Source organism: Martes martes (assembly GCF_963455335.1).
Source record: "Martes martes genome assembly, chromosome: 17".
NCBI lineage: Eukaryota > Metazoa > Chordata > Mammalia > Carnivora > Mustelidae > Martes > Martes martes.
In genome coordinates this window covers 25951087-26021869 of record NC_137905.1, presented here as the reverse complement: position 1 = coordinate 26021869, position 70783 = coordinate 25951087, and the positions used below count along the sequence as shown (strand labels likewise).

General features: G+C 45.8%; 2 protein-coding genes across 3 annotated transcripts in view; both read right to left on the bottom strand.

Annotated features, from left to right (window-relative positions):
- Positions 1-11942, bottom strand: part of SLC38A7 (solute carrier family 38 member 7) — an 11997-nt gene extending 55 nt beyond the window's left edge. The window contains exons 1-12 of the mRNA XM_080828088.1: positions 11917-11942; positions 11170-11308; positions 9408-9829; positions 8544-8742; positions 8163-8307; positions 7074-7172; positions 6398-6455; positions 6063-6177; positions 4571-4718; positions 3996-4195; positions 3198-3252; positions 1-1912 (exon numbers count right to left, since the gene is read on the bottom strand). The exon at positions 1-1912 is cut by the window's left edge and continues 55 nt beyond it. Coding sequence (XP_080684214.1) covers positions 1810-1912; positions 3198-3252; positions 3996-4195; positions 4571-4718; positions 6063-6177; positions 6398-6455; positions 7074-7172; positions 8163-8307; positions 8544-8742; positions 9408-9677 — 1392 coding nt within the window. The 5' untranslated portion in view covers positions 9678-9829; positions 11170-11308; positions 11917-11942 and the 3' untranslated portion in view covers positions 1-1809. The remainder of the gene's footprint in view (positions 1913-3197; positions 3253-3995; positions 4196-4570; positions 4719-6062; positions 6178-6397; positions 6456-7073; positions 7173-8162; positions 8308-8543; positions 8743-9407; positions 9830-11169; positions 11309-11916) is intronic.
- Positions 11943-16884: 4942 nt separating this feature from the next.
- GOT2 (glutamic-oxaloacetic transaminase 2) lies at positions 16885-45171 on the bottom strand. Of its 2 annotated transcripts, XM_080827958.1 has the most exons (11): positions 44979-45168; positions 31527-31683; positions 29710-29838; positions 26740-26799; positions 25813-25974; positions 25478-25582; positions 23990-24140; positions 23351-23516; positions 18658-18808; positions 17982-18112; positions 16885-17840 (listed from the first exon to the last, which is right to left on the bottom strand). In XM_080827958.1, exons 1-10 carry the CDS (start codon positions 45065-45067, stop codon positions 17990-17992), a joined length of 1293 nt encoding a protein of 430 aa, XP_080684084.1. In that variant the 5' UTR covers positions 45068-45168; the 3' UTR covers positions 16885-17840; positions 17982-17989. The 2 variants fall into 2 exon arrangements, with proteins under 2 accessions (XP_080684084.1, XP_080684083.1); XM_080827957.1 differs by having other exon boundaries at positions 16885-18112; positions 44979-45171.
- Between the last annotated feature and the right edge of the window lie 25612 nt (positions 45172-70783).

Genomic DNA, 70783 nt, shown 5'->3' with positions numbered 1-70783 from the left:
AGAAAAGAAACTGTAAAATACCCTGGCAGGGAGGGCAGGGCAGGGGGCTCCTGAGGTTAGGCCAAATGGCCAGATCCCAGCTCCTTCTCCTGACAGGTCTATTTCTGTGCGAGGACTCCCCTTACATCCCCCATCCCTTAGCTGAAATCCACCCTCAGGGGGCTGTGCAGCCCTGCTGACTGGACCTCCTAGCCTTGGGAGGGATGGGCGCTGGAAGGGCCTGGCACTATGCAGGGGCTGAGAGAAAGTAGCAGCATGGGTCTTGCCTGAGGGGCTGAGGGTGGGTGGAGGGGGGCACGGGGATGTGAGGAAAGGCGGTCATCCAGGCTGGGAACTGAGCAGAAGCCTGCCTGGCCACCAACCTGCCTCTGCTTCTATGAGCTCACTGCCCTGAGTGGTGGGCTGCTGGGTGGGGGTCCCGCTCACCTGTGCTATGGAGGTTCTGGGCAGGAGGGGCTGAGGAAATGCTGTGAGTTCCAGGTGGAGGAAGCCCGATTCAATGCCTGGGTTTGGTCGAAGTGAACAGCCGGAGAAGGAAAAATGGGAATGCAGACCAGGAGAACAGTGTCCCTCCTCACCCCATCTGGGGCACAATCCATGTGTGACCTCAGTGTGATCGACAGGCAGCTGAGGCTGGCCCAGTGGACCCCTGGAGCTGTAGAAGCGGGCAAGAGAAGGGAGGTCTACTACCCCCAGGCTTATGTGAGGAGAGACTGAGTTAGAAAATTGGGGTACGGGGTGAAGAAACAATGAAGGGAGGGAGCAGACCAGATCTGGACTGGAAGGGAAACTTCCATACTGCAAGACTATACTCAAATGTTGCCCCGTCAGTGACAACTCAGCTGCTCTTCTCTGAGGGCTACCCTGCTAGGGCTGACAGGGGAGAGGTGACTAGAGAGCAGGCAGAAGAGAAGCAGTCACTGAAAGAGAAGCTATCAGAGAGGCTCCCCCGGACCCTGACTAGCCCAGCCTGCATGGGTTTGGAAGGTTCCAGCCTTTCTATCACCCAACCTGTGCCTCTGAAATGAGGGGCCCACCTGGAATCGGAGAGAGAAAAGCAGACGTCCTGCCAAGGGAAAAACTAACCAAGGAGTCCTCACAGCACCGTGGCGGCATGGCACGGCCCCGGGCCTCTGGTTCGGAACCGGGCTGGCACCGTTTGTAAACATTAGACTTGATGATGTCTGCGAATGGAGGAAGACAGGGATGCCTGGACCCTCAGGTTTGGGGAAAGAGGCCCCAGGATGGGGTGGACAAGGCATGACTCTATCTACCTCTGTGCATCTGTATGACTTTTGTGCTACCTTTGGAAGTTGCCTGATCCCAGAGAAGCCACTGTGGGCCAAGCGGCTGATAAACGGGCAGGCACGGAGTCCCAGGGTGACGAGCGCAGCTCCTGCTCAGGACAGGCTGCTCTGTGGAGGACGGCAGTGGCCCTCTGCCCACACTCTTTCTCCAAAGTTAAGTCAGACTGGGTTCTTTTTTTCTGAGATGTTCTGACACTCTTCCCCTGTGTTTTTCAGGCATGGAGAATTGAGAGTTGGAGGACAAGGAAGGTTCTTCTGTGACCCAAGACCTTCCCCTACCCATCCTCGCACTGCTGGGACTGGAAAGCAGGAGGGGAACCGGGTTTGAGCTGTCCAGAGGTGTGAGGGCTGATCTCACTCCAGAACTGTCCCCGGAAAAGGATGTCCCGATGTCATCCCACCAGTAAAGGGGAATGATGTTGGAGTCAGGGTGGCCCCACAGGTTGAAGAGATGGGTTCCTGGGTCCAGCGGCAAAGGCCATGTGTTGCCTGGAGGCAGTGGTTATGCCAAGAGATCCACAAAGATGGCGTTGGCTGTGGTCTGGCCGAAGATGAAGGCTCCCAGGGTGACCAAGAGGACACCATAACTGACCAGCACCCACCAGCTGTAGGGCAGAGGAAGAGAGGGGCCTAGTCAGTCAACCCATCCTTGACTTTGCAGACTTTGTATCTATCAGTTAATTATTGTAATAACTTATACCACCTTCTCCTGTGGGTAAGCACTTCCTACTTCTAAGTGACTTTTCATACAAAGGTATGTGGGACCAGATTATATGATCCCTAGACCATGGGTCAGTAGACCTAGACCTGATAGGATTCATGGACTGGTCACAGCAAGCCAAGGGCAGAACCAGGATTAGAATGCAGAATGCATGTGTTCTGATGGAAATATGTTCGGGGAAAAGCAGTTCATGTGGAATGTGACCCATTCCATTTACAGAAAAAAAAAGCAGACATCTGCAAATCAATGTATCAAAGAAAGCAACAGGGCATTAAGTGGGTATGACAAGGTACTGAGATTCAGAGTGATTTTAATTTTCTTCCTTAGACTTATATTTTTAAAGTTTTTTATAAGGAATATTACTTGCACATTAATTTTTTTTTAAAAAGCTTGTAACCAGTTTTCAACCTCTGTGCTATTCAAGAAAACGTGGATATTAAAACAATGTCATGTTTTTCATCTATCAGACTAACAGAAATTTAAAAGACTGTTCCCTATAATACTGGCAGGGCTGTGCAGAAGAGGCACTCTCACTCGCTGCTGCTAGGACTCTGACTGGTACTGCCTTTCTAGAGGGAGATTTGAACCCATGTGCCAAAGTCAAAAGGAGCACATCCCATGATCCAGCAATTTCCTTCTAAGAATTGATCCTACTAAGATCTTCAAAACAGGTGTGCCAAGTCGCCCATGTATAAGAGTATTCATGCATTCACAAAACACAACACTCTGCAGTCCTCAAAAGAGGGAAGAAGTGGACGGATCTTCCTGTGCTGACAGTGATCTCTAAGACACATGGTTAAGTGAACCGCAAACGGTAGGAGAGTCTGGCATGAAGCCATTTTTGGAAAACCCCAACTAGACACAGAGCGTCACATGCTTGTGCATACACACGCATGCTTCATGCACACAGAGCTCTCTCAGGAGGAGGGATGCGGCGGGGAGGGCGCTGCAGGGGGAAGAGGGACTTCCACGCTCTTCTCTGAAGTCCTCCAGTAGCACTGAAGCTGTTACAACCAGCATGTGCCACCCATTTAAAAAGGGATTTAGAAAACTCTTACGGCTTTCAAGTTCGCAAGTCTCTTGATCCCTGTTTCCGGGCCCCCTAGCCCCGCTGGACCATCCCTCATCCAACACCTCCCTGACAGGACCACAGGGGTGCTCTGCTTTACCTGGCCGGCTTGACTTCTTCCATCTCGGACAGTTTGGCTTGAATGAGGCACAGTCCTGGAAGAGAAGAGGCGGCCCCCAGAGCTCGGGTGGGTTCCTTCACTTGGGCCCACCCTCCCCCTTACCAAGAGGTGGTGACGGTGAGTCGAGAAGGGCCTGTGTGTGTTCCTCCCTGACACCCCATCTCCGCCTCCACTCCCCGCACAGCTGAGGCACCTGACAGGCACCCTGTGGGCTGCATGCAAGCCACAGAGCTCAGGGGCAGCAGCCCCCACCACACCCGGGGCCCTTCCCCGTGCCCTTTTGAGCAGGTGTGGCCGCCCCTGCTCCAAGCAACGTGGCAAGGCCTTTCCAGTTGGTCTCCCAGGGAGGAGTAAAGTGGGTACAGGCAGAACTCGTGGCTGGGCCCAAGGGACCATTTCCCGGGAACCTGGTGGCAGACATCATTTGTCTGACGTCTCCTGACCTCTGCATCAGTGTGCGGCCACCAGACCCCATCAGCCTCTGGGCTATCCCGGGCCAAACCAGCCTGACCCCTCATCGTCACGCAGCGACTGATGTGTGAATTAAAGGTTAAGAGTGCAGGTTGGGTCAAATAAGCTGCTACTCAAGCCTTGTGTCTGTTGACTTCCCCTCATCGCCTCATCAGCAAAGTGGAGAAAGCATCTGGACCTTCTTTTCAGGAGGGGCGGGGCTCAGCCACGGAGCCTGAGGCCGGTGGTTAATAAGCACTAGCAGGAGAGCAAGGGAGGAGCTGAGGCCAGGAGACCCGGGGTTGGGTGGGGGGAGGGGGTCCCCACCTGGGAAGACAAAGATGAAGCAGGCGGCCAGGCCTCCGATGACCGAGATGACCTTGCCAATGTCAGGGATGAAGAGCGCCAGCAGCAGGGTGAGCAGGAACCAGACGAGGGTCTGCAGCACGCGCCGCCGCCGCTCACGCCCCACGTCCTCCTCCACGGGCATCCCCTGATAGCGCAGCCACAGGCCTTCGACCACCGCCCTGTCCGCAAGGACGTGGCTCAGAGGCCCCCCTCCAGTTCCTGGAGCTAGACCTCCAAGCCGGTAGACTGGGGGTATGGCCCTAAGCTCTGTGCCTGTTTCCTGTTGTGTGAAGTGGGCCTAGTGGTACTCCATGGGGACGGGATGGTGCATGTGATACGCTCAGTGCCTGGCCCAGCCCAGGATGTCTTCGCCCCCTGGGAACTCATGCTATTATTCTCCTCGGGTACTTACAAGGCTAGGTGTTCAACAAAGGACCTGGACTACAGGTTCTTAGAGGACTCAGAGAAGATCAAAGGACCATGTTCAAAGGGCTTTCAAAAAGGGAGAGGGGGACTGGGAGGGAGCACCCCCATGGGGTGGGGAGGGTGCTCACCGCCCACAGAAGTGCAGGATGGGGTAGGAGGTGAGCACGCTCAGGATGATGAAGGCGCGGGCAACGGCCACAGCCATGTCTTCCGAAGGGTAGGACAGCAGCACGTCAGGGTCCACGGCAGCTCCAAAGGTCAGGAAGCCACAGATGCCTGAGGACAGGGACAAGAGGGCTGGGCAGAGGTGATCCTGGGAGGGTAAGGGGATGGACCTTTTACTCCTGGGTGCAGCGTCAGATGGGGAGGGTGCTGGAGCAGCTCTGGAGGCTAAGACAGTGTCGGGCTGGGACCCGAGGCCTCCTCCCTGACTTCTCCCATGCCATCCCCACTGCCACCTTTGTCATCTTGAGCTCGCCCAGCACATTCCCGCGTCAGAGCCTCTGCACGAACATTCTGTCTGCCCAGCCCTTCACACCCCCCTCCCCTCCCCTTCAGGTCGCCGCTCAGATGTCCGTTCCTCAGAGAGCACGCCCACCCAGCCCGTCCACAATGACCCCCGGCCCTGGGCACTCACGTCACCCTGCTCTATTTTCCTCAGACTGCTACTTTCTCTCTGCATTTTCTTTTTTTTAACACTTGTTCATCATGTGTCTCCCCAGCCAGAACACGAGCCCCAGGAGGGCAGGGGCTCTGCCTATTTGCCTTTCCTGTTCCTGGCTTTGTCTTCAGAGGTAGAACAGTGCGGGCCCCATAACACCTGTGGAAGGAATCACAGGGCCTCGGCTTCCCTGTCTTCTGGTCCTGCACTGTCATCCAAACCATTCCCTGCGTGGCACCCATAGCCATTTTTTGCCAAGATGTGTCCCTGCTTGAAATGCTTCCTCTCTGGCTCCCAACAGTCCTCAGGCCCAATAGGCCCAACAGGCCCTGTCTGGCCTCCCTGCCTGCCCCAACTCTGTCCACTCCAGACCTTTCTGTCCCTGCTTCAGGGGCTTGGCATTTTTGGCTTCTCTGTCTGGAATGCTCTTCTCCCAGCCCTTCAGATGCTGACTCCTCATCACTGGGGCCTTCCCAGTTGCCACCCGCTCAGGGAGGAGGCTTCTGTGAGCCATCCCCTTTCTGTGATCCATGGTGGCCACCCCCACCTCTCCCAGTCCCACTCACAACTTCCCTGTTTGACTGTCACGGTGGCACTCACCACTATCCAGAATGCCTTACTGATTCCTGATTTACTGCGTAAGGCTCTCTCTGGCTAGACCATCAATTCCATGAGAGCAGGACCATGGTTGTCAATCTTCACAGCATCCCCCATGCTGGGAACAGTTCCTGGCACTTACTAGGGACTTATTGAGACCTGCTGATTGAATGCGTGAATACATCTCTCTCATTCGGGTGGGAGGAGGCCTAAGGCAGCCTGAGTTCAAGCCAACACCTACAGAAGTGTTTGATATGCTGGAAGTGCAGGGCGGTCCCCCAGGAGAGCTGGGCCAGAGGACATAGAGACAAAGAGGGAAATTGGGAGCACTCCAAGTCCAGCCATTGGAGGGGAGCACTCACCTGTGCCCATGTAGACAGCGAGGGCGATGACCATGGCGGCTGTCACCACCCCACCCCAAGTCTTCACTTTGGGCTGCCGCATGCTGTTGAAGACGGGCACGCTGCTCACATGGCACTGTCAGGATGAAGGTCACAGTTATGCGGCAAAGTGATCCCTTCCCTGGTTTCCAGAGGGAGGTACGTTGGGGGACAAAAGCCACGGGGACAAAGGACAACCCCCCAGGGCCCTGACTTTTGTCTTTCTTCCCAGGATGTTCCCATCTTCCCTGTAATGTGGGTTCCAGCCCGGGGTGGGGAGCGAGCTGAGAGGGTGAAAGGATCCTTGCAACCGGCACCTGAAATCCGAAGCAGATGGTGGGCATAGCATTGAACACGGCCACCCAGGAAGCCGGCCTGTGGACAAAGACAAAAGAATCTGCTGCATGTGCACCCCATGCAGAGCCACCGATCACCCCCACGTCCTTCTGCTTCACTCAGGCCACCATGACCCTCCCCACCACTATTCTACACATTCAACCCCCCTAAGTCTGGAAACGGGGAGAGGGCACGTCTCCATTTCACAGGTCAGCAAACTGGGGCTGTGGAAGACCCTGCAGAGACCCAAATCTTGAATTTCTGGCTCCTGTACTGGGGCTTTTGCTTTCTTTTCTTCCTTTTTCAAAAACAGGAAACTTTTTTTTGTCTTAAATGACAAAACCAATTTCTCCACATACAGAAGATAAAGAAATTAGACGAGTACAAGTTGCAAAAACGTGCAAGTCCACTGTGGTAGTCTCTGTAACCAGAGGTCTTGTCTCATGATGGCTCATCTGTTGGATATTGGTGGCAAAGTCTCCCCGTCCCTGGTCCTCCCACTTCCCTCCAATAAAAAGAGATAAGGACCTCCGCCTCCTTCCTACAATGACTGATAAGTCAAGCTCTGGTGAGCCAATGAGCCTTGAGAAGAGCACCTATGTGGCCCAGCACCTCCTGGGGCCCAAGTGGTGGCTTCCCCCAGGGGTTCTTACCCACCTGGTCAGGATGTCCCCTGGGGTCATCTCTTTATCTGGCCAGATATATTTGATGATAATGATGGCAGTGACGTACCAGGTGCCCACGACGCTCAAGAAGCTGCCAGAAAGAATGGACTGAGTTTCCTCTTCCCCAACCTCAGCTTCCCGCTCTCTGATTTCACCCGAGGGAGTATCCACCCTCGGCTCTAGTGACCACAGTGTCTACTGAGTGAACTGGGGGACGATTCCAAACAAAGATTAAAATAATGCACAAGAAATAAGTTTTAGAGGGGTGCCTGGCTGGCTCAGTCAGAAGAGCTTAAGACTCTTGATCCTGGGGTCGTGAGTCTGAGCCGCATGTTGGATTTAGAAATAAACAAACTTAAAAAAAAAAAAAAAGAAATAAGTTTTAGAGAAACTGGTCACAGCTCGGAGGGAGCTGGTCACCAAGAGGGAGCCAGACTGATATTTCTAACCATGAGGAAATGCACTGGTTCAGCTCCATGGCTCAGAGGTCTGGGCCTCAAAGCCCATCTGTTACTTCTATCAGTGCAGCCCCCGCTTGGTGACAGCTGTGAGTAGGGCCCTTGAGAACTAGGAGGTACTGGGGGGAAAAGGGCTGGGATGTCAACATGAAAGGGGACCCTGGAGATGGCTGAGCGTGACCCTGTCAAATACGGATTGCAGGAAACAGCTCAGAATCACACAGCTTTTCAGACCTTGAGCCAGGAAGCCAGTCCTCTCCCTTCATACCAAGCTGCATGGAACACCGGGCCAGGCTTGACAATATCAAATGATCAAAAATCCACTCTCCCTGGGAAAACCACAGTCCTGCCAGGAAGCTGCCTTCACACTCCTGATTATCACCTGTCCCTTCTTTGACAAGGACATTCGGAACAGAGTCTCTCACTGATGCAAAGGGCCACTGTCTTCCTTGTGGCTGACACAAAAGGAAACCTTAGGCCAGAAGCCTTGCAAGCCCTGCTCCACCCTGCCTTGCCCACTCTTGCTGCCCCAGAAGGAGAGGGCTTCTCCAGCAGCGCCTGGGTCTCTAACTGCCTGTGACAGGAGCTTCCGTCTGGCCTGGGCTGGGGTGGGGCCTCCGAACCTGGCATATTTCTGGAAGCCGATCTCTCTGGGGATGGAAAGGGGCAGGATGAAGAGAAAGGCCGTGAGGCTGATGGTGAATTTTCGGTCTGTGTACCAGGGGCTGCCACTGGCCCCCTCAGGCTCCTTTGCCATCACAGCTATAACTGCACAGGAAAGAAGGAGGGAATATCACTCCGGGCTCCTGCAGGCTGTGGCCCTCCCCTCCGGTGAGCCTCAGGACCTCCATCAGTGTAATGGGCTCAGCAGCCAGGAGGGAGGATTCGCAGAAGAATGCCGGACCCAGGTCAGGCCCTGGGCAGGTGTTAGTGCCTGTCCCCTCCCCCCGGGAGCACCAGCGCTGAGGGGGAGGGATGAAGTAGGTCCCAAGGGGGAGCCTCACTCTTGTCTTGTTGGTCCCCAATGATGATGAGGAAGGCGATGCAGGTGCCAAAGGTGTAGATGGCAATGGTCACCTCGCAAAGCACTCCCGTCAGCTTGCCACACACGGCCCACACCACCTCCTGGTAGGTCCTCTCGTTGCTTGCCTGGGAGCAGTAGGCCAGGATGACGAGGCCACTGATGATGAAGACCAGCATGCCCTGCAGGCAGGACAGAGCCAGAGGCTGTGCGGAAGGCCTGGCAGCAAACAGCAGCCCAGGCTTGCACAGTGTTGACTAGGCCAATGCCCGAAGCCGGCTCGCTAAATGAGTCTAATCTTGCCGGCAACTTTACCAGATGGCTGCAGGCTGCTGAATTGAGGTTTTCTCTCAGAACAGAAATAAAGTTTTGTGGAAAATTTCAAACATACATAAGAGTAGACAGGATGGTATCATGAACCCCCATTCACCCACCACTCGGCTTCAAAAATAACCAGTTCACGGCCCATCTTGTTTCTGCTATGCCCCCTCCCACTCTGGATTATTTGGAAGGTAATACAGGGCTACTAAATTATTTCACCAGTAAATATTTCAGCATGTAGTTCTAAAAGACAAGGGCCCACTTTTAAGACATAAACTACACAATTATTCAATACGCGGCTGATGTCCAAACTTCCCTGACTGCTGGGAAGCGCTCTGAAGCCTCCTCTGGGCTCAGAGGAAAGAATGCTGGAACGGATTAGTACTGTATGCCAAGGGTATGTGGGGACAGAGGTGGCAGGTGTCACCTGCCACTACTCAGATGCAAAACCCCCCTTCTGAATGAAGTCAAGAGCCTTGCCCCAGCCCCTGAATTGCATTTCCACTGGAGCAGCGAGCGCACTCACCATCTGCAGCGCGACACCAGCCGCCACCCCGCCTGCTGTGCTGAAGGCGGCCGGGAAGTTGAGCAGCCCTGCACCTAGGCAGGCGTTGACGACGATGAAGATGGCCCCAAGAGTGGAAGTGTTGCCTCTGCCCGGACCCTCAGGAGAGGCCTCCCCTTCACTCTTGGGGGCCGTGTCCACACAGGGACTCTGCAGCAGACGGGCCCGCTCCCCAGAGTCCATGCTCGAGCCCCACTCGCCAAGGTCACTGTTGATGCTGACTTGGGCCATGGCCCCGGGAGCCTGCTTCCCACGGGGTCTGCAGATTTGGCCTCACAATCACATCCCTGGGGCAGCTCAGGGAACACCTTCAGCTGGAGGGCGGCACCAGCCTGTTTGGGACTATTATCCCAGGTGGCCTGTGAGCCCCAGCTCTTCTCAACCTAGATGGGAGAGACAGGTACTACTGTTACCCTGAGAGGGGCACAGAAAGCTGAGCCGACATTCTGAAGGTCAGATGGCTGAGATTCAAACCCAGGTGTGCCTCTGCGCAGAACACCTCGCTGGGAGCCAGAGTGTAGGGTGGCGGAGACAGAAATATATTCCATGCAAATCCTGATTGCTTCAGGCTTACAGACCCTTAGGGTCAGTAAGAGATAAACATAAAACAGAGGCATACTAACATATCAGCACTACAGAGAGGCTACACGCTGGGTAGGAGTATCACAGACATGTCTTATCTCTCTTTTTTTAAAAAAAATTTTTAAAGATTTTTATTTATTTATTTGACAGAGATCACAAGTAGGCAGAGAAGCAGGCAGAGAGTGAGGAGGAAGCAGGCTCCCCGCTGAGCAGAGAGCCCAATGCGGGGCTCAATCCCAGGACCCGGGATCATGATCTGAGCCGAAGGCAGAGGCTTTAACCCACTGAGCCACCCAGGTGCCCCAGACATATCTTATCTCATTCAATTCTTACTACAGTGGTCATAAGGTTCAGAGAGATCATATCACTGACCCAGGGTCACATATTAGCAAGAGGGAGAACAGGATTTGGATCTCTATCTATCAGCCTGTTTCTGCCCCACAGGGTTGCAAGAACAGCCCTCACCTGGAACTGTCAGTATTTCTGTGTATTATAGTCCCATACACCTCCCTCTGGCCCAGAGTCTAAATTCTGCGTAGCTTCCAAAGCCCTTCAGAATTCAAGGCTAATTCTCGTTCTTCTCCCAAGTGACTGACCTAACCACTGCCTATCAGAGGCATCCCTCTGATGCCCTCAGTACACTGGCGGGGGAGGGGGGGCGGTTAGAATGGCTAATGAGAGCCCCTAGATCGTCAGATGTTTCTCATTTCTCCTCCTGGTGATAGCTGAATAAAAATGGGAATTGTACACCCCTGAGAGATTAAAGGAAGAATGTGGGTGCTCTCAGACAACCATCACCAAGCATGCAACCAAGGAACCCAGCTCCAGAGGAAATCTCTCTCTGCCAGCTCCAAGTCCAGAAAGATCAGTCAGATGCCACAGGGCTTCCTCTTATTGCGACCTGTTACCCAACCAGTAACTCAGCAAAAAATCAAAGCTGTGGGTAGTGGAGGTAGAGTTTGGGGCTCCCAGCTTTCCAGCACAACTCGAGAGAGAGCCGTGTGAAGTCAGCACTCCCCAGAGCCGTGAGACCTCCTCATCCACTCTGCTTGCATCTCAGACACAGAGGTCTCTGCACTGGTCCAAGATTTCTCAGCTCTCCTTCCCCAAAAAGTCCTCAGCTCCACAACCCCCAGCTTACCTGCTATTTCCACCTGATGGTCTATGGTGGAGGGTGTGTTGCTCCTTACAGCTCTTTCTCTCCAAAGATCTGGGATCTGATTTTCCTCACTTCCCTCTGGCCCCAATTTCTTCTTTCTCAAAACTTCACCTAAAATCTGCTGTCAGCAGAGAGAAGAGTTTGAGCTGTTTCTGTGCTGGTCAGCAGAGGGAAGGGAACTGAGCAGCTGTGACGCTAACTCACAGTTCGGAGCACCAGATCAGTGAGGGGATCAGGCCCAGAGAAGGAAAAAGGCTAGAGTAATGTCACAGCCGGTAGTTGGCAGAGTCAGAACTACAAGCCTGATGTCCACAGACTCAAGCCAGAGTTGTAACCACTGCCTTGGGCCCCCTCGCATTCCAACGGGAGCGGGCGCCCAGTCCAGCCTGTGGCTGGATCCCAGAAACACGCAGGGTGGGCTGCACTGGGAAGTGGGCCAGGGCGCACCCGGGGCGCGCCCGGGGCTCGCCTCAGGCACCAAGCAAGGCGAAGGGGCTGCTGTGAGGGAGAACAGGGAGGCGCTCCCGTACTGGATCCTGGCCTAGCACCAGGTGGAGACCGTCCGGGTTACCGCGTGGCAAACCCGGCCCAACCGAGGGCGGGCGGGGGACCCAGGACTTCGGGCTTCAGAGCCCTGCAGGGAGTAGGCAGGACGCTGCCGCAGCGGGGACCCCAGGCCCGGGACTTAACGCTTCCACCCTCCACACCCCTCTGCCTCCAGCCACCTACCTACAGTGCTTCACGCCCGAGCCGGCAGCAGGGACACGTGAGCCATGGTCACATGACCGCCCGAGAGCCAGCGGCGAGGGAGGCGCTGGGAGTTGTAGTTTTCCTCCGGCTTTAGTCTCGGATAGCGCCAGCTCCGTGAATCCTCAACCCCACAGTAATGACCTGAGGTCCTCTCCGGGCCCAGCTCACCATGCTGATCCTGTTAGTTTTAATCCTGGGTGGCTCAGCTGTTTAAGCGTCTGCTTTTGGCTCAGGTCATGATTCCAGGGGCTCCGCGTCAGGTTCCTTGCTCAGTGGGGAGTCTGCTTCTCCCTCTTCTTCTGCCCCTCCCTTCTTGAGCTTTCTCTCTCTCTCTCCCAAATAAATAAAAAAAAAAATCTAAAAAAAAAAAAAAAGTTATATAAATGGAATGAAACAGTTTGTACTCAGGATTGGCTTTCCGTATTCAGCATAATCCCCCAGAGATCCATCCAAGTTGTTGTGTATCAACCTGTGTGTTTTATTACTGAGGAACATTCTATGGTGTGTATATACCAGTTTGTGTAACTAATCACTTGCAGGATATCTGAGCTATTTGCAAATTTTTGAATCATAAGTAACTATTGGACTTTAGGCATTTTACCATAAATTTCACCCTTTTTATTTTTTAAAAAAAGATTTATTGGTGTGCCTGGTGGCTCAGTGGCTTGTCAGCCTTCTGCTGATCCCAGGGTCCTGGGATGGAGTTCTGCATCAGGCTCCCTGCTCCATGGGGAGACTGCTTCTCCCTCTGCCCTCCCTTCTATTTGCTCTCTCTAATAATACATAAATAATAAGTAAGTAAAATCTTAAACAAAAATTAAAAAAAAAAGATTTATTTGTTTTAGAGAGACACACACACATCCAGAGTGAGCAGCGGGAGAGGTGTGGAGGGAGCTCCATGTGGGGCTTGATCCTAAGACCCTGGGATCATGACTTGAGTCAAAATCAAAAGAGTTGGATGCTAAATGGACTCAGCCACCCAGGAGCCCCCAAATTCAACCTTTTAAAGTGTCTAGTACAGTGGTTTTTAGTATATTCAGAATTTTGCAACCTACCTAATTTCAGAACACTGATATCACTCTTCCTAAAACTCTGTAATTATGGGTAGTCACTCTCCACTCCTCCTTTCTCTAAGCCCCTGGAAACTACTAATCTACTCTCTGCTTCTGTGGAGTTGCCCATTCTTGACATTTCATAAAAACAGTCATATGTGACTTTGTGTCACAAGAACATGCACCTCAGACTGATATATGTGACCTTTTCATTACCTAGAACATTTGCCTCCTGCTGTTTTCAAGGTTCCTCCATGCTGGAGCATGTATTAGTACTTCATCCTTTTTTATTGCTGGTTAATAGCCCATTGTTGAGCTTTTCCCCATTTTGTTTATTCTTTCACCAGTTGACTGGACATTTGTGTTGTTTTCAGTTTCTGGCTCTTGTGAATAACAGTGCGACAAACACTCATATGCAGGTTTTGTATGGATGCATGTTTTCACTTATCTTCAGTATTTACATAGGAGTAGAATTGCTGGGTCAAATGGTAACTGTTTAAACTTTTGAGGAATTGCCAGACTGCTTTCCAAAACCGCTGCACCCTTTTACACTCCTAGGTATGTATGTGTATGAGTTCCCAATTTCTCCATAGCCTTGATACCCCCATTATCTTCTCTTTTTGCTTATACCCATCCTAGCGGGTATGAACAGATTCTCATTGAGGTTTTAATTTGTATTTCCCTGCTGTTAGTAGCTTATTGGCTGTCAGTATGTCTTTTCTGGAGAATTGTCTATTCAGACCCCTTTTCCAGTTATTAATCGGGTTGTCTTTTGATTATTGATTTGTACTGGTTCTTTATATATTCTGTATACAAGTCCCTTATCAGATATGTAAGTTGCAGTGCTAATCTCAACTTTAAAAAAAAAATAAGATTGTTGTTTTGAAAAAGTTGGTCTTTTAGTTACTGGTTATAAGAGTAAACTAGTGGGGGGCGCCTGGGTGGCTCAGTGGGTTAAGCCGCTGCCTTCAGCTCAGGTCATGATCTCAGGGTCCTGGGATCGAGTCCCGCATCGGGCTCTCTGCTCAGCGGGGAGCCTGCTTCCCTCTCTCTCTGCCTGCCTCTCTGCCTACTTGTGATCTCTGTCAAATAAATAAATAAAATCTTTAAAAAAAAAAAAAGAGTAAACTAGTGGGATGCCTGGGTGGCTCAGTTGGTTAAGCCTCTGCCTTTGGCTCAGGTCATGATCACAGGGTCCTGGGATCTGAGCCTTGCATCTTGCTCCTTGTTCAGTGGGGCGTCTGCTTCTCCCTCTGCCTGCTGCTCCTCCTGCTTGTTATCTCTCTGACAAAAAAATAAATAAAATCTTTTAAAAACAGTAAACTAGTAATTTCGGGAAAAAAACCCAAAAAAATGAAAAAAAAAATCCCACCAAATTCCCAAGCCTAGAAGTAAGGACAGAGTTTTAAAAATTCTTTTCAAGGAGGGATGCCTGGGTGGCTCAGTCAGTTAAGCGTCTGACTTCAGCTTAGGTCATGATCCCAGGGTCCTGGGATCGAGTCTGCATCCAGCTCCTTGCTCACTGGGGAGCCTGCAACTCCCCCTGCTTGTGTGTGCATGCTCTCTGACAAATAAATAAAATCTTAAAAAATTGTTTTCAAGGAGTATGAATGAGCTGGGCTTTGGTTTAGATGCAAGCCTGAAGCAGTCTCGTCTAATGGTGTCCAATGGCTGCCCATGGGTCAGCTATATATGAACCACCTGGGAAGTTTTCTTTCTCTTATTTTAAAAAATAGATTCCCAAGCCTTATTTCAGAAATACTGAGTCAGAATGCCCAAAGGTGAAAACAGGAAACCAGTATTTATTTATTTATTTAATTTATAAAGATTTTGTTTATTTGTCAGAGAGAGAGAGAGCACAAGCAGGCAGAGTGGCAGGCAGAGAGAGAAGCAGGCTCCCCACTGAGCAAGGAGCCCAACGCAGGGCTCGATCCCTGGACTCTGGGATCATGGCCTGAGCCGAAGGCAGCAGCTTAACCCACTGAACCATCCAGGCATCCCAGGAAACCAATATTTAAAAAATCAACCCAGGGGCGCCTGGGTGGCTCAGTGGGTTAAAGCCTCTGCCTTCAGCTCAGGTCATGATCCCAGGGTCCTGGGATCGAACCCCGCATCGGGCTCTCTGCTCAGCAGGGAGCCTGCTTCCCCCTCTCTCTCTGCCTACCTGTGATCTCTATCTGATAAATAAATAAAATCTTTAAAAAAAATAAAAATAAAAAATCAACCCAGATTTGGGAACTATTATACCTTAAATTATAACAGAACAAAGGCATGGCTCTTCTGAGTGGGCAAACCACCTCCCGCATCACATGCAAGAACGCTAACATCTTAGAGCCTGAGAAACTCGGAAGGGGTGAAGCAGTCTGAACAGTGGAGAGAAGCATCAGGTTCACACCCACCAGGTCTGTTTTCAGTGAGGAATGGGACTTAGTCCAGGGTGTGCTGGTAATACATGTTTAAAAATAACAAGTCAGCAGGGTGGTTAAGTTCCTTTTTTGGTTGAGGTCTTGGCAGCCAACTTTCAACCTTTGGCTCCAGACAAGAGACTTAGCAGTCAGTCCCTTTATGGATCAGTTAATATTATTTATTGCTTTTCCTTTTAAGATATTTCCAAGACACCCAGTAACCTGGTCCATTCACTTCCTTTTGCCCGGTTATTTCCATTAGCAAGAGGAACACAGAAGAGCCCCCTGCTCCCCAGTGTACTCTTCTCTTTGGGGAGCGAAGACAACCAAGAGCTCACTTTCCTCTCTTCCTCTCCCTGTCAAAACACTGTGGATGGGTCTGAGTCCTTTTCCACTGTCTGATCAGTAGCTGGCCCATCTTGAATGGTTCCTAGCACTAAGCAAAAGGGACAGAATAACCTTGAGCAGGACTGATGCTAAGCAGGTGCCACTGCTGGATGTCTGCCAACAGAGCACATGACTTCATGTTAAAGGTTGTGCACTGGCAACCTACTCTTTGCATCTTGCTTGCAAATCATTTTACAACAAACTGAATTAGTTGCCAACTCTTAAGCACCCCTAGACCTCCCATAGAAACCAGGATTTCCATTTTTATTTAAAAAAAAAGTTACGACCTGAGGGGTGCCTGGGTGGCTCAGCAGGTTAAAGCCTCTGCTTTCAGATCAGGTCATGATCCCAGGGTCCTGGGATCGAGCCCCACATTGGGCTCTCTGCTCAGCAGGGAGCCTGCTTCCTCCTCTCTCTGTTTCTCTGCCTACTTGTGATCTCTGTCAAATAAATGAATAAAAATCTTAAAAAAAAAAAAAAAAAGTTACGACCTGAGCACCTGGGTGGCTCAGTTGGTTAAGTGTCTGCCTTCGGCTCAGGTCATGATCCCAGTGTTCTGCGATGGAGTCTCCCATCAGGCTCCCTGCTCAGTGGGGAGCCTGCTTCTCCCTCTGCCTGTGCTGTCAAATAAATAAAATCTTAAAAAACAGAAAACCACGAGACCTGCAATCCTGAACTTTCTCTCCATGTTGTCATTTCCCTACCACTCCTCAACACTGAGGACGGAGGCTGCTCACCAGTTATCTCCTATTTCACATCCCTTTTTTACTTTACATTCACTGTTTGCTTCTGTTACCTACTTGGCTTCTGTAGACACTTCAAGTCGCCCCTGACCCTCCATTTCTTCATCCCTGTTCTATCTATAGTTTCTTTCAAGATATTCCACTTGTTCCCCGACATCCAAAGGATTATACCCACATTTTCAATATTGTTGGACTGGAAAAGACAAATGGCAAGACGAGACACGGCTTTTGTTTACGTTTGGAACAGCTCACACACCTCCTGGCTTATAGGCAGCTGAACAGGCCGGCAGACTTCTGGAACCTCCGGCCACTCCTACCCTTTCCTTCCATTAAAGAAAAATATACCACAGGAGACAGCGGTGGGGTCTGCAGTAACTTTATTTGAACAGAGAAACCAGCCTGCAAGAAGTCTACATGACTGGAGCAGATGGTGGTTATCTTTCCAAAGGGTAAAGCCTGAGCCCAGCTGGCAGCACACAGAGGTTAAAACCGAAGCACAGGGATCCGCTCTCCTGGTTCCGCCCTCCATCACCCGCTCACGATGTGAGATGACAGACCGCACAACCGCACTCAACAAAGGGGTCCAACCGGGCAGAGGCGACACCCGCGACACCCGACAGCAGACAACCAATCACTGAAGATAATGCTGGCCTCAAGGGCCGTTACCTACTCTGGGCTATTCTCTGACAAGTAAGGTGAGGGTATGGGAGGGGCAGTAAATGATATTTGCTCTTCAAATAAGGACAGCCTACAGGATGGGGCAGGTGGTCAGTCAAGCAGTAGCGCAGGATGAAAATGCAGGCTAGTTTTACATCTCTGTGGCTAAGGAAAAAGAACAGCAATGATAAGGGAAAAGAGAAGAACATTAAAATGCCTGAAAGTATTAAAAAGAACCTTTTTTTTTTCTTCTTAAATAAGACAGGAAACAGCATCTTTTTATTTTCCTCACTGCAGCGGCAGACTTGCTGGTTTTCATGAAACATGATTTCTGTCACAAGGTCTGTTGATAAGCTTGCTGGATCTCGGGGGGACACACACAAGGCTGCCTGCGAATGTCAGAACGGGCTCTTCCCACACACCTCTTGCAGGTGCTGTTCTCATGCCGGATCTAGAGGTGCCCCAATGCCCTAAGGTGCTGCAGTTAAAGCTTCTGGAATATTGCAATGGCATGATCAACAGGGTTTCTGTCTTCCTCGTATGCGTAAACTCTTTTGGAATAGCTGAGGTTCAAGGATGAGCAGAAGTTTGGTTTTGAGCCACAAAGTTTCAGACACCCGCCGCAGATGCCTCTGCCCTATTTCACTACGCGTTCTTTTCTGCGAAACACATTCAGTGGTTGAGTGTTAACTACTGTGGTTGGAAGAAAGGACCTGCTCACCACCATCCACCCTCCTCTTCTCTCTGTGTGAATCTCACAACAGCAGGGGTACAACGTAGGCAGGAAGCTTGTCTCTCACCAGGGAAATTACTTGGTGACCTGGTGAATGGCATGGGCAAGGTAGCCCACATTGCCAGAGGTGACCCCTGCTACAGAGATGCGGCCGTCCTTTGTCATGTAGATGGAGAACTCCTTGGTCAGCCTCTCCACCTGCAGAAAAGAGAGTTCAGGAGCATTCTAGGCAGTGGGATTTGCCCAGCCCAGGCATTAAAACAGGAAAACAGAAACTCAATCTTCTTGCTTAAACCCTATTCCCAGAATTTGGTGGGCTAGCACTGACAGAAGGATAAAAAGCCATCTTAAAGTTGGATGATGAATTCTGAGGTGTGAACAGGGGAAAACAAATCTTAGATCCAGCATTTGAAGAAAAAACAGATCCAGAATCCAGCTATGGAAGAGCTCAGCTATGTCTCCTATCAATATTCAGGCTCCTGCGATCTCTTCAGAGAAGCGGCAGTGGTCCTAAGAATGACCAAAACCCACTCTGCTTTCCAGCAGTTTGCAGCCTCACGGGGGATACAGAGAGGGAAATGACTATTAACAAAACAAAATGAATGCTACACTCTTCCTTTACCTAACAGGGTTCCAAAATGATTGTTTTAATGGTAACCTGAACAGGTAGGGGATCTGGGAGGAATTCTTGTTTGTGAGGACTGATCAGTTGGTCAGCTGAGGAGAGATCAGGGCCCTCTCACCTGCTCAGGCTTTAGTCCCGTGAAACAGAACATGCCAATCTGGTCAGTGATGTGCTGCCAGTTGTGGGAGGAACCCTCCTTCTTGAGGTTGGACACCAGCTGAGTTCGCATGCTAATGATGCGGTCGGCCATGCCTTTTACTTCCTGCAACCTGTAAAACAAAAAAACCCAAAAAGAACCCCGGGATGCAGCTCAATTCTAGACAAACACCAACAAATAAGACAGAGCTCACAGCAATTTTACGTTCCTTGGGTGTTTCCCCAGTGTGCCTTAATTCTTTGTCCTAGCCCAAGTCAGATGCTGTCACTGATTCAGCAAGTAGAAAGCTATTTTACTGCATTATTTTCTATCAGTACACTAATGACTAATGTGATGCAGTTACTAAGAATGACGAGGGGTTCAAAACCACAATGAGATACCACCTCACACCAGTCAGAATGGCTAAACTTAACAAGTCAAGAAATGACAGATGCTGGCAAGGATGCGGAGAAAGGGGAACCCTCCTACAGTTGGTGGGAATGCAAGCTGGTGCAGCCACTCTGGAAAATAGCATGGAGCTTCCTCATAAAGTTGAAAATAGAGCTACCTTACGACCCAGCAACTGCACTACTGGGTATTTACCCTAAAGATACAAACGTAGTGATCCGAAGGGGCACGTGCACCTGAATGTTTATAGCAGCAATGTCCACAATAGCCAAACTATGGAAAGAACCTAGATGTCCATCAACAGATGAATGGATAAAGAGGTGGTATATATATACAATGCAATCTTGCCATTTGCGACGAAGTGGATCGAACTAGAGGGTATTATGCTTAGCGAAATAAGTCAATCGGAGAAAGACAACTATCATATGATCTCCCTGATATGAGAAGTGGAGATGCAACGTGGTGGGGCTTGGGGGGTAGGAAAAGAATAAATGAAACAAGATGGGATCGGGAGGGAGACAAACCATGAGACTCTTAATGTCACAAAACAAACTGAGGGTTGCTGGGGGGAGGAGGGTAGGGAGAGGGTGGTGGGCTTATGGCTACTGGGGAGGGTATGTGATATGGTGAGTGCTGTGAAGTGTGTAAACCTGGCAATTCACAGACCAGTACCCCTGGGGCTAATAATACATTATATGTTTATAAAAAAATTAAATAAAAAAAAAAAGAATGATGAGGGTTGTCTGGATGGCTCAGCTGGTTAAGCATATGACTCTTTATTTCAGCTCAGGTCATGATCTTGGGGTTGAGGGATTGAGCCCTGCGTCGGGCTCTGTGCTCAGCATGCAGACCGCTTGGGATTCTCCCTCTCCTTCTGTCCTAACTCAAACTTGTACTCTCAAATAAATGAATAAATCTTTAAAAAAAAATGAATGAAAAAAAAAAGAAAAAGAAAAAAAAAGAATGAATGACTCAAATCTAGGAAGGCTAAGGCTCTCTCTCGTTTATGCAGTGGGAAAAGTGGAAAAGTTGTGTTTTTTTTTTAAGATTTCATTTTATTTATGTGGGGGAGGGAGAGAAAGAGCGAGAAGCACGAGGAGGGGGAGGAGCAGAGGGAGAGGGAGAAGCAGCCTTCCCACTGAGCAGGGAGCCTGACATGGGGCTCAATCCTGGGAGCCCAGGATCATGACCTGAGCTGAAGGCAGACGCTTAACCCACTGAGCCACCCAGGTGCCCCCAAAGTTGTGTTTTAAATAGTAAACTATGACCTTATTTTTAACATGGATGGAATACACACTCCTGCTTTTGCAGTTAAGACAGTGCATTGGAAACCTATGATGTGCCAAGCCATGTGCTAGGCGGTGAGAAGGGAGGGTTCAGACATGGTCCTTGCTTTTAAATCTTAAAACCAAAACTGGGAACAAACCTGTGAACCACCAACTATGGAACAAGGCAGGACAATTTAAGAACCAACAGAATGGTGCCGCATTGAAAGCCCAGGGAGGGAGGGTCAGTTCTATCTGGCAACTGAAGGCAGTCCTCTGATACACATGGCTCACTTGATTCTGGACATCATCGCCTTTCTTAGAATCTCCTCTTGCCATTCTAGACCTATGGCTCTAGGGGAAATTCTTGGCCAACTAGATGACTAAAAATATTTCTAGTTTACCTCCCTGTTCTAACGTGTTCATGTTCTTAAACCATCTATGATGATGTCATACACAGTTACAATGGGTCACAACTGCCAATCAGAAGTCAAAGAAAGTTAGTATTAGTAATTTTTATTTGACTCAGGTAAACATTTAAAATTGGGCACTTGCACATAAAAACGGGTTTTTCCTCTCTGGAAAAAGCTGGCAACACTTCACTAGCAGCGTGATTCCTGGCTGGAGCTCTAGCTCCCGACTCCTCTAGGGATGACAGGTGATTTTAAATTTCCTATGGTCCCATCTCTGTCCAGCTCCATTTACTTTCAGGCTGGTGTCCTAAAAGCATGGAGGCTCTGACCACAGCTAGATCCAGGGCAACTCCAGCAAAACCCTTCCATGCTCACTGGTGCCCAGAGAATGAAGTTCTGACTTCTCAAGATCTCGGTGAAGGTGCTTCATCACCTGTGCCCAATTTCCCAGCTTTGCTGCCTTCTCTATCCTCCTCCCCCTCAGAGTCAAGGCCACAGAAACTCCCTGGGACTTCCAAAGCACGCCCTATATGATGCACAATGTGCTCCTGTGTGTCCTCAGGCACAGCTCTGTCCAGTTCTCCTTTACTCTTTGGTTGGCAGGGGAAAGCCTTCTTCTCCCTTCAAGGCACAGCTCACAGGCTGCTGTCTTCATTATATCCTCCTTTATACCCTGCTAGAATCAACAGCCCTTCTTTTGGTCTGCCTTTATTCTTTGTCTCTTTTATCAATGCTGTATGTGTACCTTTCTCACCCGATAATAAACTACCCACACGCCAAAATGCCTCACTCATCTAGCACAGTTCCTTTGTTACCTTTGTACATGACAGACTTCAAAGGTGTACTGAAGTGCACACGTTAAAAAAAAACATCTTGAAAACCATTAGGAAATATAAAAAACCACTTAAAAATATGAAGTTCAAAAAAAAAAAAAAAGCTTAGAATAACTCAAAGAGACAAAACCACCACCAAACCTACAACATACGTATAGATAGGAGTAAAGTACATGGTATGTTAACATGATCTTTGAAGACAGTGAACAAAGACAAAAGGTGGGCTTTAATGACTAGATTTACAGTGAGTTTTTTCCCTCTCCCAAACTTTCTGAAATGTACTTACATATGAATTTTATAATGGGAAAAAAAGTATAAATAAAAAAGTAGTCAGTTTCTTGGTAAGCCCTGCATGGGTATATTTAACTAAAAAGAACTACCCTGAACCAGACTTAGTTCAATGTTCCACAGGAGTAATTTAAATTAGAAAGAATAGCTGTCAGGTGATAAGCTGGGGGGCTGCAGATAAAGTTTCTTGCAGACAGTAGACAACAGATTTAGCTTTTCTCCCTGAGAAGCTGTTCAGGGATCTTCTAGCCTCTCAATTAACCAGCTACAAAGATAAACTCTTTTTTTTTTTTTTTAATATTTATTTATTTATTTGTCAGAGAGAGAGAGAGGAGTGAGAGTGAGCACAAGTAGACAGAGTGGCAGGCAGAGGCAGAGGGAGAAGCAGGCTCCCCGCCGAGCAAGGAGCCCGATGTGGGACTTGATCCCAGGACACTGGGATCATGACCTGAGCCGAAGGCAGTTGCTCAACCAACTGAGCCACCCAGGCGTCCCTACAAAGATAAACTCTTATCGACAAATCACACTGTTCATGGGCATCTTGGCTTTTTATTAACTTTGAAATACATAGAGCAGGGGTTGGCAAACTTCTCATTTTGAAATTTTTTTAAGTTCCAGTACAGTTAACATGGCAAACTTCTTATAAAGGGTTGAATTATAAATGTTGTTAGGTTTTGCATGCCATTTGCTCCCTGTCACAACTACTAAACTCTGCTGTTTGGCACAAAAGCAGCCACATGTAATTCGTCAAAAATGAGTATGGCTATGTCCGAATAGAACTCTGTAAGAATGGGGGCAGACTAGATTTGACCCACAGAACAGTTTGCCAACTTCTGATCTAGAGCAAGGTTTCTAAATTGTGTGGCATGACCCATTAGTGCTCAAGTAGTTGGATGCAACTGGCATTTAGAAAATACTAGAACACAGAAAGCCTAAGTACTGAGTTTTTGACAACTGTTTCAGTTACGTGTATGTTTACAGGGATGTGGGTTCAGGGTCATGATACAAAATATGTCTTATGTGGACTGTGGTCAAAGAGACTGAGTGACACTAAGTTTGAGCACAGGTGCCAAGAGATTCAGATGGAAAGGCTAATAAAAACCAAAAAGAAGCAGAAATACTGATTCAGAGGTAGCTATTCTTAAGATAAAAACAAAAAATACGGTGTTCTTAAAAATTTAAGTTTTCCTATGTAAGGTACTTCAATTTGAGCCTCAGTTGAGTAGGGGGCAGGTTTTACTTAAAGTGGAGATAATGGAATAAAAAAACCCTGCCGTTTCCGAATTATGTTTGTCTCTGATGTATCTGAATGAGCTAACACAATCACACCCCTCTCTCCTCCTCCCCGCCCACATATGGAAGCCGGGTGATACTGTACATCACGACTTGCCAACTATAAACAAGCTCTGAAAGCTCGGTGGCGGGAAAGGCAGGTGGCGGGGGCAGGGGGGCAGCAATGAGCCGTTACCATTGTTTTCGCAGGTCAGGACTGGTCAGGATGGTCGAGGCAATCCGGGCCCCATTGATGGGAGGGTTGGAATACATGGGACGGATCAAGATCTTCAACTGCGACTCCACCCTTTTGGCTTCATCAGCATCTTTGCAGACCACAGTGAAGGCTCCCACACGCTCACCTGGAAAGACACACATGGACCTTGTTGTTTAGTTTTCCAGTCTAACACGCGAAAGCAAGTCATGATTCAATGTGCTACACGCTATGCTTCCATCAGAAGTGCCCCAAAAATATCTGTTAAAAAGCTTTCAACAACCAGTAAGGTGAATCTAGAGGCAACAGGAAGTCTGAGTACTCAAAGGTCTTTTTATGACATCCATCTTCTTGGCTTGTGGAGCCATCATTTCTTGTTTAGAGAGGCTGTTATTAGTTTCCTCTGCCGGAGGAGTTCAGAGACATGAACGAAGATGTGACTAAGATAAATAAAATCCAGGTTACCTGTCTTCTCTGGGTAACACACACACACACATGCACACACACGGACACACACATGGACACAGGCACCACCCCCTCCCCAAACTGGTATCTCTGTGGCATCCTCTTCCAACACTTCTTTAGTCTTATCAGGACTCACACACCACGCACTGAGCTTACCGTATAAGCCCATGTTCTTGGCATAGGATTGGCAGAGACAAACATTAATGCCCTGTTCGATGAAGTGGCGTACAGCCCAGGCGTCCTTGTTACCGTCGCCACTGGCAAAGCCTTGGTAGGCCATGTCAAAGAATGCAAAGAGATTGTTTTTCTGGGAAGGAAAAGAGAAGAGCAAAGCTTTAGGCAGTCCGTCTCAAGATGCCCCACATGCTTGCCTGTGCTTATGGGGACCATATCTGCCTCACACAGAGTGAGCAGTCTTCCCTCCTGGTGGCAATCTGGAGATGTTTAATGTTCCTTGAGTTAAGACATCATCATATATTTTTCTTTACTTTGGTGGATATGGTCCCTCGAGAAGACATTAAGAAAAGGTATTCTTAATTTCAATCTTCCCAGAAAGCTGCTTGATCCAACAGGAAGCTCTTTTGAGGCCCAGAGGAGTCTGGGTAATTACTCTGGTCCAGTCAACACAGGACCAACATCAGTCTCTTCTGGGGTTAATGTAACTCCGGCAGTCTCATCTTTTACCCAGGACTCATGAGAACCATCTCATCTTCAAAGTGCTCTGTGAATGCTCTTTTTCTCTTTTTCTTTTCCCCCCTCTGTTTCATTCTGTTTGAACCTTAGGTTTAACAGAATGTAAACAAAGGGAGACCAAAAGAAGCGAAAATGGAGACACAGGGCAACAGGAATACCTTCCTCTACTGGATTTTTTTTTTTTTTAAAGTGAACTCTTCCTCCAATGTGGAGCTTGAACTCATAACCCTGAGATCATGAGTTGCATGCTCTACCAACTGAGCCAGCCAGGCACCCCTCCTCCCTTGAAATTTTGACTAGTGCCTTCTCTGACAGTTGAGCCTGTGAATGATAACGGCCATGCTGAGGAAACAGGCCAGGGCAGGAGACACGACAAAGTGTATAAAGGATGAACATGTAATCCTGGCCAGGACAAATGTAGGTGCCAATGACAGACATCCTAGGGCCAGTGGATGCCCACTGGACAGGCTGGCCAATGACAAGAGTCCTCAGAATTCCCAACATCCAGGCTGAGGAACAGAAATTATCTCCAAGCTGCTCCTGTACCATCAATTAAGAACTGCTAATTACGCAGGGCGCCTAGGTGGCTTGGTTGGTTATGCAGCTGACTCGGTTTCAGCTCCAGTTGTGATCTCAGAGTTGTGGGATCAAGCCCCGTACTGGGTTATGCACTCAGCACAGTCTGCTAGACATTTTCTCCCTTCCTCTGCACCTCCCCCGACTTGCATGCATGTACGTGCACTCTCCCTCTCAAATAAATAAAGATCTTAAAAAAAACAAAAACAAAAACAAAAACAAAACCCAAATTGCTAATTAATAAGTAAGCAGCTCTTTCCTGACAACTTAATGTGGGCTCAAGGGTAATTAATTCTCATTAAGACTTTGCCCAGTTAAGCATCTATGGCCAGTTACTGAACACAGAACTGTCGATAGTCAGCTCATTCTCCTTACCTTCACCACTGCTGCTATCTCCTTCCACTGCTCAGGGCGGGGGTCCACTCCCGTGGGATTGTGGGCACAGGCATGCAGAAGAAGAACACTTTGCTGTGGCATTTTCTAAAGAGACAACCAAGAGGTGACTATGCAGCTCTGAAAGGAGATAACTTACCTGAAATGCCATAGGGTCAGATTTTTGGATCAGTAACAAAGATAATCTGAGATCTGGAAATAAGTTCATTCCCAGTATTTTTACTCAGATACTGAGACCCAGCTGTGAAACATCACATCTTCACAAGGAGGTTTGTTTCTTGTTCCTTCACCCCTCTTGCCCTGAAAGTCACACTTACCGAAATGTCCTCTAGAGCGCCTGTGAAGTCAAAGCCGCACGTCTTGGGGTCATAATATCGATAACCATGTAGCTGCATGCCTGCGTCCCTGAAGATCGGTGTGTGATTTCCCCAGGACGGTTTGGGCAGAAAGACATCTCGGCTGAACTTAAAAAATCTTTGCTAAAAAATGGGATGAAAGGGAATGGATAAGTGAAGAAGGAAGAGGAAAAAAATAAAAAGAGTTGATACATTTTAGGATGAAGACATTAAGAGGAAGACATTTTTCTCTATTGAAACTCATCTTATCTTTATGAGTGAGAGATAGTAATGACTCAGCAGCGAGACCGTGTGAGCTGGAATGTAAGCTCTGATGAGTATATTCGCTGTGTAGCCAAAGGGCTTGTCCGGGCCTCACTGTCTTCGTTTGTAAAATGGCGGTAAATGAATCTTCTCCATGAAGATTAAATGAGTTAAAACAAAAGCTGGTAGTAACAGATATGTGCCCAATAAATAAGATTTATTATTATTATTATTCTATCTTCCTTGCAATTTCTCCTAAGTATTTTTACTTTTCTTTCTTTCTTTTTTTTTTTTTAAAGATTTTTAAAAATTTATTTATTTGATAGACGGAGATCACAAGTAGGCAGAGAGGCAGGCAGAGGGAGAAGGAAGCAGACTCCCTGCTGAGCAGAGAGCCCGATGCGGGGCTCGATCCCAGGACCCTGGGATCATGACCTGAGCCGAAGGCAGAGGCTTTAACCCACTGAGCCACTCCAGGTGCCCCCTATTTTTACTTTTCTTACCCCTGACTCCATTCGTCAGAGAACAGGAACTCTTCCAGCTTTGGGGAGAGAGGTCATCAAACACACAGGCAATAGAAAACCCCACCATCCTCAACTTACAGACTCTCTTATGGCTCTTCCCTGAAGCAATTTCCAGACTCACCAGAAAACTGGCTCCAATCCTCAAGGCCCCAGTTCCAGAAATGGTCTGCACGGTGACATACTGAAGGAGAGAGAGCACGGTCAGTGAGGTGTGATACTCTCTACAGGCCCATAACAGAACTGAGGCCAAGCCCACAGAGGCACTGTTCTGTACACTCAGTCTCCTTCCTGCTTCAGAAGCTGAAGACGTTTCAAATGGTCCTGGGAAATGAGAGAATAGCTCTACTGTTTCATTTCCCCATTTGCTAAGAGATAGACTGACTCTCCTTGTGAGCTCTCAAAAGAGCCATCTCTTCAGTTTCCAACATCTTTGCCAACAGAGAAGCTCACTCCTCATGACTTGTAATCAGTATCATATCGTCTAGTAGGAGAAATGTTCAGGACACAACTGCTCCCCCCCACATGAGAAAGGGCTAATTTATACAGAGAAAAAAAGACACTAAACAGTCACTACATTATTGAACGATTCTCTGAACATCAAAGTTCCTTGAAAAGCAAGTCAACTTATTATTATGAGAATAATAAGGATCACTACATTTTAAAGGCTCAGAAGTTACATTCTCTGAGTTTTCATAATCTGAAAACATTATCTTTTGAGTAACAGGAAGGTGCCTGAGGTAATCTGTTTTTTCAAACCAGTCAACTTTAAGGAATAAGAAATCACAGATTTTTTTTTTTCTATGGCACCATAGATGTTTAAGGTTCTCTTAAACATAAACCTATTTTCTCTGGGGCGCCTGGGTGGCTCAGTAGGTTAAGCCTCTGCCTTTGGCTCGGGTCATGATCTCAGGGTTCTGGGATCGAGCCCCGCGTCGGGCTCTCTGCTTCCTCCCCCTCTCTCTCTGTGCCTGCCTCTCTGCCTACTTGTGACCTCTGTCTGTCAAATAAATGAATAAAATCTTTAAAAAAACAACAACAACAAAACCTATTTTCTGGCCTGGGAGGCAGTAGAAGAAACGGGGCGGGGGGGGGCACGTAACAAACTCTTTACAGAACAAAGTTTGTCCCTGCGAACTTTGCCGTGACAAAAATCTAACTGTGGGGGAAACTGGCAGGGTAAGTTGGTAGAGCATGGGACTCTTGATCTTGGGGTTGTTTGAGCCCCACAGTGGGGGAAGTGGTTACTTAAAAAATAAAATCTCTGAAAGGCCCAGAAAAACCAAACAAACCTAACTGTGGATCTGATAATACTAATAATTCATTAAGGAACAGCAATTTATGAGACAAGCTGATGTTACTTTAGCTAGACCGACAGAGATAAGGAAAAATTACAGAAAAAAGTGGAAGCTTTCATGAGGGGTTAATAGGTAGTTGATTGCATGGATATCAATCAAACCATGGATCAGGATCATTACTGTCTCACCCCCGGGCAGGTGGGGGAGGTTGTAGCTTTACTCTTGAGCTCCTGATCTAACCTGTGGACTTAGACCAGCCTTGTGAATAAACTGTATTTATTCTGGTCTCCGGGCAGGAAGGGGAGAAATGTTGGCTTAGTTCTGCTACTTTGTTTTTCTCGGGACTTGCCCAGGAAAACAAATATTTAAACATACAAATGTATCCATTAATAAACATTTGTTTCAAAGGAAAGTGAACTATGGTGCTGGAGGCCCTATGTCACTGGGCTGTTGAATGGCCCGGAGGCATCCCAGCCACCTTGGGCTTGCTCCTTTTCTACAGGAGGACCGAGCCTGTGCATTCTTTGGGGGTGCACACAGACCTCTACTTGTGCGAAGTCTGTGTACAGTACCATCTTCTTCTGCCATAAGAGGACCCCCCAGGGAGACATGTGTGCTCCCCCCTTCACAGCTGCATGATGCTCTCTGGACCCAAGACACAAGGGAGGCAGCAGGGAGAAGAGTCTGCTTTCTTTTAATGTCTCAACTGGCTGTGAAGGGGCAGCGGAGGAGTGCCAGACTGGTCCTGGCCCCAAGAGCCGTGCCTGTGTGCTTCTTCCATCTGAGCTGGAAGCCGAGAACATGAGAGCAGCGGCTAATTATAGGCCTAAAACTGGGCATAGTTTGGCATTTCTTCTTCTTCTTTTTTTTTTTTAAGATTTATTTACTCATTTGAGACAGAGAATGAGAATGAGCAGAAGGAAGAGGCAGAGGGGGAGGGAGAAGCAGGTTCCCCACTGAGCAGAGAGCCTGAGGCAGGGCTCAATCCCAGGACCCTGGGACCACGATCTGAGCTGAAGGCAGACACCCAAATGACTGAGCCACCCAGGTGCACCTAGTTCGACATTTTTTTCTTTAAAAGATTTTATTTATTTATTTATTTGACAGAGATCACAAGTAGGCAGAGCAGCAGGCTGAGAGAGAGGGGGAAGCAGGTTCCCCTCCGAGCAGAGAGCCTGATACGGGGCTCAATCCCAGGACCCCGAGATCATGACCTGAGCTGAAGGCAGAGGCTTAACCCACTGAACCACCCAGGCGCCCTGTAGTTTGGCATTTCTAAAGCATATTCAGTATAAAGTGAACATAAACACACAGAGCAGGGTCAACTCTTGAGTCAAATTACTATTCCACCTTCAGGATTATTGCTACCTTTTCGGAATGGGTGTTACATGAAATAGATATATATATATATATTTAAAAAGATTTTATTTATTTGACAGAGAGAGAGAGATAGACTACAAGTAGGCAGAGAGGCAGGCAGAGAGAGAGAGGGAAGCAGGTTCCCTGCTGAGCAGAGAGCCCAAAGAGGGGCTCGATCCCAGCACCCTGAGATCATGACCTGAGCTGAAGGCAGAGGCTTAACCCAATGAGCCACCCAGGCGCCCCTACATGGAATCTTTTAATTTATAAGTACCAACTTACTTTCTCAAGAAGAGATATTAGCAATAGTGCGGTCACCTCAAAATCATCATTACACACAAAGTGATATATCTTATTTATTTAAATTATTTCAAATTTGTTTAAACTGTTAAATTTAAAAACAGACTCTGTATGATGCCAGAGTCTGCTCTGCTTACCCGGCTACTTTTCAACACTTCGTTGTTCTCACCCAGGGCCAGCTCTGCAGATGCCTTACAAAACTCAGCAAGTCCCGCGATGGGCAGATATTCTTTGTCCAAATTTTTTGCAGCAATCTGGGCCTCTGCCTAGACAAGAGGAAAGGTATCTGCTTAGTTTCTTCTCCTTACCTGGAATTATGATGATTAATATTTAATGTTTAATAAATTTAGTTTATATATTAAATATAAAAGAAGTAAAGCCTTGTTTTTATTCAGAAATACTGTTCAAGAAAAAGGCTAAATACTTCACCTGAAACTAATATGACACTGTATGTTAACTGGAAATTAAAAAAATTTGAAAATATACAAAAAAATAAAAAACCCCTACAGAAAAAAAAAAAGAATACTTGGTATTTTATAATGTAGAACACAAATATTTGTGATTTTAAAAATTGTATTTTTTTTTACAGTTAGGTTTTACATGGGTGGGTACACAATGTTTTCTTGGTTAATACTTAACATATGGCATCCTGGAATGCACAAGAACAAGGTTTATGAGCAACACTTAAAAGAGATATAAGATGATAAAATCAAACTAAATACATAAGGAAGTATTTCAAGGTATAATGCCAGTCTAAGAACTTCAAAGAGTTAACTGTACCAGCCACATCTCTTCTGGATTGGAGGAAGAGGTGAGACCATCTCTTACTAGTTTTGTGACCCCGAGTAACTTAAATTAGTAAACTTCCTGAGCCTCAGTTTCTTCATCTGTTGAATGGGGGGACAACTGTTGCTACAACTCTCACGATTGGCTGAAAACCTGACAAAGGAATGCACAGAAGCGTGTGGTGGTATTCCAGCTTGCAAACCAGCGGACTAATCCTTGCTGAATACTTCCAACTGTCGGACTGAGACCAAGGCAATCCCTGCATGACCTGAGACCCAGCAGTCAGCAGTTTTCAATTGGTCTTCTCATCACAATGGTTTCTCGAACCCTTTGTGTCTACTCTGAGAGCTCTAGAGGTGACCCTTAACTCACACTCCCACGGACTTAGACACTTCTTCTTTCAGGGGTTCATTCAGCCCATGTTCTTACTTCACTGGCTCCTGAGGGCCTGAGCCCGCGGGCTGCAGAGCGGTCAGCTCAGATGATTACGGAGGGCCGTACCCTGACCCGGAAGTATTCCTTTGTAACTTTCACTCACGGTGCCCAGTTCTGCTCAACGGAGGAAGGATGCATCACCAGCCCATTTTCGGAAGTGACAGAGCATTCATATATCAACAGAGGAGGTGTATATGGAAAGGGAACACATGCTTTCCTTAAAAAAAATGTTCTAGGGGAATTAACTATTTAAAGTTATAGTGATTAACAACAAAAAGAACAGCGATAAAAATGTCACAAAAATAAAGCGAATTATTCTGTAGTTCAGTATGAAGGGACAGAGCATGCCTGTGTGGGAGAGCTTATTAAGGCCATCAACATGAGAGAAATGGAAAATAATGGCAGTAACCCTCATCCACAAAGGGCTATTCTTATTATCAAGAGGCAATGTTTAAATTCTTGGTCCTTTTGTGCACCCTCAGGATTAAACACGACACCATGTCTGCTTTACAGATAATCACTTAAGTTCAATCTTGAGAAAGACCACATAGTTCCAATCTGTCACTTTTACAGCAAGGAGCCCAGAGCCCAGAAACCGAAGTGATTTAAGCAGTCAGTGCCAGAACTGGAACCAGCTCTCCCGACTCCCAGCCTGGCGCTCTTTCTGCCACTCTCCAGGAGCTCTCTTCAGTTGATCCACCCCAAGAAGGCAGAGGATAGACAGCAAACTCACCTTCCGGACACTAGGGAGCACATACGGCTTTCCATTATCATCCCGGTAGGCACCAACTCCCAGATTCATCTTTTTGCTGTTGGTGTCTCTCTTAAAGGCTTCCGTGACTCCCAGGATGGGATCTGGGGGCCCCATTTCCACATGGGTCCACCAGGAGCTGAAATGAGAAATAAAAGAAAATACAGTAGCTGGATTTCCATGGCCAGAGACATCTCAAATCTGCCAGAGCACTTTGCAGAGGAGGGCAGAAGACCAAATGCAAATGCAATGAGGAGCAGAAGAGGGACACCCCCATCATCCTGGGGAGGACAGGGTGCATATGTAGGCTTTCACAGTCCAAATCTGATCTAAATTCCCAGGCAAAGACTATTTCATGTAATTTGGCTGTGAGAAACTGAGAGTGGTAAAAGATAACATAAGAGAAGCAAGCAAGGGGCGCCTGGGTGGCTCAGTGGGTTAAGCTGCTGCCTTTAGCTCAGGTCGTGATCCCGGGGTCCTAGGATCGAGTCCCGCATCGGGCTCTCTGCTTTGGAGGGGAGCCTGCTTCCCTTCCTCTCTCTCTGCCTGCCTCTCTGCCTACTAGTGCGGTCTGTCAAATAAATTAAAAAAAAAAAAAATGGGGCGCCTGGGTGGCTCAGTGGGTTAAAGCCTCTGCCTTTGGCTCAGGTCATGATCCCAGGGTCCTGGGACCGAGCCCCGCATCGGGCTCTCTGCTCAGTGGGGAGCCTGCTTCCTCCTCTCTCTCTCTGCCTGCCTCTCTGCCTACTTGTGATCTTTGTCAAATAAAATAAATAAAATCTTAAAAAAAAAAAAAAAAAGAAGCAAGCAGGGACCATTGCTTGCTCGGTCCTTGAATGTTACACCACCAACCACCACCCCCCCGGCAAAGGTGCTTGGGTTTTAGCCTGTTCTCAAACTTGTTAAAGGGTAGCATTTGCAGAGGTTGTTAAAAACACAGGTTCCTGTGTTCCAGCTTAGATATAGTGAGAACATGTACAGTTATTGAAGTTTTTTGGGGGGCAGGGGGAGGCGGGTTGATCAGGTAAGTGGAGTGACATGAACAGCCTTGCCTTTTTAGAGCCCATCTGGTCACAAGGTGGGGTACTGAATGTAGAATGTTAAGAGCAGATGCAGAAGGATCACTGGTTCATTACTTAGCAAAAAAGATAAAGGGATTGGGGCCTAAACCAGGACAAGGCAGGAGGGGCAGAGAGGAAGACAGAATTTCGAGGATTTCGGAATTAAAAATCAGCAAGAACTACTTGTAACATCCTATTGATCCTCTCACTACTTACTTAATTAAAATGCTGGACAATGTTTATTATTCTGTATTTATAAGAGTCATGATTTTGCCTTAAAAAATTATCCCCTGGGGAGGGGGGTGAGGGGATGGGGTAACTGGATAATGGACATTAAGGACAGCATGTGATGTAATGCACACTGTTATAGAAGACTGATGAATCACAGGCCTGTACCTCTGAAACCAATAACACATTATATGTTAATTAACTGAATTTGAATAAAAATGTTAAAAAAAATTATCCCTTAACAGTCTTGGGGTGGGGGTCATCCACCTGGGCCAGGTGAACTATATTGTTAGGGAAGTACACTTCATCTTTCCTTGGTGTCCTGCGGTAATCTCAAGAGGCAACAGAACTTTATTTTCTTGGGACCCTAGGTGGCTCAGTCAGTTAAGCATCTGCCTTCTGCTCAGGTCATGAACCCAGGGTTCTGGGATTGAGTCCCACAATGGGCTCCTTGCTCAGGAGGGAGCCTGCTTCTCCCTCTGACTGCTCCTCCCCCTGCTTGTGCTCCCTCTGAAAAATAACTTTATTTTTGGGGAAAAAAAATACATTTTTTTTTTTGAGTGTTGGGGGGGGGTATAGAGGAGGGGCAGAGGGAAAAGTCTTAAGTAATCTTCACGCCCAGTGCTGAGCCTGACGTGGGGCTCAATCTCACGACTGAGATCATGACCTGAGCCGAAATTAAGACCTGGGACGCATCACCAACTGAGCCACCCAGGTGCCCCTCAAAATTACTTTTTTTTTTTTTTAAAGATTTTATTTATTTATTTGACAGAGATCACAAGCAGGCAGAGACAGGCAGAGAGAGAGGGGAAAGCAGGCTCCCCGCTGAGCAGCTCGCTCCCAGGACCCTGGGATCATGACCCAAGCTGAAAGCAGAGGCTTTAACCCACTGAGCCACCCAGGTGCCCCTCAAAATTACCTTTATTATAAGGAAAATATACAGCAAAACAGAGCTGGAAGGTGGTGGGGGTGGATGATCTGGAAAAACTTAATCAGCAAACAAGCTGCCCAAACATGGCTTCTGACTTGGGGGGGGGGGCAGTGATTTGGCCTTTATCTTTCCTGCTTTTCCTGATTCCAAGAAACCTGCTCTTGGCAGGGCTGGGCCCAGGGAGCCCTATTTTCTAATCTGTTCTCTTCCCTGGAAAGAGAGAGGTTGGCAAAAGTTGTAGAGCTTTCAGGCTTTAAAGATCTAGAAGGTTATACATATGGAGAAGGAAAGGATGTTCTAGCCCTTTGGTCCAGTGTTATCCCCAGCCCCATCCCTCAGTATTTGTTGATGCCAAAGACACGAAGCCCATGGAACTGGGTAACTTAGGCAGCAGTATGCTGAGCAATGAGGTGCAGAAACTGGCCAGGAGGTAGAGGACAGTGGGAGAAACGCTGAGGAATGTGCAGGAAGAGGTAAACTGGAGCCTACAGTTCATCTGTTCCCAGTGTGTCACCCCTTGGTGAGGGGTTTTAAAGGGTGTCCCTTTCACTGTATATTAAGATGACACCACAGCCAAGTTATGGATGGCGTCGGTCAGCGTCGGTCAGGTCCAGACAACAGGAATGCAGAGTAGAACATGAGGCAGTCCTACCAAGACGATGTAAGCCAGCCAGATGCCCTGACTTCTCATCACTCAAGTGCTGGGGTTTACTTTGCTGTGTGCCACCCTGACCTTTATTCTCCTGGGTTCAGAAGCCCCTCCAGCAGAGGCAGGGCATTGGCTTCCACACCTGTGGTCTCCAGGAAGGAACCTGAGGCAAAAACTGTTTCTCTGGCTTGTTTCCTACCTCTAGTAATCTGGGGCTTTGTTTCTGGTTCACCTAAGGCCGATAAGCCAGCCCTCATCAGCAGCAATGATGGTAAATCTGGTTTTATGATCTCATCATTCAGTAATCTCTGAAAACGGGTAGCAGAGATCTATTCTCTGTTGGGTGGGAGATGATGCATAATCTGGTTTGTTGTTTGATTTTGTTTATTTGAAGCTTAAATCAAGAATTTTGTAGCTCTGGGGCGCCTGGCTGGCTCAGTTGGTAGAGCATGGGACTCTTGATCCTGGGGTGGTGGGTGCGTCTGAGTCTCACGTTGGGTATAGAGATTACCTAATAAAATCTTTAAAAAAAATTTTTTTTAAATGATTTTATTTATTTGAGAGAGAGCGAGCGAGCATGAGAGGAGAGAGGTCAGCGGGAGAAGCAGACTCCCTGCCGAGCAGGGAGCTTGATGTGGGATTCGATCCCAGGACTCCAGATTACCACCTGAGCCGAAGGCAGTCGCTTAACCAACTGAGCCACCCATGCGCCCCTACCTAATAAAATCTTAAAAAAATTTTTTTTGCAGCTCTTTATCAGAATTGTGCGGTGTTTATTTGTGTTCATTCTTGCTCTGTGGCCAAAGTTGTAGACCTGTAGAGCTGTAAGACCTCTATGTGTCAGTAATTCAGAAAGGTTTTTTCGTTTTCCCTCTGACTGTCTGAATGTGAAATGTTTTCCAGCTCTGTTGGGTACTGATAAATTTAGATCATAAAAATCCTGGGGAACCTGGGTGGTTCAGTCCATTAAGGGCCTGACTTTTGAACTCAGCTCAGGTTTCGATCTCAGGGTCCTGAGTTCAAGTCCTACATTGGGCTCCACTTCAAAAAAAATCTCAAACGTGCTCTGTTCTGATTGTGTAATAGAGAGACTGTATTTCTAGTACTTTAAATGTGCTAGACAAAAGTTTTTTTCTTAAAGAAACTAACTCAGAAATGTTTAAAAAATTCAAGTTCACATCAGTGATATAAACCCCTTTGAGACTAGTTTAACTGGTTTAATAGAACTAGTTATGTCTTTTATTTATTCATGTTAAGTATGATACAAGCATACATTTTATTCTATGTGGCTTTGCTTTTCCTAAATTTACATTGGTTTACTGAACTATAAGCTAACATACTTTTTTTTTTTTTTTTAAAGATTTTATTTATTTGTCAGAGAGAAAGAGAGAGAGAAGTGAGCAAGCACAAGCAGGGGGAGAGGCAGGCAGATGGAGAAGCAGGTTCCCTGCCAAGCAGAGGAGCCTATAGTCCATCCTGAGATAATGACCGAAGCTGAAGGCAGACACTTAACTGACTGAGCCACCCAGGAGCCCCCTTTTAAAAAGATTTTTTTTTTTTTAAAGATTTTATTTATTTGCCAGAGAGAGAGAGAGAGAGAGAGAGAGAACGAACACACAAGCAGGCAGAGAGGAAGGCAGAGGCAGCGAGAGAAGCAGGCTCCCTGCCGAGCAAGGACCCCAATGCAGGACTTGATCCCAGGACCCCAGGATCATGACCTGAGCCGAAGGCAGCGGCCCAACCAACTGAGCCACCCAGGCGTCCCTAAAAAGATTTTTATTAAATTGAGGAGAGAGAGAGAGAGGAGAGAGAGTACACAAGTGAGGGGAGGGGAAGAGAGAGGAGATGCCCTGCTGAGCAGGGAGCCAGCCGTGGGGCTTTATCTGAGGATCCTGAGATCATGACCTGAGCCCAAGGCAGATGCTTAACTGACTGAGGCACCCAGGTGCCCCTATTTTTTCTTTTATTAGATTCATTCATTCATAGACTTTTCCCCCAGCATGGACCCCAACGTGGGCCTTAACTCATGACCCCAATATCAACATCTAAGATGAAACCAAGAGTTGGAGGCTTAACCTTAGACTGAGTAACGCAGGCACCCCAGTAGGTTAAATTTTTTAGAAGCTTTATTTTTTTTTAGAAAGATTTTATTTACTTGAGAGTGAGAGAGGGAGAAGCATATTCCCTAAGCAGAGAGCCCGATGCGAGGCTCAATCCCAGGATCCTGGGATCATGACCTGAGCTGAATGAAGCCAGATGCTTAGCTGACTGAGCCACTCAGGCGTCCCATAGAAGAATTCGAGATTTACAGAAAATTAAGCAGCTACTATAGAGTTCCCAACACCTGCTCCCCCCCGCCAAGAATTTCCTCTTATTACTTACATCTTATATTAGTAGAGTACATTTGTACAAGTAATGAACCAATATTGACACATTATTAAATCCACACTTTATTCAGATTTCTTCAGTTTTCACCCAATGTCCTATTTCTGTTCTAAAGGTCCACCCAGGATATCATATTGTATTCACTTGTCATGTCTCCTTGGGCTGTTCTTTATGGTGGCAGTTTTAGACACTTCTTGTTTTTGATTACTCTGACAGTTTTGGGGAGTACTGGCCAGGCATACTATAGGATATCCCTCTACTGGACTTTGATATTTTGCTCATTAGACTGGAGTTATGGCTGGTTAGGAGAACAGTAATTTTATTTCCTAATATGTCTGCTTGAAGATAATTTCCAAGATCTTTAAGTAACTTAAAATCTTAGACTAATAAATTATGAATTAATTAATGGGTTATTTAATTATTGGAAACCTAGATAATTTCTAAGTAAGACAGGATACAGACACACTGATTACTAAGCATAATTTTTATATATTTTATTTCCTATTTTCATATGTGCTTGTGAGGTTATAGCCTTGGGTGATTTTATTAATTAAAACAATTTTTTGGGGGGAGTTTAAACAACAGAAATTTATTTTCTCACAGTTCTGGAAACTAGAAGTCCAGAGCTTTGGGTCACTTTAGTGAACATGTTGTTTGTTGTCATTTTTTTTTTTTTAAAGATTTTATTGATTTATTTGACAGAGATCACAAGTAGGCAGAGAGGCAGGCAGAGAGAGAGGAGGAAGCAGGCTCCCTGCTGAGCAGAGAGCCTGATGCGGGGCTCGATCCCAGGACCCTGGGATTATGATCCGAGCCGAAGGCAGAGGCTTTAACCCACTGAGCCACTCAGGCGCCCCTGTTTGTTGTCATTTTAAGGGAAAAAAAATATATACACATATATGTATATGTATATATGTGTGTATATATATATATTTATACACACAGAAAAGTTTAAAAAGGATATATGTGTGGCTGTAGAAGCTGAACTATGTGTGTCGACTGGTCTGCTAAAATGCTTGTGTAGGACTGACATTAGAGCCCCCCCTTTGGTTTTGTCTGTGAAATGGAAGTTACTTTGGTTAAAAGTTATTATTAACGAGTGGCTGAGAATATGGGAGGATCAACTGTGACAGAGAAATGCAATGTTGAATATGTTTTTGTTTTCCAAGGGAAAAAAAACTGTGTTGTCCTAAAGCAGAGGTCCTCAAACATTTTGGTCTTTGGATCCTTTTTTATTCTTTAAACTTGTTGAGGGCCTGAAACAGCTTTTATTTATGTGTAGTGTAACACCAATATTTTACTGTATCAGAAAATAAAACTCAGAAACTGTTACACTGTGTTCAAGTAGCAACTTGTTCTAAATAAATATGAAAGAGCAATTAAGGACAAAACTTGGAAAATGAATTTTGTCTTGATTCATTAGAACTGAGTCTGAAAAGAAGCTATGAAAGGTGTTAACATTTTTTAAAAAAAGATTTTATTTATGTATTCAAGAAAGAGAGTACAAGCAGGGAGGGCGGCAGAGGGAGAGGGAGAAGCAGATTCCCTGCTGAGCAGAGAGCCCGACGTGGGGCTTGATCCCAGAAGCCTGGAATCACCACCTGAGCCAAAGGCAGACACTCAACCAACTGAGCCACCCGCACGTTAACATTTTTAAAAGTTGCTCAGTCTTCCCATCTGCAAAGGTGTGTCCTGTCTTTGGACACGTAAGAATTAGAGGCAAAGAAATGCGGACCTGGAGAAGTCTGGGGCCAGCTTGCTCCCTGCAGGCTCAGGATGAACCATACAACAGGGAAGAAAAAAAAAGTTTGCTCAGTCTTCCTTGGTTTAGTGATTAATGACTTTACCTGTAACACAAAACGTTATTTTTTTTTTTTACCTCCTGTGTAATCTGCCTAGGTAGTGGAGATTCTTTGTTTTACTAGAATACTTCTTTATGCTTTGTGTTGACTCTCCTATGTCCCTGTTAAAGTAAAAAACAAAACACAAAACATAGTTCCTCACATATGAAATGGTTTCATAATCATGTTACATGTTTACTTTTAAAGTTCTATCATTTTAATTAAATAGGTAAACACTGATTAATTCTCAGGCACTCACAATCTTATCTTAATCAAGTGATCAAATATCTAACAGTTTTTTTGATTTGGCCTTCCCATATTGAATCCTAAATATAGAAAACATAAACTTTCAGGCTATCTTTCACCTAAAACTACTTTGAGATTTCTAAGAGGGCACCCAAGGAACTCCATTCACGTTTCCAATAAACACTCTCTTGGCACCAGGCAGCATTAATATATCAAAATTGAGGTTTTACTCATGGTGAATTACTGTTCTGAAAAAAAGATTATTCTACTCCTTTTCTTCAGGGCAAATAAGCAAAAAGCTTTTTACAGTTTCATATTATAGAAAACAAAATCTTTATGATCTCCTAAATCCCAGTCACTGAGATGTGCAAAGAGCTGGGAATATAAAGAAGAGTAAAACCACCCCTCACAACCACATTTAGCCCAGGGGGGTGACCGCAGGGAGTTCTAAACAACGCAGGCTGCAGTGGGGGGAGGACATACAGTGATAAAGTCAGGCTCAGAGCACAGAATATTATTTTTCATAGCCTTGAGGACAGGCCCTAATAACATGGGGAAGGGAGAGAAAGAACAGGCTTAGGGAGGCTTCCAGGAGGAGGTGACATATGAGGTGAGTGCTAAGGATAACAGGAGGAAACAAGGCACTCCCAGCAGAGACATAAGAATAAAAATTAAAGGTGAAAAAGAGCTTGGGGGGTGGGTGTTGAAGTGACAGGTGGAAGCTAGGGAAGCCATCTTAACCAATCAAATGTTTTAGCACAGCACAGTGAGAGCTTTCTGTGCTCACCATGCTGACAAGCTCAGTGAGAACTTCCTTCTTGAAAATGGTTTTCTTGTTGAACTTGTCAGTGGCCAGTGAGCACTCACACACCTCACTCCTCCATGAGGCACACTGGATGGCTGAGCACAGCACTAGAGTTAAATTTATACTCTTCTGACTCCTTGAAAACTGCCTGAGTGTTAGCAGCTGTAATTGTTACATATAGTTAATTCTGTTATTGAAGGATAAATTATTCCATTTTTGGATTTCCCAGGCTTTTATCAGCTTGCCTTAGAAATGTTAGTACTGGGCAACCTGTATGGATTCAAGTAACAGCTCAGCTGCCTACCAGCTTGGGTGAGCACAGGCAAGCCAATTAAGTTCTAAGTCTCAACTTTCCTTATCTGTAAAGTGAGGGCATAGCAGTCCCTATCCTACAGGGTTGTTAGAAGGATGAAGGGAGTTATTAAATATAAAACACTAAGAGCCTGGAACAGAGTGAGTGTTTGCTGTTAGCTGGTATCATTGCTACTAAATTATTACTTTCATGCTTTCATTTATAACTATTGTGCCCCGAGTATGGTGTCTGATGAGGCAAGTATGTAGATAAAAGTCAAGAAGCATATGGTTATAATTTTTATGACCAAATACAGGTCTTTCTTGCTTTTCAATTATTTCTACTTAGTTTTTCTACAGTCTTGGGGGACATTATTACCATCCTTTTTCCTCACGGTCTCTATTGCCAGGACTCAAAATCCCTCTCTTCTTTTTCGTTGTTGTAGGCTGCTTAGCTGTTTCAGTGTCTAAGCAACAGTAAGAAACAGATACCTTGAAGCAACTTCTGACTTGGGCCTGAAGAAAGCTTCCTTTATTTCCTACCCACAATTCAGATCCTGAAGACATGTAGCCACCTGCCTCTATACATCACTGTCATTAACTGATGAGTGAAAGTAGTACTTTGAATGTCAAGGACATATTACAGAAAACTTCCAGTAAGCAATTTTCATTTTCAAAAAAGATATCTCTGTCTCTAAGGCCTTTCACCAACAATGACAGGACTGCTGCCTCAAGCTACAAGGACAGAAGGCACCATTCTTATTAAATAGTGTGAAAAGTACTTATTCATCAAGTTCCTTCTTTATTTTCAAAAAAGATTTTATTTATTTGACAGAGAGAGAGAGAGAGATCACAAGTAAGCAGAGAGGCAGGCAGAGAGAGAGGTGGAAGCAGGCTCCCCGCAGAGCAAAGAGCCCGACATGGGGCTCGATCCCAAGACCCTGAGTTCATGACCTGAGCCAAAGGCAGAGGCTTAACCTACTAAGCCACCCAGGCACCCCCATCAAGTTCTTTCAAAAGTTTACGGAGCACAGAGATTCTCATGGAAACTATACCCTTGAGTTTTCTGGCAGAGATCTCATCAAGAGTGAGTGTATCTTTTAAAAATTCTAAAAGCAATTTTACAATATTGAATCTTAATCTAAATACAGGAGCAGGGATACTCGATTCGATTAGTTCTACATCAGTAATCATGTTCAGAATCTCTGTGCCCTTCATCCTCCATTCCTTAAAAGGGTAAAGACTCTGCACACAATGTAAGAACCATGATGTTTTCAAGGGACAGTAATAGATGAAAACAAGAATGTTCTAGGGACAAAACTGATGGTGATAACCTGTGGGCTACAAACTGATTCCTACCAATGTACTTTGGACATAAGTGCAAAGCCTCAGCCATTGAGCAATGGGGACCAGCAAACCAAAACATGTTAGGTAAAAACTATTCAAATAAAATATTTCTAATTCAAAGGCCTTGCAATTTTTCTGGGAACCTCTCTGGTGCTTTGTAGTTTAAAAATATGCTTTTCCTCACATTCTTCTTTTTTTCTTTTAAAGATTTTATTTATTTATTTGAGACACAGAAAGAGAGAGAGCACAAGCAGGGAGGAAGGTCAGAGGGAGAGGGAGAAGCAGACTCTCCGCTGAGCAGGGAGCCCGATGCGGGGCTTGATCCCAGGACCCTGAGATCATGACCTGAGCTGAAGACAGATGCTCAACTCACTGAGCCACCCAGGTGCCCCTCTTATTTTAAAATAAGGAGGGAAGTTGTTTTAAAATAAGGAGAGAAGTTAATTTGTTCATGATCACGAGCTAAAAATGGCAAAGATGATACTGTAATTCTGATTTCTTTTTTTTTTTCCTTTAAGATTTATTTATTTATTTGACAGACAGAGATCACAAGCAGGCAAAGAGGCAGGCAGATAGACAGAGAAGAGGAAGTAGGCTCCCTGTCAAGCAGAGAGCCCGATGCGGGACTGGATCCCAAGACCCTGAGATCATGACCTGAGCTGAAGGCAGAGGCTTAATCCACTGAGCCACCCAGGTGTCCCTATAATTCTGATTTCTAATACTGGTTATTATACTACTATTGTACACTGCCCTTTTTTTCCCCCCAAGATTTTTATTCATTTATCTGAGAGCGAGCTAGATGAGTGTGAGGGTAGGGAGGTGCAGAGGGAGACTCTTTAGGCAGACCCTCCACTGAGCACAGAGCCCAACTATGGAGCTCAATTCCATGACACTGAGATCATGACCCAAGCCAAAAAAACCAAGAGTCAAATGTTCAACCAACTGAATAACCCAGAAGTACCCCCCTTTTTAAGATTTTTACTTATTTGAGAGCGAGAGCACACTGCCTTTGTAAAAGGTCTCATGATACTCCTTTAGTTATTTCACTAAATATTAAATAACCAGAGTAATTAAGAACAGATCATTTTATAAATCAAAATACATGAGCGTATTTTCCTTTTTTCATTGACCTGGGATTAAGGCTGATCTCATGTCACTATGTTTTCACAGCAGTCAGGAAGATAAGGTTAAATGTTGAGTGCTTTCTGTTTAAAAAATGTAGCTAAATGAAACATTTGAACTTAGAGTTCCATCTAAATGACCCAACACCTATTAACTAATTCATAGGATAAATCCTGAGAATTATCCTTTACAATCCTTTAGAATAGTGACTGCCAAGGTTGAATTGTAGTAAAATGTAGTAAAAAAAAATGTAGTAAAAATGTTTATTTATTTATTTTTAAAGATTTTATTTATTTATTTGACAGAGTTCACAAGTAGGCAGAGAGGCAGCAGAGAGAGAGGAAGGGAAGCAGGCTCCTCGCTGAGCAGAGAGCCCAGTGTGGGGCCCAATCCCAGGACCCTGGGATCATGACCCGAGCCGAAGGCAGAGGCTTTAACCCACTGAGCCACCCAGGTGCCCCCAAATGAGCTGTTTAAAAAAGAAAAGAAAAGAAACTTCAATTAGCTGAGTTTATTTTAAATGTTTTCGCTTTGGATTTTGGTAAAGATTACTTTTACAGCGGCAGCAATGCAGGTTCTCACTTCCTTGTTGTCTGAACAGTTACCAGTTCACCAGATACGCAATCTGGCTCTATCACTCAATCATGTATCATTGTTTAAACCGGAACAATACCTTCTCAGCTTCAGATGCTCAAACATTTTAAGACTTTACATCAGTAAACAAAGTCGGTAAGGTTTCTGCTCTCACGGAACTTATATTCTCATTGTGAAAAGACAAAAGAAAAGCGAGTCAGCCACTCAAAGAATGACTAAAAGGTCACACCCATAGGGATTTTCACCAAGCACTTTAAGCTTTAAGCCACCCAGCCAAATCTATACAACAGTAATTACTTTAAGATCACTACAATGTTGAAAGACTTTCTCTTGCCCATCATTTCAGACACCCTTTTCTCTTCTCCATATTAGTTGCATAAATGATAAACCCTCTCTAACTCTGGTCCACTAGATAGGCTGGCTTAAAGAGCATACCTTGACAAGGGGCCAAGGAGGAGCTAAATCAGGGAGAGAGAAAATGTGAGAGCCCAAGCAAAACTGTACTGCCAACAGTGTGAGGCTGCATAAAGGACAAACTGTTCCCCTGGCTTGAAGACGACATGCAAACAATCAAGGCACCCATAACGGCCAAGGCTTTGCTTCTTGTAGCCAGTATCTAGCTGGAGGTGGGTTGGACCCTAGGTTCCTCATTACGTGGTACTTTAGGATACTGTTCCAAATTGCCTTTTTTTTTTTTTAAATTTTATTTATTTATTTGACAGAGAAAGAGGGATCACAAGTAGGCAGAGAGGCAGGCAGAGATAGAGGAAGAAGCAGGCTCCCCGCTGAGCTGAGCAGAGCCTGATGTGGGGCTCGATCCCAGGACCCTGAGATCATGACCTGGGCCGAAAGCAGAAGCTTAACCCACTGAGCCACCCAGGCGCTCCCCAAATTGCCTTCTTGAGTGAATTAATTGCCAGGCTCAGGTCTCCACTGGGAAGGAATTGCTAATTTGTTCTAAACTACGTACTTTTTTGTCGCACCACTTAGCACACAGTGTGAAATTACGTCTTTGAAATTTTTTTGAGCTACACCCGTCTCTCACTCAAACTTAGCATCTGATCCAGCACCTGGCTCTGAGAAACAGGTGACGAACTATTTACTTACTAAATGAGTGCAGAGTGAGGTGGAGAGGAAGAACCGCGACCTCCCTACAGTCAAACAAAAGGGAGGTGAACTACACCTTGACTCTTTTCCATGCGAAGGCCACACGACCCAGGGGTCACCGGCAACTGAGTCAATAACACGGGGGTTCGGGTGCGGGGTCGGGAGAAAGGATGCCACGCACCAAGGTCAGTGGATGCAGGAACGAAAGCTGGGCCTGAAAGCCGGAGCCCCGGGAGCCGTCCTGCCATGTACTTCCTATCCCCGGGCCCACGACCAGCAGCATGCTCCAAGCCTGCCAACCCTGCTCAGGCCCGAACGAGGCCAGGACAGGTGAGTCCAGCCGTGCCCCAGGGTAGCCCATCAAGGACACCCGCGCCCCTCCGCGCCGCAGCCAATCGGCGCGAGGCAGTCTCGGGGGCTCAGCCAATCGGCGCCAGACCGGCCGGCACTGCAGCCCCATGTGTTCTCCCCTCGCCACCCCTCCCCCACCCCACGGCGCCGAACCCGCGTCTCGTGACCCCCCCCCACCCGTGAACGGGAGTCCGGGTGCCGTAGAGGGCCACACTTTCTAACCCCCGGGGAACGCGTTGGCACGCTCTCCTACGGTCCTGGGGGCGAGGGAGGGGAGGGCTGTAGGACCCCGACGGTCACTTCGAGGCCCCGACGCTCAATTATCAGCCCCCAGTGAAGCCGAGGGGGCGTCAGAGAAAGCGTGTGTGTGGTACTTGCGTTTGTGCTTGGGGGGTGGGGGCAGAAGTCCCGGGGCGTCCGCAGCCCGGCTGGGCAGGCCTGTTGTCCCCGGTTCCTTCTCAGTTTCCCCTGCTTACCTGGCTCTGGCAGAAGCCGCAGCAGCGAGGCCCGGGTGGAAAGCGGCGGCGACCCCGGAAAGGACGCGGCCAGAGTGCAGCAGGGCCATGGTGGGCGGCAAGAAGGCAGTGGGTAGCTGCAGGACGGAGCACAGGGCTAGCGGACGCAGACACGGAGGCGCGGGCTCCTGCTGAAGGTAAGGACAGCGACTTCCCCGGGGCGGCTAGAGCGGCCGTCCGGCGTCCCGAGCGTCGTCACAGCGCACCCTGGCGTCCGGAGCGCAGACAGCGAGGCCTCCTGCACGGCGCTGCGTGTGGGCTCGCCGCGGAGTCTGCACTCCCGTGCCACGTGGTCCCGGAGTATGGTGACCGTGCGGTTTGTCGCGGTTCGCAGCGCCTGAAAAGCTTTCGTTTGATCACGACGGACCAGACAGTACACCCGCTATCACGCCAGTTTGAAAGCTGAGAAAATGTAGGCTGATGTAGGCGAAGTAATTTGCTTCCTGCTGTACAGCCCGTAAGCAAGGTTGCCGGTCCTCAATCTTTAGGGGGATATTTCGTGAAGTGCAAATCGCCTCACCTTCTTCCCGAGTTTCTTTATCCATGTTTGTAGAGGATAACGGGGCCGTCTCGTGGGGGTATTTGTGAGGATTAAGTGAGATTAGCCGATTATGTCTAAAAACGGCCTGGTTTAGTAGCACAAGATAACCCGTGGTTATTAATGACAAACTTGTGTTTGTCAAATCCTTGCAGTTGTGTGTGGAAGGGAGTTAATTATTTCTGAAGGAAAAAGTGAGTACATTGGAGATATCAGAAGTTGAATGATTCAATCAAGTCTGCTCGAAAGAACAGCTGTTTCTCTGACACTTCTAAAAACCTCTGGTAGAACTGTGTCCCTTTACGATTTAACTTATCTCCTTGCCTGAATGAATAATCCAAACACCTCTCCAAGGTCGTATTCTAGGTCTTTCCCAGTCCAGCCCCCGTTGACAGTCCCAGACTCATCTGCTCTCTCTCTGGCCTTAACCTATGCTCCCAGAGGCCAGGACTTTTGATTCCAGCACTAGATTAGCTTCTTACAGCTGCTGTAACAAAGTACCACAAACTGGATGATTTGAAACAACAGAAAGTTATTCTTTTACAGTTCTGGAGGCTAGAAGCCCCAAATCGAGGTGTCAGCAGGGGTCATTCCTTCTGGAGTCTCTGGGGTGGGAGTCTGTTCCCTGCCTCTCTTTCAGCTTCTGGCAGTTGCCAGCAGTCCTTGCCATCAAGCAGCTCCTTGACTTGTAGTTACTTGTAGTTACATCTCTGCCTCTGTCTTCACAGGATATTTTCTTCCTGTGTGTACGGCTGGGTCTTTTCTTGTAGGACATGACTCATATTGGATCAAGGCCCACCTTAATGGTTTCATCTTAAATTGATGAAATTGCATCTGCAAAGACTCAGCTTGCAAATTAGTCACATTCTCAGGTACCTGGGATTGGAACTTAAACCTATATTTTGGGGGGATGCATTTCAACCCGTAACAATCACTGTTTTTAAGACCCAACAATTATAATTGCAAGTATAGGCCTTAGAGACCTCACACATGCATAGGATATAGGCATTGTTTACAAAAGAAAAGCACAGGAGAAACCGAGTTGCTCATCAGTAGTTAAATAGATGTGCTGTTATAGTTGCATGATGGTGTACTATAGAACTACTGATGTGAATCAGCTCACTTTTTTGAAAAAGGCTTATTTATTTGACAGAGAGAGAGAGCACAAGCAGGGGGAGCTGCAGAGGGAGTAGCACAGGGAGAGGGAGAAACAGGCTCCCTGTTGAGCAGGGAGCCTGTTGCGGGGCTCATCCCTGAACCTTGGAATCATGACCTGAGGCAAAGGCAGATGCTTAACGGACTGAGCCATCCAGGAGGCCCTGAATGATCTCAATTTATAGTTATCAACATAGATAAACCTCAAAAACAAAAAAGCAAGTTGCAGAAACATTTAGATAAAATTCTAACATATATAAAACATTTCATATAGTCATTTGTAAACATATGTAAACGTTTGAAAAAAATACACCAGGGATACATTCAGTACAGGATCGGGAGGGTTTAAGAGGGTGCTTGCCTGGTGGAGGGAATGACACAACTTTGCCATATTTGCTTCATAAAATATTACAGATAATATTAACAGTGGTCAGCATTTTGGATGTGTGTATTTTTTATACTGGTCTCTGTAATATATATATTGAACTTTCTCATGCAACAGCTAATTTGAATTACCGGTGGGAAAAATAGGTGGGAAGGGTCAACCCTTACGAGGTAGGGAGAGCAGGTAGAGAGAAGGCTGCTATACCCAGGCTCCTTGCACTAGCAATGTTTTAAAGAATGTGGTAAAGATCAGATGGAGGAGAGGGAGCCAGGGGAGGGTCCCCAAGGAGGACTCGGTTCTAGCTATGGAAATCAGGGAGCTATCTCGTGTCACCAGAGGGTTGACAAAGGAGAAGCTTCCCTGGCAAATCAATAACGCCTCTCAACCAAAAGCCCCACATTCTCTACTCTGATTCTGTTAAAGTTGTAGCTTATAGACCTCCAGAAACGGAAAGGTTTTCCAAGCTCATTTAGGACAGTGCTTCTCAGACAGCAGTGTGCATCAGCACCTCCCAGGCATCTTGGGAAAATGCAGATTCTGATTCCTTAGGTCGTGGGAGGGGCCTGCCCTTCTGCTATTCTAATAAGTTCCCAGGCGAGGCCAAAGCTGCTGGCCAGTGGACCACAATTTGAGTAGCACAGATCTAAACCATACTTTGCCAGCTCTTTACAGGTGTCCCAGGAAGCTGTGTCCCCAGTTCCAGGCTTCCCACTACACATACGGAAAATCTGAGGCCAGAGAGGGAAGAATTGCTGGAGGTCCCATAGCCCGCTAGGGTTTGAGACTGGAATCAAAAGCACAGATGAAGGGTAGATTCCCTTTACCAACGTCACCAATTAAAGACACTTGGGAGGATCCTCAGTCTGCTCCCGGCCCCTGAGTCAGCCCTCTGGCAGCCTGTCCAGGAATCCTCTCGGGCCTTCTTTTCCAGGCCCAGACTAGAGGGTAGATGCTGTGGGTCAGCCTTCAGGCTGCAGGTAGAAAGAGCTGGTCTCTCCCAGTCTAGAGGACTGAAGACCCTAAAAGAACAGGAGAGTTCCGCACAGACTCATGACTCTTTTGGGGGGCCTTCTGATGATCAACATCTGGGGGGTTGAAGGAAGCAGGATTGGGTAGAAGGAGAAGCTATGCCAATAGCAGTAACAAGGCTCTGAGACTGTAACGGCCCCAAAGAGTTGTCCTGAACTGGGGCAATGGGGCCTGGCTTTTTTTTTTTTTTTTTTAAGATTTTATTTATTTATTCACGAGAGACAGAGAGAGAGAGGCAGAGGGAAAAGCAGGCTCCCCACTGAGCAGGGAGCCTGATACGGGGTTCGATCCCAGGACCCCGGGATCATGACCTGAGCCAAAGGCAGACACTCAATCATCTGAACCACCCAGGTGCTCAGTGGGGCCTGGCTTTTATAGCTCTGCATCAACTCCCCGCCCAGACTCCTCTCACACCGTCCTGCTGAGTGACCTTGCTTGGGCAAGTGAATGCGGCAGTGGAAAGAGGGGCCAGGTATATAACTGTATATAAAATCTGGAAGGCCAGAACACTTGTAGTGCCTCTGTGTGTGTGTATGTGTGTAGCTGTATATGAACATGCATGTCTTTGGTGTTTATGGAGGGCATGCATGTACACTTGGGGTGATTGTGTTTGAGTATGACCTTGTGCATGTGGAAATGAGTGGCATGTGTCTCTGCGGATGTCTGTGTATGTGCCCATTTGCATGTGGGTATTCAGTATGCTGGAGTGGTGGGGAGTAGTTGTGTGCCAGCTTTCAAACCCATCAGGCAAGAAGCTCTGTGGCCCCCTGTTTCTGAGGAGGACAGAGGAGGCCAGCTGGGCCAGGGCAGGGGATGCTGGGCTGCCTTGGCTGCCTTGGGTGGAGAAGGGGTGGTGCTGGTTGAGAGGACCACTCTCATCTGAAGAGGTAACCCTTTCTCTGAACTGACCAGAGTCTTCTGTATCCTCACAACCCCTGCCCTCTCTGCCCAGCCTGCCCCAAGAGGCATGCAGAGCCTCAGAAGAACAGCTTGGGGATGTCTGGGGGAAGGCACTGCCCTGCCACAGTCAGCAGCATCCTAGCAAGAGGCAGGAGGGGGTAGTTTCTGGTGACTGTGACCCTCTTTGGGGTGGGAGAGCATCTCCTGAACCCAAGAGTATCCTGGGGGCCCACGAGAATAACTCGTGGGCCCTCTGGAAACCTCTCCCACTGGCTCACAGAGTGTTTGCAAACACTTTTCTGCATCTGTGAAATTACTCTGGAGAAATACATCCACCCTTCTCTGCCTGATCACTCTAAGGATATTAATAAATTATTTAAAAATTCTTTATTAATGGTATCCTTCTGTGGCGTCCCTGTTGTACAGCCCTGTTGTACAGGTATGCTTTGATTTCCTTTGGTTCTGCTTCACACTCGGACTTTTCAGTCGAAGGAAAACCAGCCAGCTCCCCTGTTGGCTAGGATCATGACAGCAGGAGCTGCAGTCTGGACTCACCAGGTGTTGGGGCCAGCCACCCGCAGCCAGGAGGAGCAGAGCGGCTCATGGGGCAAGGAGCACTGTGGGGTGGGCAGGGGCCAGACAGAGCCTTGTAAGTGCTCAGGGGTGCTGGTTTTAGGAGCCCCAAGTGGAGAGTGGTTGTTGCTGGCTGGGGAACCAGGAGAGGTGACATGGAGGAAGTGGCACATGAGTAGGACCTTGAATGAAGAAATGTTTCAAGGTCCTCATCAGTCCTTTCTAGCTCTCAGTGTCTGGGAAATGTTTCCTCTATTCACATGCATGATAGTGAAGTGACTTGCCCAGGGCCATCCAGAGCACCTCTGATAAGGCCTAGCCTCTCAGATAACTGAACTGTTGTTCTTTCCAATGAGTTCCACTCTTTCTGGCTGCCTATGCTGCACCCACCCTGCCCTGCCCAAGGGAGTGAGGACCAAGCAGCAGAGCTAGGGCTGAGATATGAGGGCCTAAACAAGTTCCACCCACAGATCCCAAGTGTGTCCTGCTCCTACCTGTCCTAAGACCTGACATGCTCATAGTTGAGTCATTTCTGACTTACCAGCCTATTTCCTTAAGCCAGAAATCCAAGAGTCATCCTTGATCTTGCTCTCTGCCACCTGCCATACTCCCCAGTTCACCTCCAGAACATGCCTAGCACACTACTACTACTAAAACATTTATTCCCTCACATATTCTTCACAGTGATGCTGTGAAGTTGGCACTTGAAGTCCATAGCCATGGAGGGGCAGAGCTGGATTCAGCTCCAGCTTTCTCCTTACCACAGGGAACGGAAGCCTCCTGCCTCTTGCCATTCACATGACCAGCGCCATCAGGCCTGTCTTGAGTCACACCAAAAGCCACTCACTGGACTCTTTGACTCTAGTCTTGCTCCTTCTATACATTCTGCATATGGTAGCCAGTGGGCTCCTTCTAAAACATATGGCCAATCCCATCTCTGCTTCCATATCGCCCTTGAGAGGTCTTGCAGGATCCGCCGACCATGAAGAGAGGCAGGTGCTGGCCGGCTGGCCTCCTCCAGTGTCACAGACAATGCCAGTGCTGCCCCCACACCCCTTGGGTCCTTGTACTGTCTTGGTGGCCCCTGCACCCCACATACTTTCACTTTCAGCCACCAACCATTATGTGCCTAGACATGTATTAGCCATCCGAGAGGGGACATTCCAAAAAAGCCCAGTTATTAAAGAATATGGTGCATCTGTCTGTGAGCATCTTAAAGGTGGAAACTGTGATTTTAGTTCTCTAAGTGCAGTAGCAAATGTAAACAGAAGTGCTTCTATTGCCAGAGGAATGCAGTACAGGGACCATCAGCCTGGGATGTCAAGAAAAACCATTTGGAGGAGGAAATACTTGACTGGATTCTAGAACAGTGAATAACAGTTTACTAAGAAAAAGCAAAACAAAACAGAAAGGACATTATTACCAGGATGATGGTGTGGCCCTTGTCAAGCCTGGAAGATACCAGAGACAAGGTAGATGGACAAAGTCAAGATCCCTCCAGATATCTCATGAGCTGGAGATGGGTAAGAGATGTCCCACCAGCAGTCTGATGAGTTTTTCATGGCATGATTATCAGCCCCGTTTTGTAGGGAAGTAGAGTGTGGGAGGCTCAGAGAGGCCACATGACTCTCTCAAAGTCACAGATCAGTGATGTCAGAGCCAACCAGGTCTTCCTTGTTCCTTTCTCTGCAAGTGTCGTGGCCCTGAGAAGGCAACTTAGGGGATTCAGACAAGTTCCAGGCCTCATTCAGCTGACAGCAGGGAGGGCAGGGACAGGGTGCTGTCAGTGACCTCAAAGCCAAGGCTGGACGCTGCCCTGAGGAGAGACTACCCGTGCTCAGTGGTTAAGAGGATTTGAGCTCCTCAGCACAGTTCAGAGAAGTGGAACCCAATGTACACATTCATAGCATTTAGTTCCCCCAAGTAAGCTGTGCTTTAATCTTGCTAAGGCCCTGACAGAGCCACACACACACAAACAAACTTGAACTCGAACTTGAAACTGTTCTTTTGCCTTAATCTAAGCCATGTGTCTGGCACCACTTCTAGGCCCAGGTGCAGCTCTCATTCCTTTGGGAGGTTGAAGTCACCTCCTTCACACAACTTAAATGAGTGTTTTTGTCATTTAAAAAAATTATTAAAAAGAGGAAAATATCAGGATCACAGCAGTCCAGGCCATTGATTTAGTGGACACAGGCTGTCCCCCAAACTGGAGAGAGCATTTCCCAAGTAGTTCAGAGTGACATCGTTGTGGGCACTGAGCATAAGAGGTGTGATGCAGCCTTTTCGAAAAGGCCCAGATGGGCTCAAGCTGTTTCCATCTCCAGCTGTGCATGTTGGAGGCTATGAAGCTCACGCATATGCACGGGACCAGAAGGTTGCTGCAGAAGGCTGTACTGACCGTGGAATTACTGGATCAAAAGAAATGCCGTTTTGGGACATCTGGATGGCTCAGTTGGTTAAGTGGCTGCCTTCCGCTTGGTCATGGTCTCAGGGTCCTGGAATGGAGCCCCACATGGCGCTCCCTGCTCAGTGGGGAGTCTGCTTCTTTCCTTCTCCCTCTGCCTGCCACTGTGCCTACTTGTGCTCTCTCTCTCTCAGACAAATAAAATCTTAAAAGGTGTGGTTCCTGTCCACAAGAAGATCATTGTCACTCATAACCTGAGCTTGAAACTACAGAAAGAAACATCAGACATGGGTAAATGATAGAGAGGTAAAAGGTTGTTGACCTTTGAAAGACCCTTAGATCACCTCGTCCAGCATTTTCTACAATACAATCAATGGGCTGCTAGTTTGGTGTCACAAGGAAGAAAGGGTTCTGTGGTCAAATGACATTTTGGAAACTTTGGCTTCATTCAAATCAGTCTTCTTTTCTGCAGGGCTCTCTGAATTTTTACTCTATGCCTTATACATTTTTAGGGGAGACTTACCAGATGCAAAGTCTCCCAGATGTCTGTGTCCAAGAACCCTTTCCCTGCCCAGAATAATCTCATGAATCTAATGCTTCTAGGAAAACATCTTTTAAATGTTGACCTTTTCCAGTATTCTACTTTAGCAGATGAGAACACAAAGGTCTGAGAGAGGGATGACCTGTCCTTTGTCACAAATCTGGTTAGTGGTGGAGCCAGAGTACAAAGTCATGTTTTCAGACAGAAATTCAAGAACCAAATCTCTTTCTTGTTGTCTACTGTGCCCCTAACTTTGTGTGTTTAGTAGAGTAATTAATAAAATAAGGCACAGTGAGTGACAAATAATAAGCTAAGTGCATTATTCACATGACTTGATTCAAACCCTTAAGATGCTTATCTAAGCATTGTTATTCCGCATTTTATAAAACATTAAGTTAAAAATCGTGAAAGGCCTGAGATTTTACCTTACTTGCAAGCTTACAAATTGGCCTGACACAATTTTATACGCATATACTGACAGAAAACATGTGCCCCCTGGGTCAGTGACACAGGTTTATTACTCATGGCAAAACCAGCAGCCAAAGCAACACTTCCTGTGTTCCAAGTTCGTGGGGAAATGTGGTGAGGGCTGCGTGTTACCTGCACATGTTATGGGGCACCCCACGGAAGAGGAGCCCTGAAATGAGGAAACTGCTGACCCGTCCTTCTCCTCTGAAGAGAGAGATTACTCATTAGCCTGGAATATGAGCAAATCCTCCAGGGAGAGAGAAGGCTTATCTTTATTACTGGGACATCTCTGGGGAGGTAATATCCAAGTCTCTCAGGAGGGAACATATTTCTAGCTTCCAAGGCTGTTTGCTGTTCAAACACATCTTTGGCTCAAAAGACCTAGAACACGCAGAAAGTGAGAATTCCAGGGAGACTTGTCTCCCAACAATGATACGGACATCCAAGCTTAAAGTAGGAACTATTTGACCTTGTACAAGTGAAAGTACTGGGAAAATAAATGAATTAATGAGTGAATGACCAATGTAAAGCACTTTCTACTAGAGATGTGAATGAACCTTTATATACTTTCCTGATGGCACATAATGCTAGGGGACAAGGGAGGGATAAAATTTTACGAGTGCCTTGTGGTCATGGCAGAAACCCTTCTATCCAAACAGAGTTCAAGATATTCTCTGACATTGGGGCGCCTGGGTGGCTCAGTGGGTTAAGCCTCTGCCTTCGGCTCAGGTCATGATCTCGGGGTCCTGGGATCAAGCCCCGCATCAGGCTCTCTGCTCAGCAGGGAGCCTGCTTCCTCCTCTCTCTCTCTCTGCCTGCCTCTCTGCCTGCTTGTGATCTCTGTCAAAAAAATAAAATCTTTAAAAAAAAAAAAAAAGATATTCTCTGACATTCAAAACCAGTTGCAAGAGCTCTGTAACTCAAGTCACGTGACCAACACAGTTTTTGCCCGACAATTTTGCACAAACCACGCTGGCCTTGCAATCAACATAGCTTCCCTGGAAACATGGTTAAAGCCTGAGAGGTCCCATGCTAGCCGTGAGGAAGCCCTCCCATAGTGGCCTTAATGTCAGCTTCCATTGTCTCTCTTTTTAAAACTGAGATGTAATTCACATACCATAAATGAGCCACGTGAAAGTATACCATTCAGTTGTTTTCAGCATATTCACAAGACTGTACAACTTGTCACCATCTAATTCCAGAACATTTTTATCATCCCAGAGAGAAACCTCCAACCCTCAGCAGTCATATCTCCATTCCCTCCCCCTCCCCATGCCCTCATATGATGCATGTCTTCCGTGTCTGGCTTCTCTCATTAATGTTTCCAAAGTTCGTTCATGGTGGAGCATACATCCGCTCCTCATTTCTTTTTGGGGCCAAATAATATTCTGTTCTATATACCACATTTTGTTTATATCCATCTGTCAGTTGATGGATGTTGGCTTGTTTCCACTTTTTAGCTATTATGAATAAATGCTGTTATGAATATTCATGTGCAAGGTTTTGTATGATCAGGTCTCCTTTCTCTGGATGTACACCCAGGAGTGGAATTGCTGGGTCATATGGTTACTCTATATTTAACTTTTTGAGGAACTTCCAGACTCTGTTCCACAGAGGCCCCACCATTTTATATTCCCACCAGCAGCGTATGAAGGTTTGAATTTTTCCACATCCTCACCACGTCTTTTTTTTCAGAAAATTGTGGCCATCTTAGTGTGTATAAAGAGGTATTTTATGGTGATTTAAATTTTTTAAAAGATTTTATTTATTTATTTGACAGAGAGAAAGAGAGCACAGGTAGGCAGAGAGAGAGGGGGGAGCAGGCTCCCCACTGAGCAGAGAGCCTGATGTGGGGCTCGATCCCAGGACCCTGAGACCACGACCCGAGGTGAAGGCAGAGGCTTAACCCACTGAGCCACCCAGGTGCCCCTCTTATGGTGGTTTAGATGTGCATTTCCTGGATAACAATGTTGAGTGTCTTTTTATGTGCTTTTTGGCTATTTGTCTATCTTCTTCGAAAGTATTTTTTTTTTTAATTTTTTATTTTAATAAACATATAATGTATTTTTATCCCCAGGGGTACAGGTCTGTGAATCATCTGGTTTACACATTTCACAGCACTCATCATAGCCCATACCCTCCCCAATGTCCATTTCCCCACCACCCTCTCCCGTCCCCCTTCCCCCCCGCAACCCTCAGTCTGTTTCTTGAGATTGAGTCTTTTATGGTTTGTCTCCCTCCCAATCCCATCTTTTCATTTTTTTCTTTTCCTACCTCCCCCCAAACCCCCCCACCTTGCATCTCCCCTTCCTCATATCAAAGAGATCATATAATAGTTATATTTCTCCGATTGACTTATTTCGCTAAGCATGATACCCTCTAGTTCCATCCACGTCGTCGCAAATGGCAAGATTTCATGTCTTTTGATGGCTGCATAGTATTCCATTGTGTATATATACCACATCTTCTTTATCCATTCATCTGTTGATGGACATCTAGGCGCTTTCCACAGTTTGGCTATTGTGGACATTGCTGCTATAAACATTCGGGTGCACGTGCCCCTTCGGAGCACCACGTTTGTATCTTTAGGATATATACCCAGTAGTGCAATTGCTGGGTCGTAGGGTAGCTCTATTTTCAGTTTTTTGAGGAACCTCCACACTGTTTTCCAGAGTGGTTGCACCAGCTTGCATTCCCACCAACAGTGTAGGAGGGTTCCCCTCTCTCCGCATCCTCGCCAGCATCTGTCATTTCTTGACTTGTTAATTTTAGCCATTCTGACTGGTGTGAGGTGTCGAAAGTATTTTTTATCTACTTAAAAAGTTGAATATTTCTTTTTTGGGGGTGCCTGAGTGGCTTGGTCTGTTGAGCGTTTGCCTTCAGCTGAGGTCATGATCTCCAGGTTCTGAGATCAAGCCCTATATCGGGCTCCTGGCTCAGTGGGAAGCCTGCTTCTCCCTCTGCCTCTCTCCCTGCTCTCTCTTTCTCTCTCATATAAATAAATAAAATCTTTTTTTTTTTTAAAAAGAATACTTTATGTGCTGTGGTTACTTAACCTTATTAGATAAATGTGGTTTGCAAATATTCTGTGGGTCATCTTTTCACTATCTTGATGGTATCCTTTGAAGCACGAAGCTTTAAATTTTGAGGAAGTGCAGTTTATCTATTGTCTTTCTTTTGCATCTTGTACTTTTGGTGCTGTCTTTAAGAAAACATTTTCTAATCCAAGGTCACAGTGATTTATTCCTGTTTTATTTTAAGAGTTTATGATTTGAGCTCTTGCATTTAGGCCTTTGATCCATTAAAAAAAAAGATTTTATTTATTTATTTGAGACAGAGACAGAGAGAGCACAAGCTAGGGGAGAGGCAGAAGGAGAGGGAGAAGGACAAGCAGACTCCCTGCTGAGCTTGGAGCCTGACATGGGGCTCAATCCTAGGACCCTGAGATTATGACCTGAGCCGAAGTCAGATGCTTAACCGACTGAGCCAGTGAGGTACTCCATTTAAAAAAAAAAAAGATTTCATCAGCGCCTGGGTGGCTCAGTGGGTTAAGCCTCAGCCTTCAGTTCAGGTCATGATCCCAGGGTCCTGGGATTGAGTCCCTCATTGGGTTCTCTGCTCAGCAGGGAGCCTGCTTCCCCCCCCTCTCTCTGCCTGCCTCTCTGCCTACTTGTGTTCTCTGTCAAATAAATAAATGAAATCTTTTTTTTTTTTTTTTAAAGATTTCATTTATTTATTTGAGAGAGAGAGAGAGAGTGAGTGAGCATGGGGAGGAGGATACGGAGAGATAAGTAGACCCTGTACTGAGCACAGAGCCCTGTGTGGGGCTTGATTCCACGACTTTGAGATCATGACCTGACCCCAAATCAAGAGTCTGACACTTAACCTACTGAGCCACCCAGGTGTCCCACCTTTGATCCATTTTGAGTTAATTTTTTAAAAAAGATTTGATTTATTTATTTGATGGAGAGAGAGAGATCACAAGTAGGCAGAGAGGCAGCCAGAGAGAGAGGGGGAAGCAGGCTCCCCACTGAGCAGAGAGCCGACTCGGGGCTTGATCCCAGGACCGTGAGACCACCATGACCTGAGCTGAAGGCAGAGGCTTAACCCACTGAGCCACCCAGGTGCCCCTTGAGTTAATTTTTGTGTACGGTGTGTAGTTGAGGTCCAAATGCATTCCTTTGTATGTGGCTCTCCAGATGTCCTGGCCTTATTTGTTGAAAAGACTATTCTCCCCCCATTAAGTGGTATTGGCATGTTATGGGAAAACAGTTGTTTATAGATGTATAGACTTATCTCAGGGCTCTTAATGTACTTCCTTTGATGTATAGGTTTGTTTTTATGCCAGTACCACACGGTCTTTATTTCTACAGCTTTGTAGTAAGCTTTGAAAATAAGAAGTGTGAGTCCTCCAAACATTCTCTTTCATGATGTTTTGGATATTTTAGGTCCCTTGAATTTCTTTATGAATTTTAGGACCAGCTTATTAATTGCTGCAAAGAATCCAGCTGAGATTTTGGTACGGATTGTATTGAACCTGTTCTGTTAAATCAGGTTGGAGAAGATTGCCATCTGAACAATATTAACTTTTTTGATTCACAAAGATGGGATTTCTTCCCATTTATTAGATCCTCTTTAATTTCAATAGTGTTTTGTAGTTTTTGGTGTATAAGCCTTGCTCTTATTTGATTAGATTTATTCCTAAGTATTTTATTCTTTTTGATCTATTATGGGTGAAATTATTCTCCTAATTTCATCTTTAGGTTGTTCATTGCTAGTTTATAGAAATACAGCTCCTTTTTTTTGGTATTGATCTTGTATTCTGAAACTTGCCTGATGAATTTACTTACTAGCTCTGGAGTGTTTTAGGGGATTCTTTGGTGTTTTCTATGTATAAGATCCTGTCATGTCTTTCTGATCTGGATGTCTTTATTTCTTTTCCTTGCCTAATTGCTCTGCTACCATTTTGCACAATGTTGAATAGAAGGGGTCAGAGTGGACATTCTTGTCTTGTTTTTTACCTTAGGGAGATAATTTTCAGTCTTTCACTATTCAGTAGATTTTTCAAATATGCTGTTAATGAGGTTGAGGAAATTTCCTTCTATTCCTGGTTTGTTCAGTGTTTGCTTTTTCTTTTCTTTTAATCATAAAAGCGTGTTGGGTTTTGTCAAATGCTTTTTCCGAATCTATTAAGATGGTTATGTGGTTTTTGTTTTTATTCTGTGGATATGGTATATTATATTGATTGGTTTTTGTTTTTTAACTGATCTTATATTCCTGGGGTAAATCTCAGTTGGTCATAGTGTTTAATTATTTTTATGTGTTGTTGGGTTCACTTTGCTAGTATTTAATTGAGGATTTTTACGTCTATGTTCCTGAAAGACATTGATCTTTAGTTTTCTTTTTTTTCTGGTCATGTCTTTATCTACTTTTGGAATCACGGCAACGGTGTGCGTCTCATTCAATGAGTTAGGAAGTGTTCCCTTTTCTCTTTTTTCTTAGACGTATCTATTGTTTCCTGAATGTTGTTCAAGTATGTTCAGCCACCGAAGACTTTTTGGAATCTGAAAGTATCTCATATCCTTGCTTTTGACCTTGCAATCTTGTCTAATAATGGAAAGACACCAGTATTTAAGTTTGGAAGACCTAGAATGGGAAGCTGCTTTTAGCTTATCTGTTATGTGACCCTGAACAAATTGTTTGAGAATTAAGACAATCATTGCCTTTATTATCATTATCCTTTTTTAAAAAAAATTATTTATTTATTTGCCAGAGAGAGAGAGAGAGATCACAAGTAGGCAGAGAGGCAGGCAGAGTCAGAGAAAGAAGCTGGCTCCCGCTGAGAAAGGAGCCCAATGCGGGACTTGATCCCAGGACCCCAGGATCATGACCCAAGCCGAAGGCAGCCGCTCAACCGACTGAGCCACTCAGGCGTACCTTATCATTATCCTTTTTATTTCCGTAATTTATTGACTATTTATTATGAACTTTATATGCCTTTGTCATCTTTATTATTATATTTTTTAAATATTTTATTTATTTATTTGACAGAGACACAGCGAGAGAGGGAATACAAGCAGGAAGAGTGGGAGAGGGAGAAGCAGGCTTCCCGCTAAGCAGGGAGCCTGATGTGGGGCTCCATCCCAAGACCCTGAGTTCATGACCTGAGCTGAAGGCAGAAGCTTAACCAACTGAGCCACCCAGGTGTCCCCTTTTGTCATCTTTAAATTTCACAACAAACCTATGGGCAGCTGCTACTATTGACCCATTTTGTAGGTAAGGAAATGTGATGTGAGAAGCCATACTTCTTAAATTTGTGAACTTGGCACATGGCAGGCCTGCAATTTTGACTGAAGTAGTCTGACTCCAGAGGACACAGCTTAGTAACCGATTGCTAAACTCTGTTGAAGTGCCAGGCATTCTGTGTGTGTGTGTGTGTACGTGTGTGCATACGTATGCATGTGCACATGTATGTGAATAAGTTCTCCTCTATTTCACACAAGCCTATGAGAGATGCATTATCACTGTTGCTGTTTGTTGTAAGGGCCTGTTTAGCCAGAGCAGCTCCATCCTGGCCCTGCCCCTCCCCCCAGGGGACTTACTTAAAAACAAGTCCCGGAAACCAGTCCCAGGTAACAAAGCCCAAATACATGGGTGGGTCAGGCCAGGTGGAGGCATTTAATCAGTGGGGGCGCATACTGTCTCCTAGCTACCAAGGAGTATGGGCCCTGCCCTTTGGGTGCCTTTTGGGCGCCCATTCTGACCAAGGTGACAGGCTAGTTCAAATATCTACTATAGGGTAATTCAATTGGTCACTTATGTGTGACCTAGCAGCACTGTGCAGCTTTCTCTGTGTTACAACTCACTGGTCACCTGTGCGTGGCCAGGCCCAACCACATGGCCTTTGCCCTTGAAAGCTAGTCTGTAAGGCAGAGGGTCGTAGTCTTTTTGCAAGAGACGTCCCTGGCCAGTCAGTTTGATTCTTGACGCTTGGCGCGAGATAAAGCTTTGCTTGACCTTCGCTTTGTATCAGTCTTGCTCCTTTGACCATGGACCCAACACTGTTAAGTTGAGGAGACTGAAATTCAGTAAAGTTTCAAAAACTTGCGAAAAGTCAGAAGGCTAGTAAGTTGTATTGATGGCATTTGAATTAAGAGCTCCATGTCTGCAAAATCAAAGCCCTGTCTGCTATATGCTCCTGGTGTTTTTGAACCTCTGTTTCCTCATGTGCAAATAATGTTATTAAAACGGTTTCCAGGGACGCCTGGGTGGCTCAGTTGGTTAAGCAGCTGCCTTCGGCTCGGGTCATGATCCCAGCGTCCTGGGATCGAGTCCCACATCGGGCTCCTTGCTCAGCAGGGAGCCTGCTTCTCCCTCTGCCTCTGCCTGCCTCTCTGTCTGCCTGTGCTCACTCTCTCTGACAAATAAATAAATAAAATCTTTAAAAAAAAAAAAAAAAAAAAAAATAAAACGGTTTCCAAACCATGACTAAAGGAGTATCACTGGAGACTGTAGTATGTGAAAGCTCTTAAAAACGATGTGTGTCATTATGATTGCCTATGCTCATTTTTGATCAGGTCACCCAAGACAAGTCCGCCCTGGGAGGTGCCATCTTGCTAACTTTCAGCTTAACTATTGGCTCTACATTAGGATCACTTGTCTAGTTTCTTTATTTCTTTTCCTCCCTCCCTTCCTTCCAGTAGGCTCCATGCTAAGCACGGAGCCCCGTGTGGGGGTTGAACTCATGACCCTAAGATCAAAGACCTGAGTTGAGATCAGGAGTTGGGCGCTTAACCCACTGAGCCACCCAAGCTCCCCTAACTTGTCTAATTTCTTTAGGGCCTTGTACAACATAGGAGGTAATTTGCTTTTGCTGGAAGGATGACTGAGTGATGAATCCACTGTGCAGCATAAGTAGCCCCAGACCTGTGTGTCCTTGAGGGATTCCTTCCTATCTCAGCAAACTGCAGTCAGCCTGAGGCCCAGGGACATGTTTTTAGTCTTGCTAATTTACTACAAAATGCATCGAATCAGCAGGTCTTTGTTCTCCCCACCTCCAGGAGACTCCACTTCTCCCCACAAAGCAAAACAAAGGGAGAGTTTTTGTCAGCGGACAGGTTAATTGGATTGTGTAAATTCCAGCTGGTAGTTATCAAAAATTACTGGATTTTCTGCTTGCATGTCTATAGGTGCTTCCTTTGCATTAAACAAAGGGCACCATTAGGAAGCAGAAAACATTTATACTCGTTTTTGCCTTGAGACTCTGTCTCCTTTTGATTTTGGAAAAGACCTTCTGAGCTCAAAGTTTAGCTTAGAGGATGGTTCACAGCCTCCAGATGATGGGATTTGCATGGAAAGAGAGTTTTTGACTTTAATTTTCTGGAACAGCATTACTGAGACATCATTCACATACTATATAATTAACCCTTTAAAGTTCACCGTTCAGAGTGGCTGGCTGGCTCCGCTGAGTGTGTGACTTGATTTTGGGGTTGTCAGTTTGAGCCCTACGGTGGGTGTAGAGATTACAAAAAAATAATAAAAACTTAAGAAAGCAAAAAATGTACAAATCGTTGGTTTTTAATATATTCACAGAGTCGTATAACCATCGTTACAATCAATTTTTGAACATTTTCATCACCCCTCAAAGAAATTTTGTATTCTTTTAGCAGCTGCCCTCCATTTCTTCCCTCCCCTACCCTGACTAGGTTGTCACTAATCTTACTTTCTGTCTCTACGGATTTGCCTGTTCTGGGCCTTCTTGTATAAATGGAATCATACAATAATAATATGTGGTCTTTGGTGACTACATTTTCATCATGAGTCACATTGGTTGCTGCTCACAGAGCAACCATTAATGTGAGGAAATGTTTACTGTCCGTTCTTAGCGGCTTAAATCATTCGGTTCACGTGACCCTGGGCAATCTCTGTCATCTTTATCCTGGCTTTGCCAAAACTGGTTAATTCTAGGATTGCTATCTCAGAAGCCAGGAAGCGTCTTCTTCCAACTGATTGAGGACACGGAGAGAAAAAGTACTGTGTATAAAACCAACTCAAGGGAGATCCCGTGTGTTGGGTTAGATGTTCGCCATTTCCCTTCATGTCTGCTTTCATGCTGGTCCTCTGGCTTCGGTGTCTGTGACCACGTCAGGTGGGGTCACGGTACTTGCTGAGGATACTCCCCTCTCTTCTAACCTGAGTGAATCGATGTGCTCTAAACAAGGACTCGGGTTCACACGCATCACGTAAGGGGCACAGAAAGTACAGAGAATCAGGGTCCTGACCGGATCCACGGGAATAAGTAGTTTGGTTGTTATGTCATGTGGCATCTGTGAAACATCATCTCACATGCAGAAGGGAAAGAGTGTTTCCCTAACTCCCCTGATGAAAAACGTTCTCTTGGCGAACTGCTGCATTGGTCCTAGCGGCCTTCATGCTTTTGTCCTTGACACGGTCAAGGGATATCACTCGTGTCCTAAAGCAGCCAAATGCGTGTCGGGACAGTTCTTTTCCTGCCGTGTCTTTCCCCAGGCAGGTCGCGTGTGCTTCCTAACACCTCCCTGCCACCGTAGGGCTGTGCACTCCTGCTTTCCTCAGCAAACTCTTCCTCGTCCTTTAGAATGAGTTCTTTTCTGGAGTCTTCTGTGAGTTCTTCCATTTTGTGTTTTCTCAGCAGACGTGTGGTAGATAGAAAAACAGAGCCAGAGCTTTGCAGCTCCTCCCATGGAAAAGAGTCTGTTTCCTCCTTCACCCTCTTGGAAAGCAGCCTCGGCACCACGGTGTGAAGAAGCTCTCCACCCAGCCTTCCTGGGGTGGGAGGCTAGTGCAGGAAAACTGGGGGGCCCTGACCGATGCCGTGTGGGCAGTGCCTTTGGGTTGAGCCGACCAGTAACTGCAGCCACATGGGGGAGCCCAGCCAAGATGTGGGGTCATGAGCATATAAATGATTGTGATTTTAAGCTACAAAATATTAGGGTGCCTTGTTACACAGCATAACTGAGAACAATGGGCAGTTTTTTCTTGGTGTTTATAAAGGTCGCATATGAGAAAGAGGTCATAGAAAACAATGTTTGGGAAGGAGCATTGTTCTCAGTGCAACATCCTCCCTTTTCTCCATCTTCTTTATATAGTTAACTCCCATTCATGAGGTCTCAAATTAGGTAACCATTCTCTGAGGATCCTTTTCTGACTACTCAGAGTCAGGGTCAGGTGCCCCTTGGATGGGGCTCCTTTCACTCTGTGTTTATTATAGTACATTTCATGCTTTATAGTTATGTTTCCCTGCCTTTTTTTTTTTTTTTTTGGCCCTGTTTTTCCTGCAAAGGCCCTGTGAGGGCAGAAACAGAGCCTACCTCCAATGCCATTATGCACCTAGAATTTGGCGTAGCATGTCACGTATACGGAAGAAGTTTCTGCTTATGCATCTCATTGATGCATCAAATATTTACTGGTGCCCTGATCAGGCCACCTGTTCCATATGTGGGACAGCACTTGGTGTGACAATGTTCTTGCTTTTAATGAGACAGACTCTGTGTACCTTCAATTCATAGGTGTGCATCTGATCACCAAAGTGGGAAGAGAAATACTGTGTGTATTTGAGGACAGGTACTGTATCTCCATTATTAAATTGTCTCTTCTTCCGCTCCTGGCAGGAGAAACAGCTCAGGACCCTGGAGGTGTCTGGCCTGGGGCCTCTGGCCATCCTGATGTCTCTTCTCTGGTTAATAAAACTCATTGTATGCCCTAATAAGAACTTCATATCAGTATCCTTTCTTCAGTTAAACACAACCTGTCATAGATTTAACAAGACCTTAGCCCCATCAGGAGAGGTCAAAGTCAGAGTGTGATGACCATTTCTGTGGTTTAGAACTTCAGTGTTTTATTAATGCAACCTAAGCCCGTATGGATTTGTTGACTATCATGGTCCTATGGCTGGCAGTAGTATATATTAAAAAAGACTCTGGGGTCAGGTTTATGTAACATTTAAAGTTAAACTCAGGATGCATTTTATTTTATTTTATATATGAACGTTTTTTTAGAACAAGTGTGGCAATTTTCATATAACTTAAAGTTTAGGGCCACCTGGGTGGCTCAAGCGTCTGCTTTTGGCTCAGGTTGTGGTCCCAGGGTCCTGGAATTGAGTCCTAAATTGGGCTCCCCGCTCACTGGGGAGCCTGCTTCTCCCTCTGCCTGCTGCTCTCCCTGATTGTGCTCTCTCTTTCTTGAGATAGAGCATGTTAAATAACAGTTTCAGTGTCAGGATTCATTAGCCCCCAAGGTCAACCAGGGGGTTGTACTTTGCATGTCCAGGGTCTGCAGGAAACCCACAAACAAACGATTCACTCATACTTAGCAAGCACTTCCCTGTACCAAGCACTGTGAGGAAGCTTTATTCCCTTTTGTTACTTTAGGAAACTGATCCTTAGTGAAGTTCAGCTACTTCTCCATTGCCCTGAACTACCGAGTGACAGAAAAGAAATTCAAACCGAATTTGTCTCATTCCAAACCCTGTTCATTCTTCTGTCACAGCTTAGCAAAGGGGAGGAGGAAATGAGAATATCCAGTACTCTGAAAAGAATTGAGTGTCACTCGCCACTTTTTTCCCTTTTATAAATAAGATCCAGTCGAATTAATCAAATTTTGTCAAATACTGAGTAGACATTTTCTTAGCAAAGAGAAGCCATGGTTAAATGGAATGGAATGTGCAATTCCAGTTAGCATGAATTCTCACAGGTGTTGCATAAAATGCAGTTTTCTGTAATCACAATAGCACCTGCAAGGCCTCATCAGCATGTAAGCTTTTTAAAAAAAAATTATTTATTTATTTATTTATAAACTGCGCTTTATGCCCAATGTGGGGCTTGAACTTAACAACCCTGAGATCAAGAGTCACATGGTCTACCAACTGAGCCACCCAGGCGCCCCATAAACTTTCTTCTTTCTTAAAAAATATTTTTGTAAGTATTTTATTTATTTATTTATTTTCCAGAGAGACAACTGCGGGAGCCCGATGCGGGACTCGATTCCAGGACCCTCAGATCATGACCTGTGGCTTAACTGACGGAGCCACCCAGGCATCCCCCTCCAGTGGCTTCTATATTTAAAATAGGAACTAAGGAACAGATGCAAGCTTCCTCTGAACCTTGAGATTTGGTGGTTAAAAAAGGCCTTTTCTCAGCTTGGCCATTTTTTGTGGTGGGTATGTGTTTAAAATAGCAACACCTGTATGGTAGGCAACAGTGCAGGAGTGCGGGAGTCAGTGTGCCCCTGTGGAGGTGTGGAGAGGACTGCCCCCTATCAGGAGATGTTTTCTGAATCACCCTCCTGACCTTTTAACAGGAGGCAAGGGATCAGGGCCCTCTAGTGTTCTGTAAGCAAATTCCCGAGTATTGCAGAGATGGGCTCGGCAGGTTGTAGCATCTGTGGACGGATGCTGCCATCTGGTGGTGGAAGTGTCAGACTGCACCCCCCAGGACCAACCTCTGGGGCATCGGTGCTGGAACAGAGGACCTCTCCTGCTCCTCTGAGTCTAGCCCCACAGACGACCTTCTTTCCCCTTTTCCTTTGCTCCTTAGCCCAGACGAAGATTTTCTAGTCTAGGAGGAAGCTTCTCTTCTGTTTTCCTTCTAACCAGTAGCCTGTATTAGGGTTCTTAAGAGAAACAGATTCAGTAGGATCTGTCTATCTATAGAGATTTATTTCGGCGGATTGGCTTACACTATTACGGAGGCTGACAAGTCCCATCATCTGATGTCTGCAAGCTGGAGGCGCAGGAAAGCAGGTGACGGAGTTCTAGTCCAAGCCCAAAGTCCTGAAGACCAGGGGAGTCAATGGTGTAAGTCCCAGTCCTAGTCTGGGGGGAGCTAGTCTGAGAACTGAGGGAGCCGATCATGTAAATCCTGATCTAAGACTGCAGACCCAAGAACCAGGATTGCCAGGGTCTGAGGGCAGGAAGAGTTGAATGTTTCAGTTTAAGCGAAAAGCAAACTTGCCCTTCCTTCACCCTTTTCTTCTATTTGGGACCCCAGTGGATTGGGTGATGCCCACCCACATAGGGGATTAAAATCGGCTTTGCTCAGTCTACCAACTCAAATGCCAGTCTCCTCCAAAAGCCCTCCCAGATACACCCAGAAGTGTTTTACCAGCTCTGTGGCCATCCCTAAGTCCAGTTCAATTAACACATAAGATGACCCATCACATATTCCTAATACGCTCATGCTTCTGGTTCTTCTTCCTGTGGCTTAAAATTTAGATAAAAATATCAAGAGGATTTGCACTTTTCTCTCTGACTTCTGCTTCGGGTTGTTTTTCTTCCTGAGGCAATGGTGATATGACCAGTTACTTGCTTGTGTCCTAGGAAGTGAAATTGGGAAAGCAGACTATAGATTTAAAATATCTCAAAATATTATTGTTGTGTTTCACCATCTGGTAAATCTTTGTGACAATGATAGTGGCCTGAATGTACATCTACATTAACTTCTGATCAAAATTCCTAAATAACCAGTATTCCTTTTCCAGAGCAGGGCAGCTGATGGGTCAGAAAAGCAGGTGAGCACTGGAAGGTGTGTGTGTCTGTCCGTCCAGTGTGGAGGGCATTTGGATTCTGTCATGGTTAGATGGTTCAAGCACATTATTTGGCTCCTTTTGGGTTTACAAGAGACTGGGAAGTAGAGAACGCTGGAATTGAGGATACTGGGGTCCTTTTGTCTTGGCTCAGCACAGAGAGCCTATGGAAGGACACTCTCAAAACCTATCCTCCATCTGCCTTCCCAAAAGACTGTAAGGTGACAAGGCTTATTTGCATGTGGTTTTTAGTTCCAACCTGCGTGCTGGAATCACCCCTCACTCCCCTAGGAAGAAGTTCAGTTATTTTAGAAATGCTGGACATGGGACGCCTGGGTGGCTCAGTTGGTTAAGCAGCTGCCTTCGGCTCAGGTCATGATCCCAGGCTCCTGGGATCGAGTCCCACGTTGGGCTCCTTGCTCAGTGGGGAGCCTGCTTCTCCCTCTGCCTCTGCCTGCCTCTCTGTCTGCCTGTGCTCACTCTCTCTGACAAATAAATAAATAAAAAATCTTTAAAAAAAAAAAAAAAGAAATGCTGGACATGACCCAGGAGCTTTTTGTTTTGTTTTGTTTTAAGATTTTATTTATTTGTCAGAGGGAGAGAGAGCACAAGCAGGCTGAGTGGCAGGCAGAGGCAAGGAGAAAGAAGCAGGCTCCCTGCTGGACAAGGAGCCCAATGCGGGACTCGATCCCAGGACCCTGGGATCATGACCTGAGCGGAAGGCAGAGGCTTAACCCACTGAGCCACCCAGGCATCCCAACCCAAAAGCTTTAAAGACAACTTTAGAATTCCCCTCCTCCTTCTAGGTCTTCTGGGAATTGTCAAGAATCGAATCTTCTCCATCATATTTTACCAAGGCTTCATTTGCTCTCTCTTCCCTCTTTTTGCTGACAACTCAAATGTGGTTTTAAACCCCTAGGTAGAAATGCAGTGATTTTTGAATGTGATTTTGTATCCTGCAACTTAACTGGATTTATTTATTAGTTTTAATTGGGGTGTGTGTGTGTATATATACTGTCCTTGAGGTTCCCTACATAGCTGACCCTTGAGCAATGTAGGCTTCAACTGTGTGGGTCCATTTATTTATATGTGGATTTCTTTAATAAATACCTAAATATATTTTCTCTTCCTCATGGTTTTCTTTTCTTGTTTTTTAAAAGATTTTATCTATTTATTTGACAGAGAGAGAGATCACAAATAGGCAGAGAGGCAGGTGGAGAGAGAGAGAGGGAAGCAGGCTCCCTGCTGAGCAGAGAGCCCGATGTGGGGCTCGATCCCAGGACCCTGGGATCATGACCTGAGCCGAAGGCAGAGGCTTAACATGCTGAGCCACCCAGGTGCCCCCTCATGGTTTTCTTAATAACATTTTCTTTCCTCTAGCTTACTTTATTGTAAGAATACAATATACAATACATATACCATATAAAGCATAATCAGCTGTTTATATTATCAGTAATGCTTCTGGTTAACAGTAGGCTCTTAGTAATTAAGTTTTGGGGGAATCAAGAGTTATACTTGGATTTTTGGCTCTGTGAGGGCTTGATGCCCCTAACTCCCATGTTGTTCAACAGTCAACTCTATATAATATTACGTCATCTGGAAATAGAGACGATTTTTCTTCTTCCTTTCAGATTTGGATTCCTTTTATTTATTTTTTTTCTTGCGCAATTCTTCTGCCTGGGACATCCAGTACTACTTTTTTTTTCCCAGTACCATTTTGAATACAAGTTGTGGGTGTGGGGCCCCTTGCGTTGTTTCTGATCATAGAGGAAAGCTTTTATCTTTTCACTATTAAGTGTGTTGTTAGCTGTGGACTTGTCATACATAGCCTTTATTATTTTGAGGTATGTTCCCTTTGTACTCACTTTGTTGAGTTTTTATCATGAATGTATGTTGAATTTTGTCTAATGCTTTTTCTGCACTATTGATCATATGATTTTTATCTTTCAATATGTTTATGTGGTATATCATACTTCCTTATTTGCATATATTGAACCATCCTCGTATCCAGGGATAAATCCCATTTGGTCATGGTATATGATCTTTTTATTGTGCTATTGAAGATTTCTGCATCTATGTTTATCAGGGATATTGGCATGTAATTTACTTTTCTCGTAGTATCCTTGTCTAGTTTTGGTAACAGTGTAATGCTGGCCTTGTAAAGTGAGTTTGGAAGGGTTTCCTCCCTCAATTTTTTAGAAGAGTTTGAGATGACTTGGCATTAATTCTTCTTTAAATGTTTGATAGAATTTACTGGTGAAGCCATCAGGTCCTGGGCTTTTCTTTGTTGAGAGATTTTTTGATTACTGATTCAATCTCTTTTGTCATCAGTGCATTCAGATTTTCTATTTCTTCATAATTCAGTCTTGGTGGGTTTTATGTTCCTAGGAATTTAATTTCTTCTAGGTTGTTCAATTTGTTGGTGTATACATGTTCACAGTAGTCTCTTCTGATTTTTTGCATTTCTGTAGTATTAGTTATAATGTCTGCTCTTTCATTTATAATTTTATTTATTTGAATCTTTTTTCCTCCTCAGTCTAGCTAATGGTTTTTTAGTTTTGTTTCTTTTCAAAAAACCAGATCTTAGTTTCATTAATCTATTCTATTATTTTTCTAGTCTCTATTTCATTTATTTCTGCTCTGATCTTTATTTCCTTTCCTCCCAACGTTAGGTTTAGTTCCTTGAGGTATAAAGTTAAGTTGTTTATTTGAAATCTTTCTTTTTTCTAACATAGGCATTGATTGTTATAAACTTCTTTCTTAGAGCTGCTTTGCTACATCCATAAGTTTTGGTATGTTGTGTTTCTATTTTTATTGGTTTCAAGATTTTTTTTTTTTTAATTTCCCTTTCAATTTCTTCTTTGACCCACTGGTTGTTCAGAAGTGTGTTAATTTCCATATATTTATGAATTTTCCACTTTTCCTTCTGTTACTGCTTTCTAGTTTCCTACCACTGTGGTCAGAAAAGATACCTGATATGATTTCCATCTTCTTAAATGTGTTAAGGCTTGTTTTGTAACCTGACATATGTCTATACCAGAGAATGTTCCATCTGTGCTTGAAAAGAATGTGTATGTATTCTGTTGCTGTTGGATGGAAGTGCTGTAGGTTTGTTTAGGTCCATTTTATCGTCCCCGCCCCCAGGTCCATTTTATCTGTGGTATTGTTTTTATATATAGTATGCGGTATGGATCCAAGTTATTTGTCTTTTCTTTCCTTTTTTGTTTTGCGTATAGATATCCAGTGTTATAGTACTATTTGTTGTTAATATTACATCGTCTTTGTGCCTTTGTAAAATGTCAGCTGTTCCTATAGGCTTAATTTGCCCCACTGGACTCTGTTGTATTTGAGTATCTTAAGGCAATGCCATGCTGTTTTAATTACTGTAGTTCTAAAAAAATTCTTGAAATCAGGCAGACTAGTCCTCCAACTTTCTTCTTTTTTAAAGTTGTTTTGGTTATTCTAGTTTCTTTACATTTTTTAAAAGAGAGAGAACGGGAGAGAGAGCATGAGCGGGGGGAGGGGCAGAAGCAGGCTTGCTGCTGAGCCTGATGCAGGGGTAGATCCAAGGACCCTGGGATCATGACCTGAGCCAAAAGCAGCTGCTTAACCAACCAAGCCACCCAGGTGCCTCTGGTTCTTTACATTTCTTTTTTTTTTTTTTTTTTTTTTTTTTTTTAAAGATTTTATTTATTTATTTGTCAGAGAGAGAGAGAGAGAGAGCGAGCGAGCACAGGCAGACAGAGTGGCAGAGAGAGAAGCAGGCTCCTTGCGGAGCAAGGAGCCCGATGTGGGACTCGATCCCAGGACGCTGGGATCATGACCTGAGCCGAAGGCAGCCGCTTAACCAACTGAGCCACCCAGGCGTCCCTGGTTCTTTACATTTCTATATGAATTCTAGAATCACCTTATCAATTTCTAGGAAAAAACCTGCCAGGATTTTGAATGAGGTTGCTTTGAATACATAAATGAGTTTGGGAGAGAATTTACAACTCAACAAGCTTGAGTTTTCTGACTGGTGATCAAGGTATAGCTCTCTATTTATTTAATTCTCCTTCAATTTATCTCAGCTGTATTTCATTATTTTCAGTGTATGGCTCTTTTACCATCTTTTTCTGGTTTATCCTCGAATATTTGATGTTTTTAAGTACCATCTTAAATCATATTTAAAAAATTTCAGTTTCAATTGTTGTTAGTATGTAGAAACGTAACT

Coding starts and splice junctions, on each gene's coding strand:
- GOT2 (XM_080827957.1), bottom strand. CDS start 45,067: ATGGCCCTGCTGCACTCTGGCCGCGTCCTTTCCGGGGTCGCCGCCGCT. Junction 25,583..25,812: donor GCGCTCTAGAGGACATTTCG/GTAAGTGTGACT, acceptor TTGTCTCTTTAG/AAAATGCCACAGCAAAGTGT. Junction 18,113..18,657: donor CGGGACTAAAGCCTGAGCAG/GTGAGAGGGCCC, acceptor TCTTTTCTGCAG/GTGGAGAGGCTGACCAAGGA.